Source organism: Spermophilus citellus (assembly GCF_964194105.1).
Source record: "Spermophilus citellus genome assembly, chromosome: 10".
In the NCBI taxonomy this organism is placed as follows: Eukaryota; Metazoa; Chordata; class Mammalia; order Rodentia; family Sciuridae; genus Spermophilus; species Spermophilus citellus.
In genome coordinates this window covers 75031894-75103982 of record NC_138197.1, presented here as the reverse complement: position 1 = coordinate 75103982, position 72089 = coordinate 75031894, and the positions used below count along the sequence as shown (strand labels likewise).

The 72089-nt window shown below is 33.0% G+C and overlaps 2 protein-coding genes and 4 pseudogenes across 6 annotated transcripts; 1 reads left to right on the top strand and 5 right to left on the bottom strand.

Annotated features, from left to right (window-relative positions):
• Positions 1–16479: 16479 nt before the first annotated feature.
• On the bottom strand, positions 16480–17424 carry LOC308658881 (olfactory receptor 9K2-like; the record flags this gene model as incomplete). Its single annotated transcript, XM_081311791.1, has 1 exon — positions 16480–17424. Exon 1 carries the CDS (start codon positions 17419–17421, stop codon positions 16480–16482), a length of 942 nt encoding a protein of 313 aa, XP_081167917.1. The 5' UTR covers positions 17422–17424.
• Positions 17425–27568: 10144 nt separating this feature from the next.
• On the top strand, positions 27569–28163 carry LOC308658874 (ubiquitin carboxyl-terminal hydrolase isozyme L5-like; annotated as a pseudogene). The gene has a single exon. The product of its transcript is annotated as a ubiquitin carboxyl-terminal hydrolase isozyme L5-like (transcript).
• Positions 28164–29927: 1764 nt separating this feature from the next.
• LOC308658812 (olfactory receptor 6C3-like) lies at positions 29928–30880 on the bottom strand (annotated as a pseudogene). Its single transcript has one exon. The product of its transcript is annotated as an olfactory receptor 6C3-like (transcript).
• Positions 30881–34297: 3417 nt separating this feature from the next.
• Positions 34298–43963, bottom strand: LOC308658246 (olfactory receptor 6C3-like; annotated as a pseudogene). The gene is made up of 2 exons: positions 43600–43963; positions 34298–34856 (listed from the first exon to the last, which is right to left on the bottom strand). The product of its transcript is annotated as an olfactory receptor 6C3-like (transcript).
• Positions 43964–57613: 13650 nt separating this feature from the next.
• Positions 57614–58570, bottom strand: LOC308658810 (olfactory receptor 6C6-like; the record flags this gene model as incomplete). Its single annotated transcript, XM_081311731.1, has 1 exon — positions 57614–58570. The coding sequence occupies one exon, from the start codon at positions 58568–58570 to the stop codon at positions 57614–57616; it is 957 nt and encodes a 318-aa protein (XP_081167857.1).
• Positions 58571–70299: 11729 nt separating this feature from the next.
• LOC308658245 (olfactory receptor 6C74-like) lies at positions 70300–71734 on the bottom strand (annotated as a pseudogene). Its single transcript has 2 exons — positions 71498–71734; positions 70300–71024 (listed from the first exon to the last, which is right to left on the bottom strand). The product of its transcript is annotated as an olfactory receptor 6C74-like (transcript).
• Between the last annotated feature and the right edge of the window lie 355 nt (positions 71735–72089).

Below are 72089 nucleotides of genomic sequence, written 5' to 3'. Positions count from 1 at the left end.
AGAATTCCATCCAATGAAGGTTGAGTGGGGACTGCACTCCAAGGTCAGGGTCAGTGATTGGGCCCCCGGGGTTAGTGGTCAGGCATACCCCTACATGGATGGGTTCTCTCATCAGGAAAGGGCCAGGAAAGTTCCGACACAGCCAGAACGCCTCAGACCCTTAACGGGAGCCGCCCAGTCACATGTCAGGATGGCTTCCCACATATTTCCCTTTCCTTTTCTTAACAATGAGGTGGCGGTTCACTCTCTGGAGTTTCCGGATTCTTGTTTTGAAGACTCGCCATCCTATAGTTACAACACAAAAGAGAATTAACAGCAAAGAGAATAATCCAATAATGTACCAAGTGGAGTGTTTAAGAATATTTCCAGGGTTGAATCCATTTAACTCCTTCAATATTTGGTTAGCCAAAGAAGAAGGATCTGAGAAATCAGCTCTATTATTTTGAATGTTTTGGATATGGTGATGAAGTTCCAGAATATCCAAGCTATTATTACTATTTTGCCAAATACCTAATAAATGGTTTTTAACCTTCTCCCAATCCCAGAGAGAAGCATTATACTTGGCAGCTGTAACACATACATACTTATAATTAGCATGGCATTTAAGCCTTTCTTTAAATTTTAAGGCTGAAAGTTCATTACCTATGTCTATAACAGTCGCCTCCAAGGCGTTTAATTTAGTTTCAATCCTTTCATCAATATTTACTTGATTACGCAGAGCCTTGGAAGTATTTTGAGCTAAATTATTAAGAAATTTTGCATGCTGAATATTCTGAGGCAATGTCAGAGATGTAGAGACAGTTGAGGCAATGAAAGAGACCAGAGCTAACACACCAACAATTATAATTCCAATAGCATGTTTAGGTCTTGTTAGCTGGGCATGAATTTGCTGCAAGACTTTTAGACCAGCATTAGCATACCATGGCTCTGAAATATTAGCAGGTAATAAAACAAAAGAGGGCTGATGAAGTATCAGCACTCCTTTTCTTCCATTATACCTAGTAATACAATTGGTTAGGTTGCACTTATTACAAGTAACAATATATCTGTCATCTATCCATTTAACTTTTACATTTCCAATAATTAAAATATAAGGAGATTGGACACAAGCTCATAAGCCATAGCAAGATCCCTCTTTACAGTTCTTGCCGACAAATTTTGGTAAAGGTTTATCTGTAAAATGTAAAAATTCTGAGGCAGCAATTAAATGCCAAATATCTTTTTGAATACTTCCTTCACTATAAGTCAAAATATTACTAACAAATCCTGCAGGTGTCAGAGCAGAATTTCTTCGTAAATGTCTCTTATCAATTTTTGGGGACCAGTCTAAAATATACCCACTATCTTTAGACACCTTATGTTGTATAGGAAAGGCATTTACGCAGTCCATCCCCATCTAGGAAAGGTGCCGATCTCAATTATAGAACTATTTGGATAGTGGGGTATCGGTGGAGGTTTTGTAGAAATGACTGGCTTGTTATGGGAAAGTCCCATCTTAATTACTGATCTAGTATTAGGTTTTAAGTCCCTATAAATAGAATTATTTGTCAGTCTAGGTCTACCAATCGCTGTCTTTTCTCCAAATGATACTTTCACACAGCCAGCATGTTTATCATGTGACCAACACAAAGGCAATTGGGCACTGTAGCCAGAATAATTAAATCTAGTCACATGATTGGGAGTAATATGAGTATCTGTACATCCTCCCATCATGAATGAGTCATTAGTAAAAACTGGGATAGATTCTCCAGTCCACACAGCTGGGTGTACCAGGGGTGGATCTGGGAAATATGTCCAATAAGTGTCTACTTGATTCCCCTTTACCTGACAGCCCAGTAGGGCAATTATTGTTGCTACCATCATCACTGGGATCCTGCTCTTTCCTAGGCGTCGAAGTATTCGGGAAGCCTGGGTTGTTAGCTTCTTCACCTCTTCCTACAAAATCAGCTTTTCGGCTGGTTCAATCTGGTCTTTCTTCCTCCTTTTCCGATATCTCCTCCTTCTGGGTAGTGGCTCCTCCGGGTCAATCCTCAGTCGCTTGAGTCTGGGTTCTATCTCTTCCATGTCTGATAGCACGTTCAGGTACCCAAATAGGACGGAAAGAGCCTTCTGGGAAAATACAAGCATGACCTCTACCCCACATTATCACCAGATCTGGACCCTTCCACTGACCAGTCTGTAAATCTTTCCACAAAACTCTGCCTAAAGGGCCTGTTACTGAGGGAGACATTTGTCTCTCAGCAGCAGTGTGACCTTCTGCGTCACAGTTTAAAAAATTTAGAACAAACAAGGCATGATTAAGGCTATTTTGGGGAGTCACAATCCTATTCCCCCCTTTTAATTTTTGTAATTGAAGCTTAATAGATAAATGAGCTCGTTCCACAATGGCTTGACCTTGGGGGTTATAAGGAATTCCTGTTTTATGATTAATTTTAAACTCTTGGCAAAATTGTTGAAAAGAAGAGCTTATGTAAGCTAGAGCATTATCTGTTTTAATCTGCATAGGGCACCCTAAAACGGAAAAAGCTGCTAAGCAATGAGAAATTACATGTTGAGTATTTTCCTTAGTATGTGCTGTGGCAAAAATAAATCTAAAATAAGTGTCCACTATGACATGCACATAACATTGCTTACCAAATTGAGGAATATGAGTTACATCCATTTGCCATATTTGATTTGGTTTTAATCCATGGGGATTTACCCCTGATGGCAGAGATGGAGTGTGAATAACACACTTAGGGCATTGGCTTACAATCTGACGAGCTTGTTCTCTAGTAATATTAAACTTTTTACATAAGCTAGAAGCATTTTGATGATGCAAGGAATGGGAAGCTAGTGCACAGTCATATGAAGACATCTGTTGACAAAAAGCTACTAACATCAATTTTGTCATTACCTGAAACTAGAGGTCCAGGAAGATTAGTATGGGCACGTATATGTCCTATGAAACATGGGTACTTTCGAAATAGCACTGTCTTTTGTAAATTATGATATAACTCAAATAACTCCTATGATGAAGTATACCCAATAACTGAGGTTTCAATATTTTTGGAACTTCGACTGCATATAAGCTGTCAGAATAAATATTTATAGGCTCATTTGAAAAGTAATGTAAGGCACAAATCAGAGCTTGAAGCTCTGCTCTTTGGGCAGAAGTATAAGAAGTTTGTATTACCTCTGTGTGAACACGGCTATAAAAACCTGCTTTACCTGAGTTAGAACCATCCGTGAACACCGATAAAGCTTCATCTATAGGATGTGTATGCACAATCTTTGGAAAAATAAGTGATGTTAATGATGCAAATTGTATAATCTTATCACGAGGATAATGGCTATCTATCTGGCCAGGAAAATCAGCAAAAGCTATCTGCCATGAGCTAGAAGTTTGAAAAAGCCAATTAGTCTGTTGAACAGAAAATGGAATAATTATGATATTAGGCTCAGATCCAATTAATTGTAAAATCCTAGTTCTACCTCTAATTACTAATTGAGCTATAGAATCATGAAAAGGAATTAATGTTTTTTGAGGGGAGCGGGATAAATAAATCCATTCAATAACTCCTAATCTTTGCCATATGGCTCCTGTTGGGGTATGCTCAGTTGGAAATATTAATAAATACACTATTTCTTTCAGATCAATTCTAGTAAGCTGTGCATTATTAATTGCATTTTTCACTCTCCTTAAAGCTGTTTTAGCTTCTAAGGTTAGCTGATGTGGAGAGGTTGGAGAAGGATTTCCTTGTAATATCTGAAATAAAGGACTTAACTCAGAAGTAGTTAGTTTTAAGGATGGCCTCAGCCAATTAATATCTCCTAATAGTTTTTGAAAATCATTAAGGGTATGTAACTCCTTAACTCTTATCTGAAGATTTTGAGGACAGATTGTATGTCCTTGAATTATTTGACCTAGATATTGAAAAGGAGACACCTTTTGGATTTTTTGAGGAGCTATACATAAACCCATTGCTGTAAGCGAAGTCTCTGAGTAAAAATTTCTGAAAGTACCTCTGGATTAGCATGAGCCAATAATATATCATCCATAAAATGAATAATATATGCATCGGGAAAGCTATTTCTTATGGGATCTATTGCCTGGTCAATGTATTTTTGGCACAGTGTAGGACTATTATGCATTCCCTGGGGAAGTACCTTCCAGCAATATCTTTTAACAGGTTCCTTAAAATTAATTGCTGGGACAGTGAAAGCAAATCTTTCACAATCTTCACCTTATAGAGAAAAAAACAGTCTTTTAAATCTATTACCATCAAGCTATAATCTAAAGGGATGGCTGTGGGGGAGGGAAGTCCTGGCTGTAATGATCCTATAGGCCGAATTGCATGATTTATTGCCCTTAAATCCTGTAGTAATCTCCAATTTTTTGACTTTTTCTTAATAACAAAAATAAGTGTGTTCCAAGGACTAAGTGTTGGTTCAATATGACCAGCCTGAAGTTGTTCCTCAACTAATCTATGAATTATTTTAAGTTTTTCCCCTGAGATGGGCCACGGAGAAATCCATATAGGCTCCTCTGTGATCTAGGTGATTTTTTCAGCTGTCTTAGGGATCGGGGAAGTATTTAGGGCCCCTAGTAAAAATTTTGGCTTGGAGCATTTACTAATCTTTGTCGTGGAGACTGGCTTGTAAACAGATACTCTTCCTGAAGGGTCTCCTTATCATCTCCAGGAGAATACCTCTGATTAACTTTTTCAACTGACCTTATAGAGTTTGGAGTAACTAATAACAATCCCATTTTGGCTAAAAAATTTCTTCCCCATAGGTTAGCTGGTAAAGACTCTAACACATAAGGCTTAAATACTCCACTGTTCCCACCGGAATCTTCCCAACGGAGATAGTTGGCACTTTGAGCAGGCTGTGAAACTTGTTTTATTCCCTCTAGGTTAGCTGGTGCTACATGCAAAGGCCAGTTCCTAGGCCAGAATCTATTAGACAATACCGAGATATTAGCCCCTGTGTCTATTATCCTTAGGAAATTTTTATTATTAATTCTAAGTTTTAATAAAGGGCATTCTTGCCGTACTAACTGTGACCAGTATACTCTGTTTGGCGGCTTAGAAACTGAATCTACTGGTAGGTGCCTTCCTGAGTCACAAGGCATTAATATTAATTGGGCAAAAGTATCCTTTGGGGTGAGCCTTAGGGCATAATTGGGCCTTACAGTAACATATAACTGTCCTTTAAAATTTGAATCTATCACACCAGGTATCACCTCAATGGCTCCCTTTAAATTATTACGTCCCAAAATTAAACCTATAGTATTATCAGGAAGTGGCCCGAAAATCCCAATAGGGATTTGTTCTGGCCCCGTTTCAGGATTTAATTCAACTGTCTTTGACGGTCCTAAGAAAACTGTTTGCGATCTCTGTTCTGGTAAAAATCGTGGGGGGTCCTGGTCGGCACCAGTGACGTCACACTGTGCTACCTCTCTTTGAATTCCCCGTATTGTTGCTCGGCCCAGGAAGGGGCCGAATGGAAATGATGGCGGTGAGAAGGCGGGCTGATCCCCGCCATCTGAATCCACCGCATGGGGCTGAGTCCTGAAATATCTATTATCGCCAGTAGATGGAGCCCTGAATTTAAAATCGCGCATGTGATACTTGCGCGCAAAATGATTATTTTTCCCACAAACGTAACATCTCCTGTGGACTTTTGTCTTAAATCCTGTGGCCTCAAAGTTTCTTTTAGTGCCGCAGCTAAGGCTACTGTCTGCAATTGAGTAGAGTCTATGTCAGAACACAGGCGGATATACTCAGAAATTGTTCCCTTTTTATGGTGCGGTCTGAGGATATCCTGACAGAATTTATTCGAGTTTTCAATTGCCAATTGTCTAACAATGAATTCACTCGCTCCCGGGTCCCCGATGGACCTGTTTGCAGCCTGATACAATCGGGCTATGAAATCTGAATAAGTTTCATTGGCACCCTGTCTGATTTTGGTAAGAGCTAAATTGGATTGGTCCTTGGAGACGATCTGTCTCCAAGCACGTTTTGCATAATCAGTTATTTGATTGTATACTACAAAATCATAATTTAACTGTCTTTCTAAATCAGCGAAATTTCCGGTCCCTAAAAACATCTCTACTGGCGTTTCTATATCCTGTCTTTTGTTTCTTTCTGCCTGTTCAGTACAAAAATCAGTCCAGTAAGTCCTCCAAAGTAAGAAATCTCCCCCGCTCAGACAAGATCTGGCTAAAGAAATCCAATCGCTAGGAGGAAGGGTTTGTGAGCAAATATTTTCTATCAGGCTCTGTACAAAGGGTGAATTTGGACCATACGTCTCACATGCACTTTTTAGTTCCTTAATGGTTTTAAATGGGATTACAGCATGAACTCTAACTCTCTGATCTTGCTCATTAACTTGCTCAAAAACTGGAAAAAGGTGAAAACCGCTAGTATCTTCCCCCAATTCTTGAGCCTTCTTAATACCTCGCTGGACTGGGGTAAGAAAAGTCATTTTTAATCCAGCATACCTGTTAAATTTTGTCCTTTTAGTAGGTACTGGCCGAATTTGAATAGCCTGGGCAGGCGGTGTTAAATGCAGCCTATTAAAATTTCTCTGTAAGTCCTGAATTTCAACGTTTGATTCTTCTTCCTCATACTGCGAGACGTGGTCAGACTCTGCACTATCGCCATTTTGAATTTGGGTCTCTAAACCATGTGGTTGAGAAGAACTCTTAGCCCCTCTAGGAATCTCTTCCATATTTTCCTCTCCAGGAAGATCGTTTACCTCTTCTGGAGGGCTTTCTAGGATTTCAGATGTTTCTCCTGTATGATGTTGCTCTTTATAATCCCCCTGCGTGCTAGCCTGATCTTTCAAGTTTAAGTTCATATTTTTAACCTTTGGCTTGGCCTTTAGTGCCTTTGTTTTTAAATGGCTTAAGGGAAAGGGAATTAACTTAGCCTCAGGCGTATTTTCCATTTGAATAGACCTGATAGCTCTTTGTATGCCTTTTAAGAGCTCCTCAGGGGGCCACGAACTCTGGCCCATATATTCAAAAAGACAAACTTCTAGAGCCGTCCAAGTTTTCTGAATATTTTCTATGCTTCCAGGTAGTTCATTAGAAAGACAGACTCTTTGTAACTTTCTTCCTAATTTGTCCCAAGTAAGTAGATTTGGAGATTCTTGTTCACAAAACCAAGGACAATATTTACCTACAATGTTTAAGAATTGTAATAACTGAGTTTTCTTTATCTGTTTTCCTTTCTGATTAATTATACTGTCTAAAATAGTCAGATACATTTCCTTATCCATAGAAGTTGAATTTCCCATTTTAATTAATTTAATGCCTCTTTCCTTCAATATCTCTAGGTACTTTTGTGACCCAAATTGTCACCTCTTCCTTTATCTTTATTTTTATCCTTATCTTTATAGCGCGCTCCCACTCAATCTAACTAATCTAGAATGCCCCATGTTGGGCACCAATTCCACCATGCGGCCAGCGCAACGGTTTCATTAATGGGGTTCTTGGCATAAAAGTTAGCTAGAAGAGATCAAAATAAAACACACAGACTCAGTTACCTTATTTCTATTGCCAGGTCCGAGATGGCTCCCCTCTCTGGTTCCCTCCTCTAACCGCCCAGCAGGGCAGCAAGGATTACTCAGGGCTAGCAGGAGAGAGAGAGAGAGAGAGAGAGAGAGAGAACATGCCTGGGAGTAGCTTTTTATTGGGGAACAAGAGATTCAGGGGAGAATTCCATCCAATGAAGGTTGAGTGGGGACTGCACTCCAAGGTCAGGGTCAGTGATTGGGCCCCCGGGGTTAGTGGTCAGGCACACCCCTACACGGATGGATTCTCTCATCAGGAAAGGGCCGGGAAAGTTCCGACACAGCCAGAACGCCTCAGACCCTTAACGGGAGCCGCCCAGTCACGTGTCAGGATGGCTTCCCACACCTCTAGTTTTTAATCCAGTTTCACTAATAACCAGAATGACTAGAATAATAAAAAATTAGACAATGGCTTTGTTGTAATCCAGGGAAACCAGTATTCCTAAAAAACATTCCCTCTTTCTTCTACTGAACTAGTATGCTTATTTTAATTGTTGCAGGTTTGCACCACTTAAAATACAAGTCAATTTTTATATTGCCAAAATTTTTTGCCTTATTTTTTCCATTTTATCCAGAGCAGATATATCTCTTTGACTATAAATCATGAGAAAGAAGCAAAAGCATAAAATAGAAATAGTATCAGAAGTGCTTTAAAATGGTTTGATGTGCTTTCTATAAAAATTTTATATATCATGAGCTACTTAATATTTTTATCCATTTTCTCTGTCACTGACTCAAGGGACCAATTCAGTGAAGACTTCCAGAAGAAGAATGTAAACAAAACTCAAAGGAATAAAAACATAATACACATTACTCTTGAAGTTCGAAAAGGAAGCTTGGGGGATAGTGTGCAATAAGGGGGTCCTGATTTACTGTAATATACAACTATGGAAGCAATACTTTAGAAATATTTGCCTAATTTTAAACACACACACACACACACACACACACACACACACACACACATATATATATATATATATATATATATATATATATACATTTAATGTTTTCACCTGTACTTGACTGTCTCATAAAGCAAAAAATAAACAAACAAACCAAAACAACAACTATTAGCTGAGCTTTAGGAATTATGCTACAGATTTAAAATCATAAGTAATTACAAAAGGTCTAGTTTATTCATTTGGAATATTTTATTAACTTATGTCTATAATAAAATCATAAGGCTTCCTGTCCTAGTATCCCTGGACTTTGAAGGTTTCTCTCCACAGGACAGAATCCTCACTCTGTTTAGAGACAGTGATGCAGGAATAGAACCCTAAATAGAAAAAGGAAACTGTATGCTTGTGACAGAAAAAAGAAATTTTAAGATTTTAAAACACCATTGAAGTATAAAATATTTTCATTATAAGAATAACTAGTGGGGCTGGGGCTGTAGCTCGGTGATAGAGCACTTGACTAGCATGTGTGAGGCACTGAGTTCTATTCTCACCACCATATATAAACAATTAAATAAATAAAGGTCCATCAAAAACTAATAAAAAATACAAAAAAAAGAATAACTTGCAAAGTTATTTAAATTCTACAGTTGCTGGTTTTCTATTCAGAATTATAAATTAATGATTACATAGAACCCACAGATAGATCTTCACACAAAGAAACATGCTAATGGCCTTAAGAAACTTTAAGTGAAATAATAGTGAAAAAAAAAAAGTTCTAAACTGAGAAATGAAATGGTCATCCACACATAGGAGGCATATAGAACCCTAAATAGAAAAGATCAAAAGAGGACCTTTCCAAAACACAGCATAATTCTAATGCAGAATGTGGAATATAAAGAAAGAATTAAAACATCTGGTCACATTTAGAGGCAAACCAATAAGACTCATTTCTGACATTTCAATTCAGACTCTAAAATCAAGGAGGGCCTAAATTGAGATATTCCAAGCTCTAAAAGAAAACAATTGCCATCAAAGACTTCTAAATCTAGCAAAACTGCTTTTTAGAATTGAATAAGACATGAAAACTTTTCATGATGAAAATAAATTAAACGAATTCATAACCAGTAATCCAGCACTACTAAAGCACATATAGATATACTACACTCAGAAATTAAAAAACACACTCCCAAATGGATGAACTGCTCCAGAAGAGCAACTCACCAGATAAAAATTAAGACCAAATTAATTATGACAAACTGACCAAAATGACAGGGAAAAATATACATCTAGCTGTAATAATATTGAATGTAAATGGTCTAAATTCCCCAGTTAAAAGTAATTGGCAGATAAGACCAGAAAAGAAGACATTAACTAATTGTTTGCAAGAGACTCATCTTATAGGCCAAGACATCCACAAGTTGAAAATAAAATAAAAAAAGAAAAAGAAATCCATACAAATGGAGTCTCAAAATAAATAGTAGTAGTGACACTTATACCTGATAAAGCAAATAAATAAAGAAACAAATAATCAGAAGAGACAAAGAAAGCCATTTCATACTGGTAAAGGAAACAATCCAACCAGAAGATGTCATAATAGTAAATAACTATTTCACAAATGTCAGTGCACCTAATAATATAAAACAAATATTCTTGATATTAATTCCCAGATGGACCATAATATGAAAACAATGGGTAATTTCAATACCCCCTTTCAAAAATAGACACGTCCTCAAGACATAAAATTAATAAAGATAGTCTGACCTAAATAACACTATCAATCAAATGGACTCAACAGATACCTACAGAATATTTCACAGAAAGACAGCTTAATTTATTTTCTTCTTAGCAGCCAGTGTAGCATTATCCAAAATGGACCACATTCTAAGTCACAATGTGAATTTTATCAAATAAAAAATGGTATAACCCCATATCATATCATATCTTTATAGAATGAAATTAGAATCTAACAGCAAAAAAATATATAGAGAGAAACTACATAAAAACGTGGAGATTGAACCATACTCCTTTAAGTGAGAAAAACATATAAAAGCAATGAGATAAGAAAAATAAATTCTTGGTAACAAATGAGAACAGAGATAGAGTATATCAAAATCTTAGAGATAATATGCAAGAAGTTTTACGAGTAAAGTTATGTCACTGAGTATTTAGATAAGAAACAAAAAGATTCCACTAAATAACTAAGTGGTATACCTCAAATCCCTAGAAAAGCAAGAAGATACTCATTCCAAAATCAGTAGAAAAGAGGAAATAATTGTCAGATCTGAAATTAATAAAATTGAGAAAAAATACAAAATATAGGTGCAAAAAATGTTGGTTATTTGAAAAGATAAATGTAATTGAAAAAGCCTTAGCTAAACTTACCAAAAGAAAGGCAGAAAAGATCCAAATCAATGAAATTAGATAAGAAAAAGGAGGTAACTCCAAAGATACTTCAGAAATCTAGAGGATATTTAGAAACTATTTTAAACTTATATTCCAAGCAACTAGAAAATGTAGTAGATATGGGAATTTCTAGATATATGACATTCCCAAATTAATACATGGAGATATAGAAAACCTAAACAGACCAATATCAAGAAATGACATTGAGCAGCATTTAAAACCCTTCCAACAACAACAACAACAGAAAAGCACAGGACCAGATTGATTCTCAGCTGAGTTCTGCCAGACCTCTGAAGAGAACCTGATGACAATGTTTTTCAAAATTTTCCATGAAATAGAAATGGAGGGAACACTTCCAAATTTATTCTATGATAACAGTATCACTCTGATACCATAACTAGACAAAAACACATCAAGGAATAAAACTCACACACCAAATTCTTGCTGAAAAACAATGTAAAAATTCTTAATAAAATATTAGCATGTGAATTAAAAATGCATTAAGAATATAGTAGTCAATGATCAAAAGGTTTTTATTCCCAGGATGCAAGTTTTGTTCAACCTATGCAAATCAATAAATGTAATTCACCACATAAATAGAACTGAGGACAAGAATCACAGAACAATCTCAATAGAAATAGAAAACATTTCAGACAAAATCCAGTACTGATTTGTGCTAAAAATATTGTAGAAACGAGGGATAGCAAGACTTACCTTAACATTATAAAGGCTATATATGACCAAACCAAAGCCAATAATATACTGAACATAGGAAAACAATGCATTTCATCTAAAATCAGGAACTCTCAATATTTCACTCTCAATACTGCTATTCAATATAGTTGTTGAAATTCTAATCAGGGCAATCATGTGAGAGAAGGAACCTAAGGGGATATAAACCGAGAAAACAAAGTCAAATTATCAGTTTATTAATGACATGATCCTATATGTATAAGACCCTAAAAATTCAGAAGAAGATTTCTATAATTGATACACAAAATCAGCAAAGTACATGGTCAAAATACAAAAATCAATAGTTTTCTTATATTCCAACAATGAATCTGATATGGAAAAAGTAATCAAGAAAACTATTCCACTCACAATAACCACACACACACACACACACACACACACACACACACACACACACAATATCTGGGAATAAATCAAATGAAGGAGGTGAAAGACCAATCTTTACAATTAAAACTATAGAACATTGAAGAAAGAAATTGAAGAAGATCTCATGAAACACTTTCCATGTGTTTTGGATAGGCAGCATTAATATTTTCAAAATGGCCATATTACCAAAATCACTGGAGATATTCAATGCAATCCCTTTTAAAATACCATTGAAATTCTTCATAGACCTAGAACAAACAGTCCTAAAATTTATTTGGAAAAATAAAAGATCCAGAATAGCCAAAATAATGTTGACAAAGAACAGTGGTGATGGATTCATCACAATTCCTGATAAAACAAAAACAAAAACAGTATAGTATTGGAAGTGAAACATAAAGACAAATGGGAAAAAATAGAATAGAACAGAGATAAATCCACACAGATATAGTTATCTGATATTTGGCAAAGTTGCCAAATCATATGTTGGAGAGAAGTTATTCTTTTAAACGACTGGTGCTGGGAAAAGTGAATAAAGATATATCAAATTCAAATTCAAATTCTTTCTTTCTTATCTGTGTTCCTTTTATTTATTTCTCACCTCTAATTTCTCTTGTAAAACTATTAAATAATATAGGGACATAATAATAATACAAATATATGAACCTGAAACTGAAAAAAAAAAAACCAGCAGGCATATAGACCAGTGGAATAGAATACAAGATGCCAAAAAGATACATTAGGGAAAAAAACAGACTATTTAGCAAATGGGGCTGAGAAAAATGGATATCTACATGCAGAAGAATGAAACTAGATCCTCACTACTCACCTGCACATACACAGAAGAAAACTATAAAAGTGGATGAAAACATAGGTGTATGCTGTATTACTCCCAAATTTTCAAATGCTATTAAAAAAATAGGGGAAAGCTCCAAAATATAGGCAAAGGTAGGACGCCTGAATAGGACTCCTATAACTCAGAAAATATCAAAGATTGATAAATGCAGTGACACCAAATTAAAAATCTTCTGCACATCAAATGAAACAACAGAGTGAAGAGACAGCCTATGCAATTGAGAAAAAAAAATTGCTCGCTATTCTCTGGAAAGAGTATTCACAGAATAAACATATAACTCAAAAAAAAAAAAACCAGAAACAACAAAAATTTTGCAAATCACCTATTAAGTGAGCAAATTAACTACAGAGATATTTTTTTAAAAAAAATAGTACATATGGCCAATAATTTTATGAAGAATTCTTAACATTTTTATCCATCAGGGAAATGCAAACCAAAACTACATTAAGATTTGATCTCACTTAAATCAGGATTGGAATCATCAAGAATACAAACACAACCCAGAATAGCCAAAGCAATGCTTAGCAATAAGAGTGAAGCAGGTGGCATCACTATACTAGGACTTGAACTATACTACAGAGCAATACTAACAAAAACAACTTGATATTGTCACCAGAATAGACATGTAGACCAATAATACAGAATAGAAGACACAGAGACAAACCCACATAAATACAGTTATCTCAGATTAGACAAAGGTGCCAAAAACATATATTAGAGAAAAGATAACCTCTTCAACAAATGATGCTAGGAAAACTGGAAATCCATATGCAGCAAAATAAAATTAAGCCCCTATCTCTCAACATGCACAAAACTCAACTCAAAGTGAATCAAGGACCTAGGAATTAGACCAGAGACCCTGAGCCTAGTAGAAGAAAAAGTAGGCCCAAATCTTCATCATGTGGGATTAGGTTCTGACTTTATTAATAAGACTCCTATAGCACAAGAATTAAAACCAAGAATCAATAAATGGGACGGATTCAAACTAAAAATCTTCTTCTCAGCAAAAGAAACAATCAGTGAGGTGAAAGAGAGAGCCTACAGAATGAGAGTAAATCTTTACCACAAGCACATCAGATAGACCACTAATCTCTAGGATATATGAAGAACTCAAAAAACTTAACACCAAAAAAACAAATAACCCAATCAATAAATGGGCCAAAGAAGTGAACACACACTTTTCAGAAGATGATATACAATCGATGAACAAATATATAAAAAAAAATATTCAACATTCTAGCAAATAGAGAAATGCAAATCAAAACTACTCTAAGATTTTATCCCATTCTAGTTAGAATGGCAACTATTAAGAATACAAACAACAATAAGTTTTGGCCAGGATGTGGGGAAAAAGGCACCCTCATACATTGCTGGTGGGACTGCAAATTGGTGCAACAAATCTGGAAAGCAGTATGGAGATTCCTTGGAAAACTCATAATGGAGCCACCATTTGACCCAGCAATCCACTCAGTTTATATCTAGAGGATTTCAAAACACCATACTACAGTGACATAGCCACATCAATCTTTATTGCAGCACAATTTACAATAGCTAAATTGTGGAAGCAACCTAGATGCCCTTCAATAGCTAAATGGGTAAAGAAACTGTGATATATATGCACAATGGAATATTACTCAAAATTAAAAGAGAATGAAATCATGGCATTTGCAGGTAAATGGAGGGAGTTGGAGATTGCAAAGTGAAGTAAGCCAATACCAAAAAACCAAAGGCTAGATGTATTCTCTGATATGTGGATGCCAATCTATAATGGGAATGGGTGGGATAATGGGAATAATAGAGGAACTTTGACTAGAGAAAAGAGGAGACAGGGGAAGGAAGGAAGAATGGGGAGTAGAAAAGATGGTAGAATGATATGGACATCATTACCCTAAGTACATGTATGAAAACATGAATGGTGTGACTCTACTTTGTGTACAACTAGAAATATGAAAAATTGTGTTCTATGTGTATTTTATGAATTGAAATGGATTCTTCTGTCATGTATAAGAAATTAGAATAAATAAATAAAAGTTTTAAAAAGAATACAAACAACAATAATTGCTGGTGAGGATACAGGGAAAAGGAAGCTGTACAAAAGATTGGTTTGAATGTAAATTAGTATAGTCACTATAGAAATAAGTATGGAAGTTCCTCAAAAATGTAAGATTAAAGTACCCATGATCCAGCTGTACCACTGCTCAATATTTATCCAAATAATTAATGTCAGTGTACCTTTATTTTCACAGTATAATTCTCAATAGCTAACTTAAACACTTGAAAAAAGATTTGTTAGAACAGTATAATAAAATATAAAAACATTGTTTAATACTATGATATACACACTGATTTTTTGACATAAAATATTACTGGAGATCAATGAGTTTATAATACACAAAAAATGTATCCGTAGGTGTCCATCTATGCTTGAATATATAAAGAAAATGTGGTATATATGAACAATGGGGTTTTAATCAGCCAGAAAGAATGAAATGAACTCATTTTCAGGAAAATAGATGGAACTGGAAGACAGCATATTAAGCAAAATGGGCCAAACTCAGAAAGACAAGTATCAAATATTTTTCTCACATTCAGAAGATAGAAGAAAATAACAGGACAGAAGGAGACTATTAGGAAAGAGAGAAGAATTTGATCAGGTAAGGTAAGGAAAATACTGTATAATGAAATTGATAAAATGATGTTATAGGTATGTACAGATGTGCCACACTGAAACCTACTCTTCTGTAAAATTAATATGCACTAGTGGAAAAATATTTCCCGCAGGATATTTCTTAGAGCTTTTTTAGTATCTTTATTTCTTACAGAGTAAATAAAAAGATTAATGTGGGAATGATCAGCATATACAATATGGAGGCCACACTCTGTTTTGATGACTCCCTTCATTCCTCTTTCAATTGTTCCTTGGCAATAATTAACACAGACAAAATTATAAATATCTGCATAAGGGAATGAGTGCTCAAAAGTAATTTAAGTTTTTATTTCCCTTTCAGTTTTTGAATTAGGATCCAGTAACTAAGTGCTTCAGAGTATCCAAAATTCCTGGCATGCTAGAAATCAAACTTTCCAAGTTAATGTACATAGTGAAGCTATGTATAGTTGGATCATTACTATTATTATTTCCTTGGTGTGTAACACATATAAAATATTTAATCAAGGTAAAATTTCATTACCACTACATATATTAATGGAACTAGCTATACGGTTGAAAAAATGTAGTATTTTAAAAATAGGCATCTGTTAATTACCCATAATTGCAGATACAAGGAAGGACAAGCCCAAAGACACATACTAGTTAAAGATTTGTTTGAACAGTATAATAAAATATGAAAACATTGTTCAACAGTATGGCATACATATTGATTCTGTGAAATAAAATGTAATTAGAGATCATTGAGAGGGTTTATCCTGAAAATAATTCCCTAACTTCCAGAGCATCTCTCATATCCAGGATTTTCAGGATTAATGATGTCCAAGAGGGGGAAGAAGGACCCTTGGGCAAGGGTACATCACCTGGAAAATGCTACTAACAGTACTTTTGTCATCTTAAGGAGAATAACATTAGTGGTCACAAGAGGTATGAAACGAATAGCTACAATACAACTGTTTGAGCAGAAATAAGAATCACAGAATACCATTTTTCTTTCCTAGAAGTTTTTTAAGAGCCTCTTTGACATCTTTGTTTCTCAGGGAGTAAATCAAAGGGTTCAACATAGGTGTGACTAGGGAGTAACATAAGGAGGCCACTTTGCTCAGTTCAGGAAACCTGTCAGGCGTGAGGTACATGAAGATGACAGCCCCGTACAGCACACTCACGACTCCCAGGTGGGAGCTGCAAGTGGAGAAGGCTTTCTTGCGGCCCTCGGCGGAGCGAATCTTTAGAACTGTGGACACAATATACATGTAAGAAACAACAATGACTATGATGGTTGGCAAGATAATGATGATAGATAAGGTAAAAGTTACCATTTTCTGGACAAAAGGGTCAGAACAAGATAATCTCTGAAGTGGGCGACTGTCACAATAAAAGTGGTCAATGGTCCGAGAAGCACAAAAGGACAAATTAAATGTTGTGCTAGTTAGAAGAACTGAGCTTACACAGCCAAAAAAATAGGACCCAGCCACCAACTGAGTGCAAAGACGTGCTGACATCTGAACAGAATAGAGGAGTGGGTTGCAGATGGCAATGAAGCGATCATAAGCCATGGCTGCCAGGAGAAATCCCTCTGTCACAATGAAGAGTGAAAATAGAAAGAGCTGGGCCACACAGCCTGCAAAGGAGATGGACTTGCTTTCAGACCAGAAGTTGGTCATAGCCTTGGGTGCAATAACAGATGAATAGAAGAGATCAACAAAAGACAGGTTGCCTAGGAAGAAATACATTGGTGTGTTCAGCCGGGGGTCAGTCATGATAATGGTCATCATCCCAATGTTCCCTAGAAGGATCATAACATAGACAAGCAGAAATATCAGGAAGAGGAGAAGATGGAGTTCTGGGCCGATCTCAAATCCTATGAGAATGAAGTCAATAACTTCTGTGTGATTGTTTCTTCCCTGGTCAACCATGGCAGAAACCTAAGGAGAGGCATAAGGCAAAACAATTCTCTTTTTGATTATAGTATTTTAAGTGTAGAAATAGAATATTTACAGGTGAAATACTACACATGAAACTATTTTCATATCAACAAACAAGAGTTTGCATTCAATATCCCTAGGCTGCTGAAATTATAATTCTATCAAGCACATTGTCTTTGTATTTAAATCAAAATGTATAAGGCATTTTAGGAAGAAGCAAATTTTAATCATTTCATTTTTGCACTTCCTTAATTTTGTCATAATTTACAGCTAAAGAATTATCTCTATCTAACATAGCAGTATTACATATATTCTAAATTACGAATATTATATATAATCATACCATGTTGTCTTTAGCCACTATTTTATAACAATGTCAGTATTTGAATCATCACATTACAGTAACAAACAATTTAAAAAATATTTTTACCTTGTTTTGCTTTGATCCATTTAGTTTCCTTGTTCATGCAGCAATCTTTAGAAGTATAAAAAATGATTTATTAACATATTCAATTTTGTTGCATCAAACAAAATTTAAAGCTAGTAAAGCTAAATAATGTAGAGATATTTTAAAAATAAATGAATGAATTTCCTAAATAAATACATCTTATTTTCTCCTTAAGAAGTATTCATTTTCATTAGTATTTGATTAATTTAAAAATTTCATAATCTCTTGGCTCTCTTTTTAAAGTGGGTCAATAAACTGGCAAACAATTCAGTTCTTCCACTGCAAGAGATGTATTTCTAACAAGGCTGAGTCTATTAAGTTAAAGGGATCTCACTCTGTAGTCAAGGCAGGCAAAGTCAAAAATCTAAAAAAACAATTTTTTTGAATTCTGGTATACTTATCCATCTTAAAATGAGAAAAAGTGGAATAACCATGGATATTTAAGGACCTTTCCAATCTTGTGTCGTCCAGGTTCCATGATTATCTGCGAGAATAGAGGTTGTCTTTGAAGGCTTTAGTTATTTTTATTCTATAAAACCTTTTTACAAAGTATTTCATCATAAAAGTTTTGCTCATCTCTGATGGAGTCCACTGAGAGAGGAATAATCATAAAGTCACTCACATGCAGGCTCTTGGGCTATTGTCCATGAGGACTTCAGAAGCCTCAGATATAAACAAAGAGTCTAAGATATAAACAAAATAGCCTAATAATAATTAAAATACAAAGTTTTTTTCCATGTCTGGTTGCATGTATCCTTTGAGAATTCTCTCTGGACTTTATTGAACAGAAAATCTTTCTGGTTATTTTCACAGCAAATATTTGATAAACAAAGAGAAATAGTTTAAAGAGTTTGTATTATTTAAAAATTATTTAAATTTTGTGGCAAACTACTTTTGAATATAATTTAAAAGCCCATTATTCTCCCTGAATTTTTGAAATATTTTTTAATTGAATGTTTCACAAATTTGCATGTCATCATTGCACATGGATCATGACAACATTCTCTGTATCATTCCAATTTTAGTATATGTGCTGCCAAAGTAGAAACTCTAATATTTCTTGTTGACCCATCTATTTCTTGATATGGCAAATGCCTTTTAAATCACAAACTCAAAATCAGATGTTTTGCTTATTCATGCTTTTCTTTACTTTAATACTAAATAATTAAAAAATATAATGAAAGATATGATAGCAATCAATACAGTCATAAAAAAATCTCCAGTAAAAATATGACTAAGAGATCAGAATCTATGTGTAAAAATTCCTTAGAAAATACTGTGTAACTGAGACCTGGATTAAAATCACAAGTCATATTAGTTTTAATGAGTCCAATAGTCTAAGTATATCTTTTCCCCATAAATGTTCCCATAAGTTAATTGCAAGGCTATTTTAGAAAATTATTTTTAATTAAAAATATTTCTTAAATTCTCTGAAAAAATTTCAGTGTGAAGAGAAGGCACAGGACAGCCCCTTCTGACCAGCAGACTACCCCAGGAGCCCAGACCCAGCCCAGATCTGCCCACACCACCCTGGTGGGTCCCAGGCTCACAGTACAACCGGGTCCATCCCCTCCGCTGGGGGCAGACACCCACCTGAGCCCAGACTCCAGCACAGGACCACCTCTTCCAACCAGTAGACTACTGCGGGAGGCCAGACCTGGCCCACATCCACCCCCACCGACTTGTGTAGGACCCAAGTCCAGAGTAGGTCTGAGTTCCTCCCCTGGGAGCCTAAGCCTAACTCACTTCCATCTTGAGACACTGCATTAATCGCCATTAACTTCCCCACACAGTTAATCCTAACTTTGACAGCAAAAAGGGCCTAGAAGCAGCTGCTTCTCAGAGCAGGCATCCAAAAGAGAGTGTGAGGCCCAGCCTTTCAGCCCTATCTCTGTAAGACATTGCTTCCATCTTGGGACACCTTAACTATTATCTCGAGTTACCTCTGCTATTGCCATCACCAACTTCAGATGCAGTAATATAGATTGAGGGACACCAGCAGGGTCTGGAAGCCCAACATAGAGTTGAGGTACAGACAATTTGCATGGGTACTACAAGAATATAGGGAAGAAATTGTAATATCTCAGATCCAAAGTGCAAGAAAGGAAGACACATAGACAACATGAGAAAACAAGGGAGTAAAGTGTCCCAAACAAACCAGGATACTGTAATAACAGAACCTATGGACAGCAAAGTTGATGAAATGTCAGAAAAGGAGTTCAGAAGGTTCATAATTAAAATAATCATAATCTGTGAAATAAAGAACTATCTAAATGAGCAAATACAGACAAAAATTGATCACTCCAATAGAGATAAGAAAGCAAATACAGGTAGCAAAAGATTACTTCAAAAGAGAGATAGAGACTCTGAAAAAAAAACTCAGAAATTCTTGAAATGAAGTATACAAGAAACCAAATAAAAAACTCAATAGAAAGCATAACCAACAGTCTAGATCATGTTAAAGAAAGAATGTCTGATAATAAAGACAAAGTATATAATCTGGAAAATAAAGTGGATTACACAGTGAATATAGTAAGAAACCATGAACAGAACATCCAAGAATTATGGGACAGCATCCAAAGGCCAAATCGAAGAGTTATTGGGATAGAGAAGGCACAGAATTTGAAACCAAAGGAATGAACAATCTCTTCAATTAGATAATATCAGAAAATTTCCCAAGCATGAAGAACAAATTGCAAAAACAAAATGCAAGAGGCTTGTAGAACACCAAATATACAAAATTACAACATATTTACACCAAGGCACATTATAATGAAAATGCCTAGCATATAGAATAAGGAAAGAATCTTAAAAGCCACGAGAGGAACCCGATCACAACATTGAGAGATCAATTTGTATCTCAGCAGATTTTTCCACCCAGACCCTCAAAGCCAGGAGATCATGGAACAACATATACCAAGCTCTGAAATAAAATGGATGCCAACCAAGAATCTGAAATGCAGCAAAGCTAAGCTTTAGATTCGATGATGATGAAATAAAAACCTTCCTTGATAAACAAAAGTTAAAATTTTACAACTAGAAAGCCTGAACTGCGGAACAACCTCAGCAAAATATTTCATAAAGAGGAAATAAAGAACAACGATGAAAATCAGCAGAGGTAGGTATTACACTAAAGGAAAGTCTAATCACAGGAGATACCAAATCATATTAAATACCAAAAATAAAAAAAATGGCTGGGAATACAAATCATGTCTCAATAATAAACCTGAATATTAATGACCTAAAATCACCAATGAAAAGATACAGACTAGCAGATTGGACCAAAAAAAAAAAAAAGACTCAACAATATGCTGTCTCCAAGAGACTCATCTCATAAGAAAAAACATCCACAGACTGAAGGTGAAGGGTTGGTAAAAAATCATACCACTCACATGGATGGTGAAAGCAAGTAGAGGTTTCCATCCTCATATCAAATAAAGTAGACTTCAAGGTAAAGTCAATCAAAAAGGATAAAGAAGGATGTTACATATTGCTCAAGGGAACCATATTCCAACAAGAATTAACCATTACAAATATAATTGTAAATATATATGCTCCAAACAATGGAGTATCTACATTCATTAAACAATCTCTTCTCAAGTTTAAGAGTCAAATAGACCACAATTCAATAATTTTGGGTGTCTTTAACACACCTCTTTCATCAGTAGATTAGGGTCTTCCAAACCAAAGCTGAACAAAGAAACTATAGAACTCGATAATACAATCAATAACTTAGTCTTCACTGATATATATATAGAATATTTCATCCTTCAACTAGAGAATACATTTTCTTCTCAGCATCACATGGAATGTATTCTAAAATAGACCATATATTATACCACAAAGCAACTCTTAGCAAATATAAAAAGGTAGAGATACTACCCTGCATTCTATCAGATCATTATGGAATGAAATTAGAAATCAATGATAAAATAAGAAACAAAAGATACTCCAACACCTGGAGGCTAAATAATATACTACTGAATGATCAATAGGTTGCAAAAGACATCAAGGAGGAGATTTAAATAATTTTAGAGGTGAATGAGAATACAGATACAACATATCAAAATATCCAGGACACTCAGAAAGCACTCATTGCATGGAGTTCATTCCTTAAAAGAAGAAAAAGTCAACAAATATATGAGTTAACAACACATCTCAAAGCCATAGAAAAGGATGAAAAAGTCAATACCAATAGCAGTAGAACACAGGAAATAATTAAAATCAGAGCTGAGAACAATGAAATTAAAACAAAAAAAATTTTTTAAATTGACAGAACAAAAAGTTGGTTCTTTGCAAAGATAAATAAAATTGGCAGATTCTTAGCAATGCTAACCAAGAGAAGGAGAGAGAAAACTCAAATTACTAACATACATGATGAAAAAGTAAATATTACTACAGAAACACAGAACATAATTAGAAATTATTTTGAAAACTTGTACTCCAATAAAATAGAAAATATAAAAGGCATCAAAAAATTTCTAAAGTCATATAATTTTCCCAAATTGAATCCCAATGATATACACAATTTAAACAGATAAATTTCAAGCAACGAAATAGAAGATGCCATCAGAAGTCTACCAATCAAGAAAAACCCCAGACCGATGGATACAAAGTAAGTTCTGCAAGACCTTTAAAGAAGAACTAATATCAATACTCTTCAATTTATTTAAGGAAATAGAAAAAGAGGCAGCACTTCCAAACTCATTCTATGAGGCCAATATCACTCTGATTCCCAAACCAGGCAAAGACATATCAAAGAAAGAAAACTTCATACCAATGTCTCTAATGAACATAGATACAAAAAAATTCTGAATAAAATTCTGGCAAATTGAATACAAAAACATATCAAAAAGATTGTGCACCATGATCAAGTGGGATTTATCCCAGGGATGTAAGATAGCTTCAACATAGGGAAATCAATAAATGTAATTGATCACATCAATAGACTTAAAGATAAGAATCATATGATCATCTCAACAGATGCAGAAAAAGCATTGGACAAAATACAGCACCCCTTCATGTTCAAACCCTAAAAAATTCAGGGATAACAGGAACATTTCTCAACATCATAAAGGCTATCTATGCTAAGCCCCAGGACAACATCATTCTAAATGTAGAAAAATTGAAAGCATTCCCTCTAAAAAATTAGAACAAGACATAGATGCCCTCTTTTACAACTTCTATGTAACATAGTTTTTTTAACACTGGCCAGGGCTATTAGACAGACAAAAGAAATCAAAGGGATGCACATAGAAAAAATAAAGGAACTCAAAATGGCACTATTTGCTGATGACATGATTCTATATCTAGAAGAATGTAAAAGTTCCACTTTTTACATGTGGAACTAGTAAATGAATTTAGCAAAGTGGCAGGATATAAAATCAACATCCCTAAATCAAAGGCATTCCTGTATGTCAGTGACAAATCCTCTGAAAGGGAAATGAGGAAAACTACCCCATGCTCAATAGCCTCAAAAACAAAAAACAACAACTTGGGAATTAACTTAAAGTAAGAGGTGAAAGATCTACATAATGAAAATTACAGAACCCTAAAGAAAAAAGTCAAAGAAGACCTTAGAAGATGACAATATCTACCTTGCTCTTGGAAAGGCAGAATTAATATTATCAAAATGACCATACCACCAAAAACACTTTACAGATTTAATGCAATTTCAATCAAAATCCCAATGACATTTCTCATAAAAATAGAAAAAAAAGTCATGAAATTCATCTGGAAAAATAAGAGACCCAGAATAGCTAAAGCAATCTTTAGCAGGAAGAGTGAAGTTGGTGGCATCACTATACAAGACCTTAAACTGTACTACAGATCAGTAGTAACAAAAACAGCATGGTATTGGGACCAAAGCAGACTGGTAGACTAATGTTACAGAGGAGGACACAGAGACTAACCCACAAAATTACAATTATATTAGACAAAGGTGCCAAAAACATACACTGGAGAAAAGATAGCCTCTTCAATAAATGGTGCTGGGAAAACTGGAAATCCATATGCAACAAAATGAAATTAAAGTTCTATCACTCACCATGCCAAAAACTTATCTCAAAATGGATCAAGGACCTAGGGAATAAAGCCTGAGACCCTGAGTCTTATAGAAGAAAAATTAGGCCCTAATCTCCATCATGTGGTATTAGGCCCCTATTTCCTTAATAAACTCCTTTGGCACAATAATTAAAATCAAGAATCAATAAGTGTGGTGGATTCAAACTAAAAAAGCTTCTTCTCAGCAAAAGAAACTATCTGTGAGGTGAATAGAGAGCTTACATCTTGGGAGCAAATCTTTACCCCTCACATATAACATAGAGCACTAATCTGTAGAGTATATAAAGAAATCAAAAAGCTAAGCAGCAAAAAACAAAAACAAAAACAAAAACAAAAAAAACAAATAACCCAATCAATAAACAGGCCAAGGACCTGAAGAGACACTTCTCAAAGATGATATACAATCAATTAACAAATACATGAAAGTGTTCATCATCACTAGCAAGTAGAGAAATGCAAATCAAAACTACTTTAAGATTTCATCTCACTCCAGTCGGAATGGCAGCTATTATGAAGACAAACAACAATAATGGTTGGTGAGGATGTGGGAAAAAAAGGTACACTCATATACTGCTGGTGGAACTACAAATTGGTGCAGCCAATATGGAAAGCAGATGGAGATTTCTTGGAAAATTGGCAATGGAACAACCATTTGACCCAGCTATCCCTCTCCTCAGTCTTTACCTCAGTCTCCACAGCCAAATCAATGTTTATCGCAGCACAATTCACAATAGCTAAACTGTGGAATCAACCTAGATGCCCTTCAATAGATGAGTGGATAAAAAATGTGGCACATATACACAATGGAATATTACTTGGCAATAAAAGAGAATAAAATAATGGCATTTCCAGGTAAATGGATGGAGTTAGAGAACATAATGCTAAGTGAAGTTAGCCAATCCCAAAAAACCAAATGACAAGAGGAATAGACAAACTCTAGATAGGGCAGAGGGGTTGGAGAGGAAGGAAGGGGCTTGGGGTAATTAATAATGGTTGAATGTGATGATCATTATTATCCAAAGTACATGTATGAAGACACGAATTTGTGTGAGTATACTATGTATACAACCAGAGATATGAAAAATTGAGCTCTATATATGTAATAAGAATTGTAATGCATTCTGCTGTTATATATAAATAAAAATAAATAAATAAAAAGAAATGTAGTTCACATAATTAAATTGAATAAAATTTATCATAATACATATGAAATATAAATTTATATTTAATGTAAATATAATTTAATATAAAAGTATTATATAAATATAATAAATGCATTTTTATAATCTCTAATTTATAAATGACTAAGCTAAAATGTTGCAATTGTGATTAAGGACAACCACATTTGGTACCACGTAAGGACAGTTGTCCTGTTAACACTACTGGGCTTCATACAAGTGAATTATTTTTGAGCAAATTGTATGTAAATGGTTGTATGCTATGTTGTTTAAGATAATGTTAATAGTAACACTTTATTAAGCACTTGGAAAGTAGTGGCATGTTTATAAGAACTTTTTAAGCCTCATCTTAATAAATATTCACAAATACCCTCTGAGAAAATTACTGTTCCTGATTTTCATGTGTGAGAATGGATGATTGAGAGTAAGATCACATAGAATGATCCAGGAGTGAGGCAGGACTTCCCCAAGGTAATCATATTGTTGAGTGTCATTATAATAGTTCACCATTTTGTGTAAGGAAACATTTCAAGTTAATAAAACAACTAAAGTGTGGTACCTGGGAGAATCCAGAATCCCAAAGGTGTTATTCTAGTATTGGAAACAGAGTTTGAAATAAAACCAGAATGTCTGTTTCTTCTGAGGTATAGAGCCTGCATAAGTTGCAGGCCCATTTTATTATTAGTAGCTAATCACAGCAAGGAAATACCTGCCCATATCAGCTCAGAGGGTCACAGTTGTCACAACTGGAGTCTTCACTACTACCCATTGGATTCCTATGATCAGATTCTCATTTTATATGCAGGAAACACTGTGGTTTACTTTCTGATGTAAGTCCATGCACAAAGCAATCAGGAAAACAATTTATGCATGTTAAATAATCTGAGATAATGTCTGGTAAATCTTTTTAATAAATAAATTATGTGATTCTTTAAAACACAAAATATAATATGGTAAGAATTAACTAACCAAATAAGAGAAGATTTATCATAGGCTTATGAAAATAATGTGCTCACATTTAGCAAATATTATAGAATTGATCATAACTCTGGTAGGGTAAAAAGCTGAAAATCCAACCTTCTATCATCGTCAATGATAACATTGCCTGGACTATTTCTCCCCATGAAAATTTTAGAACATTTAAGAGAGAATCACTCTTTTTCCTCACAATATCCACCAATCCTGTCATAAGATAATTAATGATTACCTGAATTAATAATAATAGAAGTAATGGAAATTTCTCTAACAATTCTGGTATTTATCAGAAATTTTTTAATACAATATTTCAAATGAAAATCAGTGTATTGGAAATTTATAAATCTGGTTTGTGATATTAGAGAAGTAGACTTATCCCATAATTACAAGGTGTAATCTCTGAAATATTGAATTCTCAACATCTACTTCACTTTGTTCATTTGCTATAAATTACAAATATCACTACTTATTTTCTAAGGGAATTTATAAAATTTATAAAATAAATCCTGCATTTGATTTGCTTAATACAAAAATAGAGTAAATAGAATATTATCACAAGAGATGTCATTTCTTATCCCTACTATTAAAAACTCTAAAGTCATTTCTAGACTCTCAATTTCAGTTCTTCAGTAAGTTAAGTTAAACGTTCACCAATTTATCATAATTCCAGTCATTTTTTCATGTGCAGGTTTCCTTTATTACTGCATATTAATTATACAGAATGATGGGATTCATTATGGTATTTTGTACTTGCTTATAACATGATTTAATCTGATTGATTTTATTTTTCTTGTTAAGTTTTACATTTTATGTTCTCTCATATGTATATAATTTTGTAGTTATTTAATATATCTAAAGAAAAATACCTTGGAGTAATGAAAAATATCAATTATATATACCTCATAAAATTGTTGAAAGAATTAAATGAGCCCCTAGGTTTTATTGAAAAAATTATATCAAAAACTACACTCTAGATTTGTAGGTAATGTCATCTGTTTCAAGAATTAGTGCTCCACTGCGGGTTTGCTGAGATCTGTGACCCATGGCAGCTGGTGCTGGAGGCAGCAGAGAAGGCCACGGAGTCCTGCAAGGCTGGGGAGTGGTGCCTCATGGAAAGTCTCTCCTGGGTCTTTACCGAGCTCATTCAAGGATTCGGTTACCAAGGGGCCCAAGTAGAAGAAATATGGAGTTTAGAACCTGAGAATTTTGAAAATTTAAAGTTAAATTTTGAACAAAAAGTTAAATTTTGAAAAGTTAAAGTTAATTTTTCTTCTCAAGTGGCAGCCAGAAGGACCAGGATGCACTGTGTTAAGGAGTTCAGACTTGACACGATATATTTCGCGAAGCCAGTAATTAAAAATGCATGTGCAACTCAAGCCATTGTAAGTGTGTATTGAACTGTACCCATCAAGATGTCCATTTAGGAGAGACATTGTCAGAGTTTAAAGAATTTTCACAAAGTTTTGATGCAGTTATGAAGGGTTTGGCCTTCAGCAATTCGGATATGATTCAACGGATACACCATAGTTTTTTCAGACAGCAAACATTTGAATTTGATGCAAAGACATCAGCCGAAGAAGGAGATGCTTTTCACTTGTTTAGTTATGTTCCTGTTGATGGAAGACTGTATGAACTGGATGGATTAAGAGAAGAACCAATTGATGTAGTTGCATACAATCAAGATGACCAGATGAGTTTAGTACCACCAATCATAGAAAAAAGAATACAAAAGTACAGTGAAGGTGAAATTCGATTTAACTTAATGGCCATGTTTCTAACCGAAAAAAATGATGCATCAGCAGAAGGTAGCAGAGTTACAAAGACAACTTGCAGAGGAACCTATGGACACAGATCAGGGTAGTAATATGTTAAGTGCCATTCAATCAGAAGTTGCCAAAAATCAGATGCTTATTGAAGAAGAAGTATTAAATTTAAAAAGATAGAAGATAGAAAATATCAAAAGAATAATTATCTGCCTTTCATTATGGAATTGTTCAAGACTTTAGCAGAATACCATCAGTTAATACCTCTTGTAGAAAAGGCAAAAGAAAAGTAGAATGCAGAGAAAGCTCAGGAAAGCAAAAGAAGAAAATACTTTGGGATGTGTACATATTTCTGCTTTTACACTTATTATTTTATGGCAACATTAAGTATGAGGAACTTTGAGCAACATCCTATTTGACTCAGTGCATGTTTGGCAATAGTACCAGTCTGCCTTGTCTTTAATGCATGATTAATAAACTTTATCCTTATCTGAATCATACATATACAGTGCATATTAAATATAAGTGATACTGAGAGTGCTTGTCCAGATTCCATTCTTTGGCTCTGGATCTGAGAACTCTTGTTGGTATTCTGGATATAGAACTACACTAATGAAACTAGAAAATGCACAAATGATATTTTTTACCTGTAATTGTTCTAATTCATCTTTTGATTTTTTTAGCATAAATACTTTTGATTTTTAAATGTCAGATCTTAATTAAACATGGTATTCTGTTTCTTCTTATTATTAATGGAAAAAATCAATATTTCCATATATGATATATGTTTTGAGGATCTTAAAACTGAATTTTTCCTCTTAAACCACTTATTTGATTTTAATGAAGTTCATTTGAAAAGAGCATGACTGCAGTTTCTAGTAATTTCCATTGCTGCCAGTAGAAAAGATATGGTTATATATCGTAATTTTATTTTAGCAAAGTTTCTTCAAGTGTTTTGTAGGGAATCTGACCATGAGAATATACAGGGAAGTGTTCCTCTTGTGAGCTAACTCCTGCTGGGCAACTGGCTCTGTTTCCCATCTTTAGAACACCCTGCCATTTCTCCTAGGAACTAATACATGTGCTATGTCTAGCTGCTGTGGCAATGCCACTAGAGTCTTATCAGCCTTGCCCTTGATCTCAGGCACACAGCTCCTGGGAATAAAAAAACTCTCTTGTTAGACAACCACAATGTTTCACTGAGACTAAACCTGTCCTCATAACAGTAACTTTATACAATGGACTTTCTTAAGAGCTACACAAAACTCCTAACATTGTACATTCCACCTTTGTATGTAACTCAGGAATGAGTTGCATAGTGTTGCTAAGTCTATAACCTGCCTAATGGCACAATGAACAATATGTACTAGTGATGCCAATGACCTAAAGTAACCTATTGATATAAATAAAGCCTGACAGCTTGGCCTCTCTGTCATTCTCCCACTTCTTTTCCTGTCTCTGCATCTTGTTTCTGCGTCTCCTTTTATTTTCCATAGTTTACCATGGTATATCTGCTTCCTCATTCATGATTGCAAATGCATTGTTACATCAATTATTTTTTCCTCCTTGTGAATAAAGAAGTATGACTTGTTTTTTAAAAAAAGAATTAGTCGACCGTATAATAATACTGAAAAATTTATTTCATCTTCTCCTCTCATCCTCTTAATACTTCTCCTCATCATTGTCATAATTACTTTTAGCATTAAAATTTATTTTTATTACCAGGTAAGAATGAAAATTTCTGAAGTCCACATTTATCTTGACCCACTTTCCATCAAACTAAATGTCTTTTGTCTGATCCAAAGCAAACTACTTCTATTTAAAATTACATTCATTAATCCAGTTTTTCTCCTTTGCCCAAATACATTTGAATAAAATATTTGAAATATTAGAAAATTCTGAAGCAATATTTAGCTTTATAGAATTTATTAAGAACAATATGGGGGAAATTCTAAGAAGGACATGGGGAAGAAAAATCCTAACAACCATAAATGAAGGAAAGTTTGGGGAGGTTGTACATAACAGAAAACATTTACAAGAAATTTATTTTTCCTAACATTACTAATACTTTCATTTACCAGAGAGAAGCATCACTTTCTGGATGGTGGCCTTAGAGGCTTGCTTCACTTGCTGATTCCTCAATGTGTATATAAATGGATTCATCATAGGAGCAACAGAGGTATTTAGAATAGCAACCCCTGTGGTCAATGATGTTCTTTCTTTTGCAGAGGGATTAAGATAAATAAATATGCAACTTCCATAAGAGATGGAAATGACAATCATGTGAGAGGAACATGTAGAAAATGCCTTTTTACTCTGACTGGCAAAAGGGATTATCAGTATTGTCCTCATGATGAACATGTAGGATAGATTTATTAATGCCAAAGTGAAAAGCAGAATCACTACTGCAGAGGAAAATTCAATCACTTCTAGAGCCATTTGTCTGAGCAGGATAATTGCAATAGAAAGAAATGGTCACAAGCAAAGTGATCTCATTGGAACCACAGTAATCTAATTGGATAAAAATAATAATTGGTGGGAAGATGTTTAGGAATTCTGCCAACCAAGCACAAAAGACAAGCAGTATGCAGACTCTCTTGTTCATGATGGTGGTATAATGCAGGGGTTTGCAGATGGCTACATAGCAAGCATAGGGCATGGCCGTTAGAAGGTAAAATTCAGTTATACTCAAGAAGATGGAGATAAACAACTGAGCAGTGCAATTTGTTTTTGAGCTCTGCAATTATTATATGAAATTGATTTGTCCTTAGTAATAATTGTGCCCAGGAATCCAGGGATACAGACAGTTGTAAAGATGATTTCTAATACAGAGAAATTCCTGAAAAGAAATACATAGGAGTCTGTAGATGGGAGTCCACCAAGGTGAGAGTGATGATTGTCATATTTCCAGTGACACTCAATATATATGTGATAATTAAACAGATAAAAATCACAACCTGGAACTCAGGGTCACCTGTTAGCCCTAGTAGAATGAATTCTGTGGGTACAGTGTGGTTTTTCATTGTCAATCCTTTTTTTCTCCTCTTTAGAACATAAAAATATAAGTTCCCCTATAATGTAAAAATATTAGCATGAGATTGAAGATAGAGCATAACACTTTAAAAAGATTCATAAAGATGAGTTTTATGTGAAGTAAAATAAAACCTTTTGTTCACAGTAACTCCCTCCCATTTCCATTGTATCTCACATCCAAATAACTTGTATTAGCAGAAGTTAAATATTGAACTCTCTTCATTGAAAATATATTGTTACAGACCATAGGTAAAAGCTTATGGTGATATTTAAATAGAAGCTATATCTTCCAGTATGTCTTTAAAATTTAGTTTATAATTATTTGCAAAAAATGTTTAATTTATAAAACTGTTGAAAATATTGTAATTGATGTTTTTCTTTCCTCAATCTTATAAAGCTAGTCTAGAATACAGTACAATTGAAAGAAGAGTTTGAAAAGTCTTCAAAGTTTATTTCAGCTTACATTCAGATATTATATTTTGAGAAACTCAAGCCCATGTACTTTAGGCAACTTTCACAGGTTTAACAACCTGTCACTGTAATAATCATCTACTTTAAAAACTACACGTTTATTTGGAAAATGTGTTAATATTATTTCCTAAATTTCCTATTTTAAGGTTTGGCTAATGTAATTACCCTCTATTCCTCATTTACTTTTCTAGTAAAAAGACTAAAAGGACAAGAAAGGGAAACTTCTTTTCCCAAAACAAATCATTGCCTAAAAATTTTTTCATTTATAAAATACATGGTTTAGTTATTTTTCCAATATTGCTGTAGCAAATGAACAAGTGGATGATCAAATTAAAATCTGCTGGGAAGAAGATATTCTTTCAGATAGAGAATGCCCACTTTCAGATAGAGGATCCCATTTCTATCACAGCATACCATTGAAACATAAGGAAAAATAAATTAAAAAAAAAAAAAACCCAGGCCTGTTGCTGTGTTCTTGTCTTGGGATGCTGTTGATGATATTTCCAGTAATAAATAACAAGTAAGTTTGTTATTCTTTAATTTAATACATACTCCATTTCATTTGTAACTTTCAAAATACAGTTTGCATATACAATTGCAGATTTAGAACCCCCGTAATATTAAAAATTAAATAATTGAATAATAACAAGCTAACTTTCTGGTCTTTCTTGATGATTTTACATTTTCTGGCAAATGTTGATTCGAACAATATAAAATAAGAACTATTTCTATCTATGTATGCTATAAAAATAGAGCTGGCCTATTTTTATCTGTCTCTTATAACTTTGGAAATCCATTAAGTAAACAAAGATTGCCAAGGAAACTCATCACTAAAAGATATAAATGAACCATTGACATATATCTTTTTTAAATTTTATTTTTAGTTGTCAATGCAACTTTATTTTATTTATTTATATGTGGTGCTGAGAATTGAACTCACAACCCCAGCCTCAGCTGTCTTATCAATATTAATAAAAAAGACCAGGGCTAGGATTGTGGCTCAGTGGTAGAGTGCTTTCCTAACATGTGTGAGGCACTCGGTTCAATTCTCAGCACCTCGTGTAAATAAATAAAAGAAAGTTCATTGACAACTAAAAAAATATTTTAAAAATATTGATGTCAGTACCTGTATTGATGTTAATAAAGTAAGTATATAAATAACATGTGGTATTGGATGTATAAAAGTTTGATTTAGAATTTGATTCTCCTATGGTTATTTGAACTTATGCTTTTTTCTTTGAGAAATTCTGGATCTTTAAGAACGTTAGCATATTTGCATTCCTTAAATTTTGGCAACCTCGTCAGATCTTCCTCACAATAACGTAGGGGTATGTTAGAAAATGCTGCCTGAGTTTCTAGTCTGACTTAAGTGTCTTCCGAAATGACCAGTGTTAAGGATCTCTGATGAGAGTTATCCTTCTATCATCATTTACATTTAGGAAGAGAATTCTTATGCCCATAGCTAATGTTATAGCAATATTTGCTAAAAGTTACATTTACTTCCTTTCACTGTATCATATACTTTCATTGAATTGTTGCTTATAGTTATGATATGACAACCTCTCACTGCTGGAATAGTTGTGAGCCAAGAAAATAAATAGTTAGAAATCTGGTATTAAATACTTAAACTTATGTATTTAAAATTGTTCTACACTGAGAGATATAAGTTTTATGACTAGAAAAGTATAACATTCATATATCATACATAAGTATATATGTAACACACATTTTCCATTTAGCAATTTCTTCTTATTTTTCATATATAACACGAATATCACACGTATGCAAAGCATGTGATATAAAATTTCAAAAGTGCAATCACTGATAGATTAAAATTTGACAGTATTTGAAAGTGGGATAGAAGAGAGAGAATAGGAAAAGTTGAGTAAGCAACTAGTTAACTCATAGAAAAATAAAATAGCACTGAGCTGTGTTGAATTTATGACTGATGGCATGCATTCATCTTTAAATCACAAAAATTCCTAAAGATTTAATTTCTCAGAGAGACATTACCATTTTAATTTCTTGTATTGGAATCCTTTGATTTCCAGATTTTAGCAGACTGTTGAGATATAAAGACTAAGAATCCTTTGGAATGTATTAGATTCATGTAATGATTTTTTTATAAATAATTAAAACAATTTTTATATTTACTTTGTAAATTACAGTAGTCCACAAATTTAGAAATAAAGTGTATTAGTCTTAAAGTTTTCTAATCAATATTACTTGAAAAAAAAATTTTTAAAGAGGAACAATTGAAGTTGAAATTATCCTATGGTCTAACTATTAACTGATAACTCATGACAAAAATTTAATTATTGAGTTGATGTTCATATGACTAACATAATTATAGTGAATCCTAAATTTATTTTGTGTATTTAATGAGGAACTCAATTTAAAGAGAAAATGAAAGTGGTGCCCTTCAATTTCACAAAGTTTACAACTCGATATTTAAGATATAATGTAATAGAACATTACATTATATTTAATAAACCAAGATATAGCCCATGTAGAATCTCAAAACATTATGACATTATCAATATTCACCTTGAAAACACGGGAGAAATTACACAGAATTTAAAGTTATACATCTGAAGTACAACATAGTGACACATGTACCTTTTATGGAGTGATATACACAGAATTAAAACTCTTTACCATATCATAGATTATGTTTTATATAAATACATACCATTTCAAGAAAATTCTGTAGGGGAAAATTTCAGCATATTTTTAAATACTCAGTAAACAATATGTTGGATATACTTGGGTGTGGGTGTGGAAAAATGGACTGGGGAAATCTCCAGTCAAATATAATGTGGCATATAAAGAAACCATTAGAAAACAAGGATAGTTAATAAAGATATTTATGAATTTTGAGATTTTACTAAGTTGTTTCTTACAGTGTCCCTTACTTTTAACAAATTTTCTTTCATTTATTTGTAGAATACCCTGCCCTGTGGAGCACATCCTTGCTTTACTTGCTGGTTCCTCAGGATGTAGATGAAAGGGTTCAGCATGGGGGCAACAGAGGTGTTGAGAATAGCTACTCCTTTAGTCAATGATGCCTTTTGGCAGACGGATTAGCATACATGAATATACAACTTCCATAAGAAATAGAAATGACAATCATGTGAGAGGAACAGGTGGAGAAAGCCTTTTTTCTCTGACTGGCAGAGGGAATTCTCAAAATTGTCCTGGAAATGTACATGTAAGATAAAACCACTAAAGCCAAAGTGAATACCAAAGTAACCAGAGCAAAGTAGAAACCAGTGTTTCTAGGAGCCATGTATCTGAGCAAGACAGTTGTAAGAGGGGAAAATAATCACATGCAAAGTGATCAATGACATTGGAAGCACAGTAATCCAGCTGGAGCAGAAGCATCAGGGGTGGGAAAATGGTCAGAAACCCACCCAGCCAGGCACACAGCACAAGCAGGGTGCAGAGTTTCCTGCTCATAATGGTTGTGTAATGAAGGGGCTTGCAGATGGCAACCTAGTGGTCATAGGACATGGCAGTGAGAATGTAAAATTCTGTCACTCCCATGAAAGTAAAGAAAAAGAGTTGTGCTGCACAATTGTTATAGGGAATGGTCTTATCCTGGGTGAGACTAGCACTTAGAAAACTAGGAATAGATAGAGTTGTAAATGAGATCTCTAAGAAAGAGAAGTTCTGGAGGAAGAAATGCATGGTAGTCTATAGAGGGGATTCCACCAAGATTAGAGTGATGATAGTCAGATTCCCAGTGACATTTCATATGTAAGTGATAAATAAAAAGATAAAAATTCCAATATGAAGCTCAGGATAATTAGAAAGGCCTAGAAGCACCTTCTGTGATCTCTGTGTGGTTCATCTCTCTCTCTTTCACTTTGTTCCTGTTTCTTAGTCTCTCCTTTTTCCTCTTTTAAAGCTATTGGGGGTACAACAGAATTAAATAGAGAAGAAAGATATAATTTATTATGATCAGTACAGTCCTTATTGATATAATTCTAAAATATGTTCCACAATCTGTAACAATTTTGATTATATTCTTTTCATTATATTTTAATACATATTTGTAATAATATTATTTGTAATAATATGACTATTTAATGTAGTAACCTGGAAACATGTTCACTTACTGATTTATATTATAATTCTCTCAAAATCTGTAAAGTTTGATGTCTTTGATTATTTGTTAGAAGTGTGTGTGTGTGTGTGTGTGTGTGTGTGTGTGTGTGTGTGTGTATACATGCAGGCACACAGTATACAAACTTTTTTTTCATTTTGAGCTTAAAAGAATATGTTATTTATTTTTCACTTGGCTTTGAATCATAATTTCAAAAGTACTTGCCTTAGATTTTAGCAGCTCTGTCACTTGGGTTATAGCACATTATAGTTTCCATTTGAACATCATACTTCCTTATCTCATAAGTTTTATGAAAAAGTGTTTTCTTGATTTGTCATTTTGTCTGACATGAGCCATTCATTCCACTGATTCACTCATCCACAAGGATGTCTAGAAGTGTACAGGAAAACATCTTCAATTCACCTTAACCCATTCAGTTAGCCCCCAGCTCTTCAAACACAGGAGAGGTATGCTATTCTGTGGATTTAGTCTGCTAAGTCCTGATAGCTGTCTTTTCCATATTGTAGATGTTCAAATTTCTGCTGTGAAGGACAGAATGTAAAATCATTGCTTTTTTTGTCAGACACTAGCAATGTTCACACTAATCAAATTTGATTTTATATTTTCTCTATTTTATGAGAATGGAAGGGAAGTATTTTAGGAAATAAAGATGCAATGTCAAAACTTTCAGAAAATGTGACAATACACTATGTTCCCCTCCACTAATTTGATCTAGAAGTTTAAAAAAGTAATATTTAAAGAAAGAACAGAAAAACATATGATAAAATTGGGTATTATGATTTTAGATTATTAAATCACTATCCTGCTTCCAACTGATTGTACATTTTATCTCAAATACTTTAACTCTACTTGGTTTGTTTTCCAAAGGTTTAATCTCCTGGGAACAAGACAAAGGTCAGGCCACATCTCTGCTATCTTATCAACCTCAAGGGATTTTTGTTAGCCATCCTTCAGTTTCTCAGAAGCCTCCTAACTCTTCTCTATTGTGGCTCTCCCTTGAGAATGGTATTTTTGTATTCCACAGAGAATCTACAATGCTGTCTTAGACAAACTATGTATTTCCATTAATTGTGATTACTTAATATTTTATTAGTATGTAATATTTCATAAGCAATAAAAATAACTATGAAGCATACTTTGTTACAAAACCTGAATTCTAAATCTAAATATTTAATCATATTTTTAAATATAAAAAATGTCTACATAATCCTTTTTGATTGTTAATACTTTGTTAGATGTTGGTCCCCTGTAAACTAAAGGTTATTCTATAATGGTCAGTTTAAAAATAACTATTATGAAGTACATATTTTTTCATAATTAACAAAATGTTATTACATACTTTAACTAATTTCATCTTCATTGCAGACTGCAATATTTAATTGCTTTGTCAAATTTCCTCATCTTACTACTCATCTTGGCTTTACCTTTATTTATCATCACTTCAATATTTTAATAGGAAATAACCACAAAATGATTAACCTTCATTAATATGACATTCTGGCTAGTGGATTACACATATTATTCTCTTTCATGTTCTTCATGCTTCTCAAATATTTCTATAACGAAAATATAATATCAGACGTGTTTGTTTTTCATTGCTGTGGTTCATATACCTGACAACACTAACTTAAGGAGGAATGTGATTTGGGCTTCATGGTTTTAGAAGTTCAGTTCATGGTCAGCAAATTTCATTACTCTGGGCCCCAGTGAGGCAGAATGTCATGGTGAAAGAGCCATGGTGGAGTAGAACTTCTCACTTCATGGAATCCAAGACAGAGGAGGAGGAGAAGAAAGAGCGAGAGAAAGGAGACAGAGAAGGGGCAGGAGAGGATCTGAGGAAACAAGATAAATTCCTCAAGGGCATGACCCCTGTGATATACTTCCTCCACTCCAATCCTACCAGCCTGTAGTTACCATTCAGTATTATATTAAAATTATTCATCCATCAAATGTATTAATCCACTGATGACTTTCCAGCTATCATCATCTAATCATTTAACCTCTGAACATTCCTTTATTTTATTTTATATGAATTTAATGGATCCCTTCATATCCAAATCATAACATTAGATAATAGCACATACATTTAATATATAATTACACAAACTAATAACATATTATGTAATACAAATCATTAAATATATATAAATCTCCCATAGTAAATAGATTTAGATATTTAATTCAGGTTAATAGCATTTTCCCCTTTGTTCTTTTAAAACTGTTTCAGAAAGGAAATACATGCTTAACAAAGTTTTCAAAATTTTCTGAGCAGCCCATTTGTGATGAACAGTTGACTCCATTAGTTCATTATATGCTACAAAATTGTAATATTTCCAATGTATCATTTACCATTTGCTTATTATTATTACAACTACTAGAGAAAAGTTCAGATAAATGCTTTCTCTGTTGTCTATTCAGTATTCTGAGTTGGTTCTCAAGTATACTATGTTGAATCATATGGAAATATGAATTTATAACTTTGAAATTCTATTAGATCACATTAGTATTTGACATAAACATATCACAGAAAATTAAAATTAACAATCTGAGCTCTTTGGAGTGCTTCAGTTATGAGCAAAGTGTTGTTTGTTTGTTTTGCTTTTGTTTTGTTTTGTTGATGTTTTTTGAACACACATTTTAAATTTTGATGGCTTTCTTCTAATCTACTACATTTTCCAGATTCATAATACAGCACTTTCCTGCTGTCTTCTTACACAATTTGGAATGGTTATCTGAGATAATACTCTGTCCTTAATTTTGTCATATACATCCTTTAAAATGTTAAGGTAAATTTCTTCTGTCCCTAGTTGCTTCGCATTTTCAACATGAATGGGTGCTGGATTTTGTCCAAGGTTTTTCTACATCTGTTTAAATGTTATTATAATTCTATTTATGTGGCAAATCACATTTGTTGTTTTATATATGTTGAGCCAACCAGAACAGTCAGGCAAGAGAAGGAAATTAATATATATATATATATATATATATATATATATATATATGAAGAAGTCTAATTATTTCCATTTGATGATAATGTGATCCTAAATCTATAAGACTTGCCCTGGAAAAGAAAGAAAGAAAGAAAGAAAAAAAGAAAGAAAGATCCACCAGAAAACTCAGAGAGCTGATAAATAATTCAGCAAAATATCAGAATTGAAGACCAACATTAATAAATCAATAGCTTTTCTATACTCCAATGGTGATGTTGTTGAGAAAGAAGGAGCTCTATGATGAAAATTACAGACCTCTGTGAAAAAAATGAAGAAGATCTTAGAAGATAGAAAGGCCTCCTATGTTCTTGGATAGGCTAATTAATATTGTCAAAGTGGCCATACTATCAAAAGCAATATACAGACTTAATGCAACCTCCATCAGAGTACCAATAAAATTATTCACAGAACTAGAAAAAAGTATTCCAGAAAATCATTTGGAAGTCTAAGAGACCCAGAATTGCAAAAGCAATCCTGAGCAAAGAAGAGCATGGGTGAACAAATCATAATACCTGATCTCAAATTATACTATGGACTTATAGTAACAGAAACAACTTGTTGTTAGCATTAAAATTGACATAAAGACCAATGGAATAGAATAAAATCACAGAGACAAACCCAAAAAGACAGAATCATCTGATACTTCACAAAGGTGTCAAAAATATATGTTGGAGAAAAGATAGCCTCTTTAAAAAATGGTGGTAGGAAAACTGCTCAGCCATATGTAGAGTAATGAAATGAGATCCTAATCTCTCCTCTTGCACAAAACATCATCTCAAAGTGAACCAAAGACCTAGGAATTAGACCATAAACTTTGCAACTGTTAGAAGAAAACATATGGTCAATAACTCAATATATTGGTTCAGGCACCAACTTCCTTAAGAAGGCCTATAAAACTCACAAAATAAAACCCAGATAAATGAGTAAGAAGGAATCAAAACTAAATATCTTCCAAACAACAAAGGGAACAGTTAAGAGCATGAAGAGAAGAGCCCACAGAATGGGAGAAAATTGTTGCCTGCAACTCCTCTGACGGGGGATTAATACCAAGAATATACAAAGAACTCAAACACTTAGCACCAGTAAAACAAATACCTTAATTAATAAAGGGGCAAAAGAAGTAAACATACACTTTTCAAAAGATGAAATACAAATGGTCAACAAATACACACACAAAAATGAACATCTCTAGAGATGACAGAAACACAATCAAATTATATTGAGATTTCATCTCAGTTCTACTAGAATGGAAATCATCAAGACTACAAATAATAATAATTCTGGTGAGGATGTGCAGAAAAAGGTACACTCTTTGGTTTTAGGTGGGACTGCAAATTTATACAAGGACTCTGCAAAGTAGTATGCAGATTCCTAAAATGATTAAGAATGGGACCTATAAGACCCAGCTCTTCCACTCTGCAGAATTTATCTTAAAGCACTAAAATCAACCCAAGAGAGTGATGTATGCATACCAATATTAATAGTAGTGCAAATCACATTACCCAAGTTATAACACAAGCCTAGGTTCCTGTCAACAGATGAATGGATTAAGAAAATGTGATATATAGGCCCATTTAAGTTGTTACCAGTCAGAAAGAAGAATGGATTTGCTGCTAAATGAGTAGAACTGGAGAACATCATGCTTAGTGAAATAATCCATATTCAGAAAGTCAATGGTCAAATGATTGCTGTCTTATACAGCAGAAAAAGCAAAATAAATGTGTGGTGGGGATCCCAACATAACTGGCATAAGACTTTTAATATATATGTTATATATTATATATATATATATACACATACATACAAACACACACACACACACATACACACACATACACACACACATACACACACACACACTATTTTTTGAAAACTTAATCTTACCATAATGTTTAATGAGAATGGACCTGAAGGACAATATACTTAGTTACATAAGCCAATCATTGTAGTACAAACACTGAATGATTTTACCTATATGAAGTATCTAAAGCAGACTCATAGAAGCATAAAATAGAATGCTACAGGACTGGCAGAAAAGGAAATAGGAGTTTCTATTCAAGGGGTGTATAAAATTTCCAAGATGAATAAATTCTAGAGATCTGCTGTACAATATTGTGCCTCTATTTAATCATGCTGTATTGTGATTTTAAAATTTGCCAATGTGATTAGATCTTACATTGAGTTTTCTTATTCCAATAACAAATATTATCTGAAAGTGTTCAAAACTATCTCACTGTGTCTAGAGAAAATTATAATAATTGCTGGTAGTCATTAATATAGGTAATTATTCTATGTAATCTACATATAGATTTGTTTTCATCCTCATAATGTTATTTATGCTTCATTTATTTGATAGTATTCCTTATTTATTTTGGGGAAATATGTACTTTGAGGTTACAGAAAGATAAGTTTTTCAAATATTTACTTCCTAACATAAAAATCGCAATTCATTTGGAAGAAATTTAATTTACAAGTCATGTACAATTTTCCTCCAAAATTTGGAATCCCTTTTTATCTCTTTCAGCAAATTTCATACTCAATCTCTCAATTGATTATAACATTAAAAATGTACCTCCATTGATGAGAATTACAGTAGGTTTTCTCACATGTTAAAATACTTCTCAGTATCCATATTTTCAAGTTTGTCATACACACAGACACACCCACATCTTTATTAAATACTTTGTAAGTATTTTAAGCATAATGTGTGGAATAGAAATTTTAACAAATGAAATCATGACTTTATATATAATGGAATATTTTTCATTGCAATGAAGCTTTTATTTTTTACAAGACAGAAATTTTCAAAATTTTACTTAAATATCTATTAATTTGATTATATGCCCTGTATCTAAGTCCAAAACATGAGGATACCTATACCCATATCTATATATTTTTCATGCATATAATATGTTCAAAAGATCTATATGTTAAGAGATTTTATATATATATATATATATGCATATGTATACTTATATATCATTTTTTTATTATTTTCAAGGAGCATATGTGTGTGTGTGTATATATATATATATATATATATACACACACACGTATATATACACATATATACATGCAAACACAGGCATGCTCATATTCAGAAAAGAGCTTAATCACAATGGAATTTCAGAAAATAAATTTATCCCATGTATCCAATGCTTATTTCTTCATTATTTTCTATAACATCTGTTCATTATGTCCTTGTATGTGTATATATACATATGTATGCATATATTTTTATGTGTGTCTACCTATGCATCTACTGAGAAATTGTAGGGTTTGGAAATATGAAAGTCTATTTAGCATCTAAATCTAGAGATGCATTATCAATGATCCATGCTACTTTGTGAATAGACAAGAAGCATTTTTCTTGGTTTATTTTAATTTTTAACTTATGAACTATTGTTATTATTATCATTATTTTTGTGGTGCTTGGTAATAAAGTTGGACCTTGCACATTCCAGGCAAGTCCTTTACCATCGAGCTCCAACCCTAGACAATTTATTGTTTTTTTTTTTTTAAGGTATTTATTTATTTATTTTTTCCTTTTTTTTTAATTTATTGGATGTTCACAACATTACAAAGCTCTTGACAAATCATATTTCATACATTAGAATCAAGTGGGTTATGAACTCCCATTTTTGCCCCAAATACAGATTGCAGAATCACATCGGTTACACATCACATTTTTACATACTGCCATATTAGTGACTGTTGTATTCTGCTACCTTTCCTATCCTCTACTATCCCCCCTCCCCTCCCCTCCCATCTTCTCTCTCTACCCCATCTACTGTAATTCATTTCCCTCCATGTTTGTTATCCCATTCCCCTCATAACCTCTTATATATAATTTTGTATAACAATGAGGGTCTCCCTCCATTTCCATGTGATTTCCTTTTTTTTCTCCCTTTCCCTCCTGCCTCATGTCTCTGTTTAATGTTAAACTTTTCTTCCTGCTCTTCCTCCCTGTTCTGTTCTTAGTTGCTCTCATTATATCAAAGAAGACATTTGGTATTTGTTTTTTAGGGATTGGCTAGCTTCACTAAGCATAATCTGCTCTAGTGCCATTGTTTTTTAAATGAGTAAAATTTACAGTTTTCATTCACTTATGTAGCATTTAAGATGTTTCCTAGAAAAAAGTGCAAGAAAATTTCTATAGAATATAAATAGAATTACAATTTATATTTTGGTGTGTATTAAATAAAATATATAAATATTTTGTAATTTGTGTCACTTGTGTATGAGGTATCTTCTTGTCCTGACCACAACTCAAATTGCAATTTTCTTTGTAAAATAATTATTGCTTGAGAAGTTGTAATAAGCAACCCCAGAAAAACATGGTATCAGAAAGGTATACAAAAATAATTTAAATTTGGTGAGACATATATTAAACAAATGTGACAGTAAACTTGTTAGGAAAAAAGAGGGAATGAACAAGAAGGACACAAAGGGAAATGCTGATTTGAATTGGCTACTGAAATTTCATTCTCTTGTACTTTTAATTTCACATTAATGTGCCTTTACCTGAAGACACCACGTCTTTCCGTGTACTTGTAAAAACCACAATCTTCCTTGCCATGTTCATGAAGGCTTGCTTGACCTGCTGATTCCTCAGGCTGTAAATAAAGGGGTTGAGCATAGGAGCCACTGAAGTGTTTAGCACAGCCACTCCCTTGCTCAGAGACACTCTCTCTCTTGCTGAGGGTTTAGTGTACATAAAAATGCAGCTGCCATAAGAGACGGAGATGAAAATCATGTGAGAAGAACACGTGGAAAAGGCCTTTGTCCTCTGACTAGTAGAAGGAATCTTCAAAATCGTTCTGATGATATATATGTAGGACAGAATTATTAAGGTCAAAGTGACCATCAGAGTAAACACAGCACAGGAAAACCCCATTATCTCTAGGAATTTAGTGTCGGAACAAGAAAGTTGGAGTAGGGGGAAGTAATCACAGGTAAAATGGTCAATGATATTGGACCTACAATAATCAAGCTCTAGCAGCATCATGAGCAAAGGGAAGATGATTAAAAATGAGGCCAGCCAGGAAGCAAAGACAAGCATTGTGCAGACTTTGCAATTCATGATGGTCATGTAGTGCAGAGGTTTGCAGATGGCAATGTAGCGATCATAGGACATGGCAGCCAGAAGGTAAAATTCAGTGACTCCCAAGAGAATGAAAAATAAACAACTGAGCTATACAGTTGTTAAAAGAAATGGTTTTATCTCCTGAAATAATGGTGCTTAGGAACTTGGGTATACTGACGGTTGTTAATGAAACTTCCAATAGAGAGAAATTCCTGAGGAAGAAATACCTGGGAGTCTGAAGATGGGGATCCAGCAGAGTAAGGGTGATGATGGTCAGGTTCCCAGTGATGCTGAGCATGTAGGTGAGGAAGAGAAAGATGAATATTACCACCTGGAGCCTGGGATCATCTGACAGGCCCAGGAGGATAAATGCTCTTACTTCTGTGTGGTTTCTCATCTGGCTTTCAGTTGTTTATGTTTGCTCTTGTCAAACCAATAGAAGAAAATGCACACAAAAAACTTCGTTTGATGATTAATAAATATCCCAGTGTGAAGCTGGAATTTTGCTGAAATATTCTGCCATTTCCACCTTCAAGGTAAATGGAAAGCCACCTGATAATGACAACGACCCTTTAATTTCCACTCTTACAGTGAAAAACTCTTTAGTTAAGGTAGATTAAAAACTGCTTTAGTATCAATATTCCAGTGAGGTGTCCTTTCACCACGTTAGAATGGTTGTTGTCAAACACACACACACACACACACACACACACACACACACAAACACACACACACGAGGAAATACTGAGGATAATATGTGGAGAAAAATTCTTATAAACTGTTGGTAAGAATGTAAATTAGTACAGCCACTCTGAAGGATAGCACATAGGTGCAATAACTGAAAATAGAACTACCAAATGATCCAGCCATGCTACTACAGGGGATATATAAAAAAGAAATTAAGTCATTATACTAAACACATACCTGCATGCCCATGTTTATTGTGGCACAACTCACAATTATAAAATATTAAGGGCCTAGGTGCTCTTCAACAGAGGAATGGATGTATTAAATGTAGTATGTCTACTCAAAGTAGTAGTATTCAACCACAAAGAGGAATGAAATCATTTGCAGCAAAATGGATGGAATGAAATGCATTATTTTTAGTGAAATATGCTAGACCCAGGAAGACAAGTATCACTGTACTCTCTCATATTTGGAATCTAAAAAACAAAACAAAATAAAATAAACAACCAAGTAGAATAGTAATTAGTAGCAATTAGGAAGGATGCAGGGATGGGTTGATGGGACAGTGGAAGAAGGGTCATTGCATATGATCAATGAATGTTGTATATATCTACATAAATATCACATTGATTTTCATTAAAATGTATAATTAATATGTGTGCATAAAATAAGTTTAAAGATAATAAGAAAATAATTTGGTATTATACAGCTTAAAATGGTAGGGCTAACTAAGGTTTTAGTCAGACTTTTCTGATTCCAAATGTTACGTCTTATCTTTCATACCTGGGTCTGCAAAATATCTTCCTTTTAGGACAATGCTCCAATCTCTACAGACATTTTCCCTTATGTAATAGTTTAGTTTCACTAAAAATTACCAAAAATGGAAAAGATATATAATTATTTAAAGTGATTTTTTTTATCCTTAGCCATCTACTAACATGTACTAATGCTAATAAACTTTCCAATTCTTCCTCCTATCTCATTGGAAGTTAGAAATCCTGATGCCATTGCCATAAGCAGCCTAGAAATGAAGGATAGAGGGGAGAAAGGAGCAGGAAACAATGAACACTGGAAGGTCTGAATCTGAGGTTTATTGGATGTAAAGCTCTTGCAAGATTTTATGACATTTTAGTCTATTTGTGTCACTTTTATGTTGTTTATTACTAGTCAACTTATTTTGTTTTCTAACTGAAGCAATATATCCTTATCATTGTTATTAATATTTGAGGATGGACTCAGATAAATAGATAAGCATACTCCAAGAAAACTTGCTTTAACATTTTTATTTTTATTTTTAAAATAATAAGTTCTAATGCTTTTTTTAGAGGTAAAGTTTAATGTTATTACCAAAGATATTTCGATATGAAAGAATGGGAATGTCTGGTTGTAAATCCAATTTACTCTTTAGGTCTTAAAATCACTCCTCTGTGCTCAGTTTCCTTATCTACAGTACAAATCAATCTCATTTGATAATTGTAAGATTTAAATAAGTTAATCTATGTGAAGCACTTGGAAATATGCTTAACATTTAATGGAAGTTGTATAGACATTTTCTATGCATAAAATATTCTCTAACCACTGAGAAAAATACCTTGGGATTAGGATGATGTTATGAGTCAAAGGCTATCTTAGATAAATAGGAACAAATACATTTTGTCCCAGGAGGATTACACAAGAGTAACAACAACAATAGACTAGGAATTATCTGATTGTACACACACTCTACACCCATCCCTAGCAGGATTTGATCATTGTACCTGAGAAAATTATGTATTCACAGCATATTAACGTTATCCATGGCTAGTTTGTTTTTCTGATACTCATTTGTAATAATCTTTCTGGAAGTGATTGTAAAGTTTTCAGTAAACTATAACTAGCACTGTGAGTGGCTCATTGTAATGACATCCCAAATCACCTCTTTCCATCACAGGAGGAATATCCATTGTATAATGTTATAAGAACCCCTAGTCCTTCCTCTCAACGCACCACACCTTTACTATGCTGAAGTCTCCTGTGAACTCTGTCCTTACCCTACTCATTCTTGAAAGGACAGGATCTTATCTTCAAAGCTAAAAGAAAGATTCATCCAGTTAATGCTGAGTTTGTTGTTGAAACAAATGCTGCCATCAGGCTCAGTTCCCTATTTTATGCTCTATTCTAGCCTGGGCAGTACTTATGTCTTATTTTTCTCTTATAAGATGTATTCTCACACATTACCTTACAAGATATGTTTAAACACTTAGCCCAATGTCCCTATATGGAATGAATTTAAAACAAAAATAAAGTAAGTGAAATCACATTTTATTGATACATAAATTTTTAAAAACTTCATTAAACATTATTTCTAAATTACTTTTGTAACATTTCTTTCAATTCTCTTTATGCCTCCTCCAGTAATACTACTTTTCCTTTGTGTTTTTTTTACTGAAATCAAGAGTTTTTCATAATACTTTGAAGTAATAAACTACTTTCCCATCAAATAGACAAGACTTGGTGACAGTCTCAATTTTAAAGTTCTTATAATAACTTAATGATATGGGAAACTCATACTTTTAAAAATATATTTACATTATTACTATTCCATAGTAAAATGTATGAATGCACTCTATTTATCCTTGTTTCCATCTTTATTGAGTATCTATATATATTTCTAATCTTTGTTAATTTTAACATTTTTGTGAATATTAATAATATCATGAGTCACTATTTTTTTGCTACTAATTAAAGTACTGAAGAAATGTAGGAGGAGCTGTGAAGGATGATATAAATAAACAGAAGAAGGCTTTATGAGAACATCACACAAAAATGAACATTTGTATAGAAAGTTTCCAAAGACCAAAGAAACAGACTTAAAGAAACTCAGAAACTCTAGCAGTAGGAGATTGAACATCAATAATTAAGTGTGGTATACTTTTCTATAAAAATTTGTAAATATTCAATGGATTGTTTTGATTTGTTAATATAAAATGAGCATGAAAAATTATGAGTATTTCTATTCCTTTGAAAGAAAATTAATTAAATACTGAATAAGATATATATGAGTCCTGATCCTTAAACTAAGGATGTGTTTATATGGAGGATGATGGGTATCTGCAGAGATCTAACTCATCATTTTAGTTTATTATTTATGAATGTAAACTCTATATTTTCTCCTGAAAGAACATGTCTTTGGTTATTTAGTTCTCATTTCATTTTACACATTACATCAAAATTATTTCTTATTTTCTTTCCAAAGAATCTGAGATAGATTCTTTGAATCATTCAAAATGAAATTTAATAGTGATAGTTATAACTTGTTAAATAAAATTTGCACTTTCCAAATCTCTATTATCAAATGAATATTAATAATGACCATATAAATAAAGCCAATATGATATGGGCAATATATTTAATTAGAAACACTATACTAAAATATATATTAGGTGTGAAGGATCAAAGGATGTTCTTTAGAGAATGAGTTAAAAGACTTTGGTTCCATTTGATTTCTGATCTCCACCCCACCACTTTCTCTCTCTCTCTCTCTCTCTCTCTCACACACACACACACACACACATATAGCACTGGGTTGAAATCTTCTTTAGTAATGCAATAACTTTGAGACTCTAGTTTTCCAATATTTTGTTTGCTCAATTCTCTTTTCTTCACTTAAGCCCCAGTGGAAATCATTAGTAAAGTTTCATAGAACATCTGATCCTGTTACACTCTTTCTTTCTACTTTATAAATTTCAGGATCTGTTCAGTGTCTAGGTTAGTACATTACAGAACAAGCTAATTATTGAATTTGACATGTGGGCAATCTCTAGCTCAGCTCTGTAACCACACTAAAATGCACTTTTAGGCTTCTCAGGCATTTCAGGCTCTGAACCAGGACATGGGAGATGATGGTTCCTGAAAAAGTCTGTCAGCATGAATAAAGCAAAGACTCCTTAGGAACACCAACTGAGTGGTTGAAACACTTGTTTAAGAGAATTTATTTTTACTGTTTCTTTCAATTAATTTATATAACTTTTTGCCTAAAAAGTAATAGAAGTAAGAACAATTTATATTTATTAATTTCAGTAATGATGGGCAGATTCAATTCTCTGTAATCATATCAGCTTACAGAGAAAGAAATCAGGGAATAGAGAGATCATCGAATTACAATTGATGATCATTTCATAAATACTAACACTCATGTCAGTGTTTATATTTTAATTTCATTACCTAGTTATCTATAATTTAAACAAGAAAGGAAGAGGAAATAATCATCTCAAAACATGATTAGATTATTCTTTATTACATTAGGTATGAGCTTAGGTTTTAGATGTAGATCAAAAATACAGATGTGTCATGCAATGGATTGGTGACTTTGGATGCATTACTTAAATTCATTAAGCTTCAGTCTCTGCTTAAAATGCAAAAGGAATTTCAAGACTGTTTTTGAGAATTAAATATAATCATGTAAACAAATGTACTCCATAAATCATGTGGCTCTTAGGTTCTAAAAATAGCTGTGTTGATGATTTTTCTTTTGGTTGGAATTCATTCTCAACTCTTGGAAGAGTACTAATAGTAATTGTGGTTTACTAAACAGAAGTTTATTCCAGTGACTGAAAAATTTTAATTTTATCTCAGTTATCATAACACAAGTGTGAAATTGTTCCACTTATTCCTAAAGAAGCATTGAGACTCAAAATTGTAAAATTTCCATTAATCCACACAGCTAACAAATGTGGAATACACTCTCAGACTGTGTACAACTCAAGTTTATTCCTTTAACACAGTACTACAAGTCGGTATTCAATTTAAAATACAGAGATACGAATAGTAATTTTCTGCTTTTAATCAATAGAAAATGAATAGATTAAGTAAAACAAAACATGCTAACCATTTTATGACTTTTAATATGTCAAGTTCTATTTAACCTTGATTAAAAGTTGAGCTGTTAAGAATTGAATCAATGCTGAAATTTGAGAGACTTCCTCCACTTTCTGTATATCCAACTTACCTCTGGCTGTTATCCAGTTTCACTAATAACCAGAATGACTGGAATAAAAAAAAAATAGACAATGGCTTTGTTGTAATCCAGGGAAACCAGTATTCCTAAAAACATTCCCTCTTTCTTCTACTGAACTAGTATGCTTATTTTAATTGTTTCAGGTTATGTACCACTTAAAATACAAGTCAATTTTTATATTGTCAAAATTTTTGTCTTCTTTTTTCCATTTTATTCAGAGCATATATATCTCTTTGACTATAAATCGTGAGAAAGAAGCAAAAATATAAAATAGAAACAACATCAGAAGTGCTTTAAAACTGTTTGATGTGGTTTCTATAAAAATTTTATATATCATGAGCTACTTAATATGTTTATCCATTTTCTCTGTCACTGACTCAAGGGACCAATTCAGTGAAGACTTCCAGAAGAAGAATGTAAACAAAACTCAAAGGAATATAAACACAATACACATTACTACTGAAGTTTGAAATGAAAGGTTGTGGGACAGTGGGCAATAAGGGGGTCATGAATTACTGTAATATACAACTATGGAAGCAATACTTTAGAAATATTTGCCTAATTTTAAAGACATGTATATATTTAAGTTATATATTTAAACATGTATATATTTAAACACATGTATAAATTTATATGAGACAGTCACAGTACATGAGTGTCTCATAAAGCAAAAAATAAACAAACAAAAAAACAACTTTTAGCTGAGCTTTAGGAATTATGCTACAGATTTAAAATCATAACTAATTACAAAAAGTCTAGTTTATTAATTTGGAATATTTTATTAACTTATGTCTACAATAAAATCACAAAGCTTTCTGTCCTAGTATCCCTAGACTTTGAAAGATTCTCTCCACAGGACAGAATCCTCACTCTGTTTAGAGAGAGTGATGCAGGAATGAATGTGCCACTGTGCCCATATATCAGGCCCTGGGTGGGGCATAACTCACTCACATTCCCTGTAACTGCATCAGGAATAGCCCCAGAAAATTTGAGAATTATATTCCTGTGTCCTTGGTAAATTTACTTCTTATTATAGATTTTCAATTGGGTCTCCCAGGAGTGCCTTCCAAATGTGAAAGTAGAACTGTATGTGAACTCAGATCAATAATTACTTGTGCCTCAGTCCCTTTATTCCATAGTACACACCAATTCTGTCAAGGACTATTTCATTTTTCAATTATGACAATTTTTTTTCATGTCATCTAGAAAAGTATTTGTATTCAAATTCTAATTTTATATAAATCTTCTCTCCACTTTCTAAAAGCCCAATATACATCTGTTTTAAATTGGGTCTTCTTAGTTAAAAATGAGAGTAGGCTCTATTTTGATAAAATTATATAAGGATGGAATATATCTTATTCTAATTAAGACCCCATTCTTGTGTAGGGGGTCAATGGTGGGGTTCACTTAGGTATTTTAATATGTGTACTTAGAATAATTATGTTAGATTGATTCTACCTTCTTCCTTATTCCTTTCCCAACTCCCTTCCTTTCATCCTCCTTTGTATAATCTACTGAACTTCTCTGATTCCTTTCCCACACATTTATTGTGATTTAGCTTCTACATATCAACAAAAACATTCAACTTTTGTTTTTTGGGGGGATTGGATTATTTCACTTAGCATGATAGTCTCCAGATCCATACATTTACCAGCAAAAGACATAAAGTCATTCTTTACACCTGAGTAATACTCCATCATTTCCTTTATCCATTCATCTGTTGATGGGCATCTAGGTTGTTTATATAACTTAGCTATTGTGAATTGTGCTGCTATAAACATTGATGTGGCTGTGTTATTGTAGTACACTTATTTAAAATACTTTGGATATATTCCATGGAGTGGGTCAATGGTGGTTCCATTTCTAGTTTTTGGAGGAATCTCCCTACTGCTGTCCAGAAGGGCTGCACAAATCTTCAGTTCCAACAACAATGCATGATTGTTCCCTTTTTCCCACATCTCACAATCATTTGTTGTTACTTATGTTCTTGATAATTTCCATTCTTTCTGGAGTGTGATGGAATCTCTGTAGTTTTCATTGGCATTTTTCTAATTGATAGAGATGTTAAACATGTTTTTATATATTTGTTGATCATTCACATTTCTTCTTTTGAGAAGTGTCTGCTTAGTTCTTTTGCCCATTTGTTAATTGGGTTATTTGTTTTTATTTTTTTCTTTTCTAGTTTTGTTTTGCTTTGTTTGTTTATTTGGTGTTAAGCTTTTTGTGTTTTTTTTTTTTACATATCCTAGGAATTAATACTCTATGTGAGGTGCAGGTAGCAAAGATGTTCTCTCACTCTATAGACTCTCTCTTCATGCTCTTGATTGTTTCCTTTGCTATAAAGAAGTTTTTTAGTTTGATGCCAACCCATGTATTGATTATTTATTTATTGTGCTTTAGGACTCTTGTCAAAGAAGTCAGTTCCTGTGCCAAAATGTTGAACTGGTGGGCCTACACTTTCCTCTAGTATGTGCAGTCTTTCTGTTCTGAATCCCAGGTCCTTGATCCACTTAGAGATGATTTTTGTGCAGAGTGAGAGATGGGAGTTAATTTTCATTCTATTTCATATGGATTTCCAGTTTCCCCAGACATTTGTTGAAGAGGCTATCTTTTCTCATTGTGTGGTTTTGGTGATTTTGTCTGGTATAACTGTATTACACATTCCTAATTTAAATTATAACATCCTTTGATTTTCAGTGTAAAAACACTCTTTCATGTTTTTGTCTTTGCTCATGTCCCATGATCTCTTAACTTTCTTCACCCTTTGTAAGTGTGCTTGTATTATTAGGACCATCTACATATCTTCATTTTATCACCATGTTTATCTTCTTCATTGTCATGATCACATTTCAAAGATAAATGAATGCATGAACAAAACTGATCTGAGTTTTTGACACACAAAGGTTATCATCACCTCTCTCTGTTCATTCTCTAATTTTATGAATTATGGACAATAGCAGAAAAATCCTCTACTTGTTTACCATAGTACTTCATTAAATTTTAATTTATGTTCAATTTCATAAAGCTCAATTTAAGCTAAAATTTTAGCACATTATGAAACACTATTTATGATAATGAGGCATGTATAAGATGGCATTTGATAAATCATGTCTTGTAATTTTCTCTCAATCATGTGTGTTTGTATAGATTAGCATTTTTAATCTTGGAACTATTAACATTTCCAACATGATAAATATTTTTTTCTCTGAATATCTTTAAACAAATAATATTTGAAAAAATGGCTATCCACATGATCAGTAACTCATACCATATATAAAACTCAAATAAATTATAACTATAAAAATAAAGGTATAAAATTTCCACATAAACACAAAACTGACAGTAGATGTTATCTTGAGCTAAATTGAAACATGAGGCATAAAGAAAAATAATTGATAAATATAAATAATCAATGTTATGCTTTTCAAAACACATTATTTGTGAATGGAAATACAAGCTACAACATAGAAAATATATATGAAAATTGCATATCTGGAAAAGAACTTGCATCTGCAATACACAAAGAATCCCAAATGATAATAAGAGTGATAAAAAATAAAATGGGCATATATTTAAGCACTCATTTTATCAAAGGAATTATTCAATGGCAGAAAAGCATAAAAAGAATGATCAGCATCATTAATCTCTATAGAATTGAAATTATAATTATAGTGAGATACAACTATATACACTTTGGAATGATTAAAGATATATATACATATTTGTCAAAACAACTGTTGGTAAGAATGTGGAATCACTGAAAACCTCACACACTGCTGATGGAATATAAAATTAGATCACCATTTCAGAAAATAGTTTGTCACTTTCTTAAATAACCAAACATTTACCTACCATATAACCAAGCCATTATAGTCCTGAATATTTACTCTGGAAAAATAAAAGTATAACTTGATAAAGCTTTTAAAAATGTATTGACAAAGGGCTGGGGATGTGGCTTAAGTGGTAATGCGCTCGCCTGACATGCACGGGGCTCTGGGTTCTGTCCTCAGCACCACATAAAAAAATAAAATAAAATACAGATGTTGTGTCCACCAAAAACTGAAAAATAAATATTCAAAAATTTTCTCTCTATATATATACTCTCTCTCTCTAAAAAAATGTATTGACAAAAACTGAACCATCATGTTGAAAGAATACTGCATATAAATATATGACTTTTGCCCATACAATCTATCTACTTTTCTAAAATCGTACTATTAACAAAAAAAAATATATAATATTGTTTCATATCAGGACAGTGTCAATTAGCAGATACAATGATTTTTTTCTCAAAAAACAAAGTCATCTTCTCAGTCATGGTCCCTTTTGTACCAAAAAAAAAAAAAAAAAAAAAAAGTGGGGCTGGGGCTGTGGCTCAGTGGTAGAATGCTCCCCTGGCACATATGAAGCACTGGGTTTGAGACTCAGCAACACATAAAAAATAAAATAAGGGTACTGTGTCTACCTACAACTAAAAAAATACATTTAAAAAAACTCTATTCAATAAATCTACCATGGGGATATAAGACACAGACTCTTCTCTGGTAGCAGACTATAGGTCTGAACATTCAATATTTCAGCCAGATTTCAGCCAGAAAACATACATTTTTTTTGTACAGATACTTTATTCATTGACTTGGCTTTTAACTTGCCTTTAGGAAGGTAATAAAACCACATAATTTTTTCAACCCACATTCTTTATTTGTTTATAAGGTCAATACATCTACCTCTTTGATGACAACCTTTAGAATCTGAAAAGTTATGCTCTGTATTTTGGATTCTTAAACAACTCTGGAGGAACAGGAAGTTCCTATTTAGTATTCATATTTATAAAGTTTTATTTATTAGTAAAATCTGATTAACATTATTATTATTGAATAATTCTGAGAATCTTCTCAGACTGTTAAATTTTGAGTACCATCCACCGACTCCTGGGGTTTTATTTTCAATTTCTTCTGGAAGGTTCATCTTTGGTTACTTTGATTTCATAGAAAACAAGATTATTATGAAGAGCATTTCAAAATAACACTGAGTTGGCCCATTTCATTCATTTATAAGTATAAATTATTGAAATTAGTGTAACTGCAGAGAATATTACAGATGTCTATCTAGAGTTTATGAACCATAGAGCACAGACGAGAAGCATTTGCCTGAGTGCAAAGACAACATGGTCCTAATGTCATAGGAAGACCAGGAATATCACAGAAGGAAGTGGGTCCCTTGTTTCCTGTGTCCTGACCAGGCAAAATTAGTGATGGCCTGAACTTTCTCTCTCACATGGCTGCATATGTCCAAGGTTTATTGAAAGCAAATGTATATGCAGTGTAGACACTGAATGGCCCATCTGTAGACAGAGAATAGCCCCATGTTCCCTGGAAGTCCTGTCCACATACACATTTAATTACTGGTTTTGTCAGACTCAACAAAGAATAACCATAGTGGTATGTTGCTAGGTCTCTTTTTAAGTGCTCAGATTGCATGGGCATATTTACTAATTGGTTTATGTTTCAAGGCCTGAATTCCATCTGGAAAGGGAGACAGTCCTTGTTCTGCCCTTGTGGTTGGTAATCCTATCTTGTTATCAGGGCTAAGATATTTTGTTCTTTAGAAAGAGCTGACTGAACATACTGTCTGTCTGAGAAAGGTGATTTTATCTCCCTCTGTGACTATGTCCTTCTGACCTCCCATTATTCCTGCTTATCCCTATTTATCCTATCCATCACTGACTATGCCTTACTGGACTAGGGAGCATCTTTAACTGAAATGTAAATTCCTTATGGTTAGAGGAGTGTAACTTCTGTAGTTAAGGAATAAGCAGAAGAAAATTTGTTTAAAAAACAAAAAACACTCCTAACCCTCTAACTACTTAGAATTCTCTATCATGTGTTTTAGCATCCAAATATATATCTTGTACTATGACATTTTATTTTATAGATCTCAATCTACTGTCAATGAAATTATCAACATTCAATTTCCAGGAGAATGCCTATTTGTCTAGAATGATATAAGTTCTTAGATAGCTATTTGGTGAGGTTATGAATAAAAGAATGAACATAGTTTTGTTCCCAGCATTTGTGATTTGATGACTGAGAAGACTTTGTCCCAGAAGAGCTTGGAGTTGAGATATTATTCTACAAGGAACACATATAGATCTTAAAATCTAGACCTATTTTAGCTTGGAAAAATTAAATTGCTTTAATAGTAACATATATCCTTATGATTGTTGCTCTTTTTTCTGATTCTTCCCTGCATCAGAAATCATCTACTAAGCCCTCTAAAATTACACTCACCAACATCAAAGGCATCTGATATAGCATGAGTAGATTTCATGGATGTAAGCATTCATTATGGACAGAAACTTCAAACAGTCCTTATAATTGGGTTAAATTGAACAAGAAGAAGAAAAAGAAAAATGCATCTCATTCCTTCCAGCCTGTCCACAACACTGACATCATTTTTGAGTAGAGTCAGCAATAAAAGCAATAATTTGCACTCTCTAATACCATGGCTTTGGTTTCATAGAATCTCCATTGAACTATATATTGCTGAGTCAACATCACACATGACCTTTCTATTTGTTCTCTAAGAGCAGAGGACCAACTGGGAGGCCATTTCCCAGTGTTTCCTTCTCACTATGGTAAGTTAAAACCAGGAGAGGACTTTGTGAAAAACGTGCAAGTGGGAAAAAAGCAAAGTTTATTCTTCCCCAGAGGTAGTCAGGCAGCTGAGCCAATGTAACATCCAGAGTATCTTCTCACTAAGTGTTTGGTAATTACCTACTTTACTGCTAAGGCTTTTGGTAAACACTGTCTCAGAAATTACTGAAATGCATTGCCATTTCCCATTCACACCTGCCTCGCCTTCTTTGCAGGCCTCCATCCTGAAATCTTAAGTATTAGTTTGCTCAACATCCTGTCATCAATACTCATACTTTGGCTTTTGGCTCCCTCAGGTCTTCAAAACCAAGTTGAGTCTTGGACTCTGATGAATTATAAAAACAAGTTAGCAAGTTTATTTTCAGGTGAAGTGGGCCCTTACAGAGAGCAAAAAAAACATGGAATGTGTTCCTTTACAGTTACTTCTTCTTTTCCTTGAGAGACAATTTCTTAAGCTTCTCTGCCTGGATGATGGGAATTGGAGAGTGGAATTATCAAAAAATAAGAAGTCCATTCTTATTAATTCCACTTTGACAGATTTTATTTCAAAAGAACATATGTAAGGATAGAAACTTTCAGGGATTGGCATTTCAATTTACTCTCTTTTCACACAAGTCAAGGAAATGATTTACTTTTGTGGAGAGATTCCTCAGACAATAAAACACCAAACTATTGGATAAAGTGAGGAAAAACTGGCAATTTCAAAAGAACAGGAGACATGTTGCTAAATCACATCAGCATAAAGAAGAAGATATGAATGCATGAAAAAGCATGGGTGAACTTTGTTATATTGAGCAAAAGAAGTCAGACATGAAATTCAAACCACAGTTTCATTTATATGAAATTTCAGAACAGGTCCTAATTATAGTGACTAAAAATCGTCAGTGTATCTTTCCATTCAGTGGCTGATGGAGATGATTTTATACACATGCTTTAAATATGTAAATATTTTTCCAAACCAAGATATAAATGAATTGTAGGTTGAATTTCTTTCATGAAATAGTATCACGTGTAGTGTTTAGAAACTGTAAAGTTAGAACCAAAGCCTGGAGTTTAATTTTTTTTTTACCTCAAATGACAACTATTCATGTTTATGTTTAACTTATTCTTAATTATTAAAATTCCACAGGAGAAAAGTTTTCATAGAATACCCATTCCTTGTATATGTTATAGCTCTCATCACAACACCTTTACATTTTTATTTTCCTTATCTTTCTTTCAATGTTCCACATAAATACTGATTATTCTTGGAAGTTTACCTTGAACTTTAAAATTGCTTAGATTTTCTATTACTTTTCTATCACAACAGCAATTACATTACATAATAAATGATCATGTTTTGTGTCTCTGACAATTTTATCAATACAAAATACTTAAGAACAGATGCAATGCCTAGCAATTAGCATATATATAAAAATATTGAACTAAGTATGTCTAGAAGGTTTGCTTGCAAAAAATTTCAATGTATAATTCTACCCTTTAGGGGAATAGACATTTCTAAGTCAAGATAGAATTTAATTTTCTGGATTGAAGAAGACAATCTATTCATAGAAATTAGGAAAATCCACTCAGAAAGAAGAACAGAGAAGTGCAGATAGACATATGAAACCTAATAAGATATAAATATTCAAGGGGTGAAATGTTATACATACAAACTAATGTAATAAATAATCATATTAAATTTTCTCATTCAAGTTCCAATAGCATATCACTTATGTCTAACCACTGACTTGTCCTTTTTAAAAGAACAAAACCTTAGGAGCATATGCTTGAGAGCTTCTTTCACCTGCTGGTTCCTCAGGGTGTAAATGAAAGGGTTGAGTAAAGGGGCAACAGAGGTATTGAGCACAGCTACATCTTTAATTAAAGTCACCCTTTCTTTTGCTGATGGCTTCATATACATAAAGATACAACTTCCATAAGTGATAGAGACAACTACCATGTGTGAGGAGCAGGTGGAAAAAGCCTTCCTTCGTTGTTGACCAGAAGGGAATTTGAGAATGGTTATGATGATGAATGTGTAGGAGAGGATCACTAATAACAGTGTGATGTCAAGTGTCATCACAGCTAAGACAAAAGCCATCAATTCTATGAAATGTGTATCTGTGCAAGAGATCTGCAGGACAGAAGATTCACACAGGAAATGATCAATCACTTTGGAAGCACAGAAATCCAGCTTGAGTAGCAAAAGCAAAGGGGGAAAGATGATTAAGAATCCAGCTGCCCAGGAGCTGAGCACCAATAGGTAGCACACTCTGCTGTTCATAATGACTGGGTAATGCAGAGGTTTGCAGATGGCAACATAGCGGTCATAGGACATGGCAGCCAGGAGGTAAAACTCTGTAGCCCCTACTAGGAAAAAAAAGAATAACTGAGTTGTACAACCATTGTAGGAAATTGTTTTGTCTCCATTGAGAATGCTTATCAGGAACCGTGGAATGCAGACTGTTGTGAACAAAATTTCCATGAAGGAAAAATTTCGGAGGAAGAAATACATTGGAGTCTTGAGGCGGGGATCCAGCAGGGTGAGGAGGATGATGATTAAGTTCCCCATCAGGCTCAAGATATAATTGAAAAATAGAAACAGGAAAATCACAATTTGTAGCACAGGGTCATCTGTCAGTCCAAGTAAAATGAACTCTATCTCCACAGATTGATTCTTCATTTCTCTTTTGTTCTATCTAATTGACATAAAATAAAAATTAATATTACAAGAAGTTATTCCTTCCTTTTCATCTAAATAAAGTTTCATTTTCAGAAACTTACAATTCACAAATATTTTTCAAATCAGCTGAGAGTTCATCACAATGAACATATCCTTCACTTCAGTCATCATCTTTATAAGAACACTGAGAGATCCTTCTATGACCAATCTTTCAAAAGCTTTACTACAATAGGCTACTATGATAAGCTATTCAAATATTTGATTATTTTTTTTGAACCAAATATTGAATTCAGGGGCACTGAGCCATGTTCCCAGCCCCTTTCTGTATTTTATTTAGAAACAGGGTCTCATCAAGTTGCTTAGGGTCTCACTAAGTTACTGAGGCTCGTTTTGAACTCCAGATCCTCTTGCCTCAGCCTCGAAGCCCCTAGAAATACAAGCATGCACCACCATGCTTGGATTGATATTTTTAAATTTTTTAAATTTCTGAATTTAGCTAATATTTCAAACAAATTTTCATTCAAGTGATACAATGGTAATAGGAAATAGTGTGTTTTATTTTCCTGTAGCCATAATAACTAAAATTTGAAGATACATATACCAGTATAGGATATCTAAGGAAGAAAATATATATGAGGATCTAGTGAGTATCCAGCAGGGTGAGTGTGGAAATGATCAAATCGAAATAGTGCTTAGCATATAATTGTGAAGCAGGAAAACAAATAACACAACTTTCAAATGTGGGTCATCATTTGAACCCATTATGATAAACACAGCCACTACTGTATAGTTTCCCATTACCATTTTCTGACTTTAATCAAGTCTGAATGGTGGGGGTTAGGGAACAAACTCTATCAAATAACAGCAATAGCTCGTGCTTAAGTTACAATTAGCAAAATTATGTTTCAGGTAGAGTAATGCAATGCTCATTCATAATGCACAGGTAATTTGCTGGTAAGAAAAATAATTTGAATTTCCAGAACACTTTGACAGAAAATTAAAATTTTATATATTTTAGCAATATTATAATTCTATAAATGTAATGAGTGTTGGTTATTTATATGAATAGTTAGAAGACCCATAAATCTTGGAGAATACACATTTTTGATTAATACACAACAGTTGAGATGGCATATCAGTTCTTGATTAGTTTGTAAAGTAGAACCATATACACAGCAATCTATATTTGTCATTTAACATACACAGAGAAACAAATCTAGTCTAGACAAGTAACCAGAGTGTGGCCATCTCTGCTGTATGAAAGTTTAATATGCCTGATTATTAAATGACTTTTATGGCTAATTATATCACTGGTCCTCAACTATTTCCAAACAACCAAGGTACAATTTATTTGCTTTTCTTGTGACAATTTCTATCTCCTCATCTCTGATGACATCTATTCCAGATGCCACACACTTCCCAAAACATTTTCATTATGAACAATTTGGTAATGCTGTTATATATAACAAAAAATGATTTTCTTCCAGGTATAGTTTGAAACTTGATAAGATCTAATAATGTGAAATGTACAGTAATGATTTTCAGAAGCACAGAAATATAAAAATGTGTTTGGGATGTGCTATGAGAAGGGAAGTATAATGTGAGGAGAAAGAAAGGGTCATAGTAACCTAAAGAAAAAATTATATTTTTAAAAAGTTAGGGGTATTAGCTTAAGAAAAAATTGAATGATTAAAATACACAAAGATATATATGTAATAAGGGAAGAAAATTTAAAACAGAATATTCTTCTTTATAATAACATACCACTTTGTTGATTCCACAAAGTAGACTACAATCATGAGTATACTTTAAGTCAGCAAAATTTAGAAGGAGAAGAAAAGTTAGTGATAAATTTTAAACTTACACTGGGTGGTTGGACGGTAGTTCAGACAAATTTTGGATAGCATGTAGAGCCTTCCCAACATAATAATATTCATATGTCAGGCAAACAAGCTACTAGGTCTATGCCTATAATCTGGTGCCCACTGAGAACTATAGATAAAACAATTACTTTCTTAATGCTCTGCATGTGTTATGTGGGACAAATGAGATTAAATATTAAAGAAATGTGCTCAGGTTTACATTTAGAGCAAAGGGTCAGATTAATAGAGATTATTTTCAGAAGTCCTGGCTTTAAAATTGCACAGGTTTCTAAAAGCTTTTATGCAAGCTTTTTGTTTTAAAGTTTTAAATAGAAGCTGAATTATAGTACAATATTTCTGAAAAGAATGAGTGATACCCCTATGTAAAAATTCTTTCTTAGGTGTTTTATGATCATCACAAAATATTTAAACCTATTTTAAATGGTTGCTATGTAAAACCTTGTGTTTTGCATTGAGGATATTAACAGAATTACTTTCAACCTAAAATGCATAATTTATCTTTAAGACAGCAGAATACATATAAAAATAAACATAAAAGAACCAAAGGTGAACCAAAAAATAGAGCTTTTACCAGTGTTCTGTACAGGAATTTAAAGAAGTAGATATTTGAGTATTTGGATCTTTAGATGGGCCTTCGAAGGAGATAAAAAGATGAGACAAGATATGCTAGACAGATGAAGCAGGATAAGCCAAAGAACATCAATGGCTCCAACATAGTTTGGTTGAAAATAGTATTTAGAGTTCCCCTGTTTAATCATCTTTAATAAAAGTATAAACCAGTGGAAAGAGCAGTGGTCCATGTCCAGAGTTTTTTACCACATTAAAATGAATGTAAATTGTATATTGTAAATTTATCTCATAAACACAAACCATCCCAAAGGCAACACTAATATAAATGTTTAATTATATAGTAAACTACAATTTTCTCATATTAAATGGTTGATTTTTCCTTATTCAACAATCACACATACCATGTATCTGCACAATGCATATTTTGAGGGAAAATAATATAACATCATATGAACATGGGCCAATAAGTACAATTATATGCAGTTTTGTTGAAATAGTAAATATAATATAAAAATTGAAACTTAAAATGCTAGTCATTTTTAAATCATTATGTTATCTCATCTATTACCTTTCACCCATATCTACAAGCTGAAGTACAGATAATAGTTAAAACACTAACCTTTAATAGTTGAACACAGATTTGTATCTGCTTCTTTGGGCCAACCTTATGCACTTCCATACTTAACTCATCATCCTGGTGAGCAGAAAGCACTGAGGATACATTTTTCTCCCTAAGCACTTAATTCTACATAAACATGACTGATTTAAATGTTATTTTAGAAATATTAATTTTGACTAATTTATTATATGTTCTTAGAAAATTTATCAAACTAACTTCTTTCTAAAATTTACTATAACCCACTTATCTGAAGTATTATACCACTTGCTAAATGTGATGGGCTATAAAATATGAAAATTAATTATCACTTGATACTGTGAAGGATTTATGTCTTCTGTTTTACAGGAAAATATCTAATAAGAACAAAGAATTCTCAGGATAACTGACATCCCAGAATATCATTTCCTAAGGGATGGCCAAATTATTTTCTACAAACACACACACACACACACACACACACACACACACACACTTTTATATGTTCTAACTATGCTTTCAATGAATTCTGTATATGTTGCTATACTAGTTGATTGCCTACCACACATCCAGTCCCAGATACATAGTTAGGAGTTTAGAAGTACACAAAAAGAATAATATTTTTAGGTTGATATGAGAAGTGAGAATATAAGATATAAAATATAGCCTCTTATAGACTAATTAAGCTCAGGCTACATAAGTTATATGACACATACCCTGTTTCCGTTTGGTTTATTCACTAAACAAGAATATCCTTTCAAACACACACATCAACACATGGAGATATTTCAAATTTGTTAATGGATGCATAGTCCTTCTTTGTAAGGATGTGTCACAGTTGATTTAATTCCTCTCATATTTGGCTAATAGATTGTTTACAATTTTGACAAGTAGAGACCACAAATGAATAAAATTGTGCATATATATTTTCATAAGTTTTTTAAATAAAACTTAAATTACATAATCTAATATAAATTATTAAAATTAGGATTTATGGATCAAAAGCAAACCCCATTCACTTTCAATTAGCAATGTTAAATCATTTTCTACACACAGCATTTTAATTGCCATTAACATTGTATTATTAGGGTTCTTGTTTTTCATTAACCTTAACAACGGAGTAAATTTATATAGTTACAAAATGTTAGCTATCCTATGTCTTAGACATGGTAGTTGAGAATCATTTTACTTTGCATTTCTCTAATTATATGTTGGATTGAATGTCATTTCACAAGTCAAACTGCCATTTCCTATATAATTATGAGTTGTCTATATATGTCTTTAGCTAATTTTCTCTATCAAGTTTTTATTTTCTTACACCTTTTAAGAATTGTTTATAAATCATTAATATCATCTTTCCATCTTTGCTGTGTGATAGATATTTCCTCCTATTTGATCATGACTTGATTTTTTTTATGAGTTTGTGTCTAAGTAGATGTAGGGGGAAAAAAGATCTTTATTTTTTGTGTCTTCAAAAGTGTCAATCATTTTTATTGTACTTGTATTTGATTATAACAGCTAGAAATCTTTTTCTAACATCAAATATGTAAAATAATCCATCATATTGACTGTTTTCTTTCTTGTATAGCTTTTTGTTTAATATAATTCCATTCATTTTTATTGTTGTTATTGTTGTTTTGTTTTGTTTTGCTTTTATGTCTGTGGTTTTGGGGTCTTATCCAAAAATTTTTGCCCATTCCAAGGACTTAAAAATGCCCTCTCTGTTTTATTCTGGTAGTTTCATAATTTCAGGTTTCACATTTAAATATTTCCTTCTCGTTGAGTCAGTTTTTGGAACTGGTGAGAGATGGGATCTAGTTTCATTCCTTAGCATTTGTATGTTGAAATTCACCAGCACTGTTTATTGAAAAGACTATCTTTTCTCCAATGCTCGTTGTTAACATATTTGTCTTGAGTCAGGGGCTATAGGTGTGTGGGTTGCTTCTAGGCTTTCTATTCTGCTCCACTAGTCTGTGTATCTGTTTTTATCTCAATACCATGCTCTTTTGATTACTATAATTTTTCACTATATTTTGAAGGCAGGAAGTGTAATGCCTCCTGCTATATTCTTTTTGCTCTAGAGTGTTTTGGTTATTTAGGTGTTGTAAAGAAAATAAAAAAGAGACACATATGCAAGATTCAGAAGCAGAAAAAAAAAAGGCAGAATGGCAGAATGGACAAGCAACCAGCTTTATTTATATCAATAAGTTACATTAGGTCTCTGGCATAGGTAGTACACTACTATTCATTGTTTCATTAGGCAGGTTATAGAGTTAGCAACATTATGCAGTTTATTCCTCAGTTACCTACTATAGTTGCAATGTGCAATGTTAGGAGCTTTGATTAGCTCTAAAGAAAGTCTATAGTTTAAAGTTACTGTTATGTGGGCAGGTTCAGGTACAGTGGAGCTTGGTGAAATATTGTTGTTGTCTAACAAGAGAGTTTCAGAGCTATGCACCTGAGATCAAGGTCAAAGCTGATAAGACTAGTACAGAGCATGCAGGTATTGTTGCAGCAGCTAGGCATTCTGTTATTTGCACAGAAGTTTTCATAGCAGCTAGGCATTCTGTTCTTTGCACAGAAGCTTCCTAGCCACCAAGCATGCCACAGTCATGAAGGTATCAGAGACCTCAACACAGAACCCTTACATTTAGGGTCTTCTATGGTTTTATATGAGTTTTAGGATTTTTTTCCTGGTTCTGTGAAGCATGCCACTGGTATTTTGATAGAGCTTGCATTGAGTGTGTAGACCACGTTGCGTAATTTAGACGCCTTAACTTTTGATACTTCTAATTGAAAAACATGGAATGTCTTCTTATGTTTTGTGAATTTCATCTTTGATTTCCTTCTTTAATACTTTTTTTGCATTGTGAGATTATTCTTACACACTTTATATTTTTCTAACTATTATAAAAGGATGTTTTTCTTGATTTTTAGATAATTCACCAGTGACTTATAGAAATGTAACTGATTCTATATATTGATTTTGCATCCCGTAATTTTGCTGAATTCATTTATTACTTCTAATTGTTGCCTGGTGAAATCTTTAGGAAGATCATGTCATCTGTAAACATGGACAATTTGACTTCCTCATTTTTAATTTGGATGCCTTTTATTTCTTTTCTTGCTAGGATGTTCTGACTAGGACTTCTAGTAGTAGTTTGAATAAAATTAGTCAAATAGGCATCATCATTTTGTTCCAGATCTTAGAAATCTTTCATCCTTTCCCCATTTAGTATGATGTAGTCTTTATTATATTGGGATACTTTCCTTCAAAATCTAATTTGTTCAGAGTTTCCATCACAAAGGGATAATAAATTGTATCAAATGCCTCTTATGTATGTATTAAAATTATCATTTTTGTCCTTCATTCTGATGACATAGTGTATCTCATTTATCAATTTACATGTTGAATAATCCTTTCATTTTTATGATGAATAACATTTGATTATGCAGAATAAATTTTTAGCGTACCATTATATTCAGATTTTAGTATTTTGTCAAGAATTTTGAATCTATATTTACTGAGGACATTAGAATATAGCTTTCTATTTGTGGTGTGTGTGTGTGTGTGTGTGTGTGTGTGTGTGTGTGTCCTTGCCTAGATTTGATATTAGAATAAATTGGTGAGAATTTCTTTTTCTTTAATGGGAGATTTTGTAAAGTTTACATGTGACAAGGGATTAATACCCAGATTATATAAGGAACTCAAAGAATCTGATAGCAAAAAAGAGAGAGAAAGAAGAAAATAAATATAAAAACAGGCAAACAAAAAACAATAATCTTATTTAAACATGGGCAATAAACCTAAACAAATATTTATAAAAAAAAGACCAACACAAACATGAGAAAATCCTCAGGATGACTAGTTATCAGAGGATTGAAAATCAAAACCACAATATTATGTCATTCAAATAAGAGTGACTATAATCAAAAAGGTAAAAGATACCAAGTGCTAGTGAAGACGTGGAAAAAATAGAACCCTTGCATATATTGGTGGGAATGTGAACTAGGACAATCATGGAAAACTGCATAAAACTTCCTCAAAAATTAGAAATAGAACTACCATATGTTCCAACAATCCCAGTGCTAGGCACATATTCAGAGGAAATGAAATCAGTATGTCAAAGAAACAGCTGTACTCCTATGTTTATCGTAGACTATTCAGATTATACAAGAAATGAAACAACCTAAATGTTCATCAACTAATAAATGATAACATGGTACAGTCATGCACTAGAACCAACACCTGGAGGAAAAATGAAATCTTGCCATTTGAAAAAGCATGAGTGGAATTGGAGATCATTATGTTAAATGGAAAAAGCTAGGCACAGAAAGACAAGTACTACAATGATCTGAAAATGTTTACTTCATAAAATACAAGAATATAATGATAGTTAACAGAACTGGGCAGAACAAGGAAGAAGGAGGGATGAGAACTGGTATATTACTGGGAATTAAGACACATTTAGATAGGAGTACGAAGTTCTTTGCTATTGCACAGTAGGGTGAATATAAAGACACTATATATTTCAAAAGCTAAGAGAAAGGAAAGTATATGTTGTCACCTTGAAGAAATAAAAAATATTTGGGGAGATATATGTGTTTACCCTTATTTAAATAATTTATAAGGTACACATAAAAACTTCAGATCATATTCCATGAATATAATTTTATGTTCTATGTATCAGTTAAAAATTCAAAAAGAAATTTACCCACATTTTCTTTTAATTATGTTTAGTTTCATTTTTTACATTTAGAACTCTAAGCTATTTGAACTCAGTTTTTATTTATATTTTAAGAAATGAGTGACCTTTATACCCAAATTACTTATCAATTTGCCCTATAATATGTATTTAAAAGTTCATACATTTCCTGTAATCTTCTCTTTATTATATGAAAAATTTCCCATATAATTTAGTATATATCAATCTCTTCATTCTATTCCAATTTACCTATTTATTAATACACCTACAACTTGATATTTTATTAAATATTCAATCCCTGATAATTGTTGTTCCTTGTAGATTTTCTTTTCTTAACAATTTTTTTAGGCAATAGTTGCTTTACTATTTTTTTCATATATAATTGATTTTACCTACAATCATAAGAAAAACCTTGTTGGTATTTTTATTGAGTTTTTATCGAACTTTTAGTAAAATAATTGAGAATTTTTTTTCATTTTGTAATTAATTATTCTATTGAGTCACAAAAAAGGATTTGTTTGTTTCTTTCTACCTTCAGGAATTGTGCATAATGTTTTACTTTTTCTAAACAAGAGTTATTTTCTTCAAAGTACAAACTCAACAAATCCTAGGATAGTCTAATTAAAAATAAAATGAGAGAAAAATAAAATTAGTAAAATCAAAAATGAAAAAGAGAAACATTACTATAGATGCCTCAAAAATAAAAGAATCATAATGGACTATTATGAAAAATTTTATGTCCCCAAAATTGCATAAACCAGAGATAATGAACAGATTCCTAGAAATATATACCCACCAAGACTCAATCATGAATAGCCTGAAAACACTAAGTAAAAATAAAGAAATTGAAGTCATAACCAAACTTCCCTCCAAAAAGTAAAGCCCAAGATAAAATAGTTCTAATGATGAATTCTACAAAAATTCAAGGAAGAATTAATACCAATTTTTCAACTCTTTGAAAAAAATAGAAGTACAGGGAATATTTACAAATTCGTGAGATATCACTGTGATACAAAAGCCAGAATATCTCAAGTATTTTGATCACAATAAAAATCCCAACTCAGCTTTAAATTTAAAATATTGTCAATGGAATGTAAAATTAGCTCAATAAGTAAGTTAGCAAACAGAGAATCTGTTACTAAAAATTTCAAGTTATGACCAGCTTTAGAAAATTAATATAATTTGTAAGAACATCTAAATATGGTGATTATGACATGTTTGGAGATAGACAGCAATAAAGATAAGAAATTAAAAATTAGAAAATTATATTTTGTATTATTCAAAAGAAAACTTCAAAATTCTGAGAATTTATTTCATGTGTAAATGACATAGAGCTTTAAGAAGTCAAATCATAGATTAATAATATTAAATTACTTATTTTTTTAAAGAGAGAGAGAGAGACAGAGAGAGAATTTTTAATATTTATTTTTTAGTTTTCGGCGGACACAACATCTTTGTTTGTATGTGGTGCTGAGGATCAAACCCTGGCCGCATGCATGCCAGGCGAGTGTGCTACAGCTTGAGCCATATCCCCAGCCCCTTAAATTACTTATTCACTTACTAAAATTATTGAAGAAATATTTACATTAAAATGTAAAAATAAAATTATTTATTTAAAAGATAAGGGATTTTATATTACTATTTAACTGATCACATTTTTTAGATATTTGTTTTGATATAATAATAAACATTCTAACAGTTTTCTTTTTTTCAGTTGTTACATCATATATATTTATATAAACTTTGCTACAAAATTTTACCTATTTTTCCATTTTTCACTCATTTATACATATTTTTTATTTGTTCTCATTAGTTACATGACATTAGAATACATTTGACATATCATACATAAATGGAGTATAACTTCTCATTTTTCTGGTTGTACATGATGTAGAACTACATCAGCTATGTAGTCATACATGCATACAGGGTAAGGATATCCAATCCATTCTATTATCCTTCCTATGCCCCTTCCACCTATCCTTCTTCACCCCACTCTGCCTAATCCAAACTACCTCTATTTGACAGTTTTGTTTTGAATAATAAATAAAGGTCTTTCACTTTAAATACTTTATTTCAATTCAGGAAGATTAATTTGATAAGTAAAAAAAAAAAACATGGCTGCATGCATAGTCAGAATGGAACTGTATAACTATTAGAATCTCTGTTGAAATAAGTTAATTTAAATAGTTAATTTTATTGGTAAATTAAATGGCAAATTAGAATGACTTGTGGGGTAGGTCACTGAGTTATTAAAAAAAGTTATGAAATAAGTAACACAGAGAACTGATTGATAACTATGCATTGAAATGAAAACAGAGATACTTAAGAAAACTGATATTTGAACTAGATAGTTAGAAGGCTCAGAAAAACTAATATATAAAATATTTCAGAATAAATGACAGGTAGTTTAACTTGAATGGTATTGTTTTAAGCAAACATTCCTCATTGATACATAACAGAATCAAAATTAATGAATCTATTGAGAGTTCTTTAGGCTTGACTTTTATTACATTGTCACAAGATATTTATACATATGTGTGTGTATATATGTACATACGTGTGTGCACACATATAATTTTGTGTTCTCTTCATATTTCTAAAACTTATATAATGCTCTACGATCATCAGGTGTAAATGGACAATTTAGAAAAAAATGTATACATAAATGAAAAGAAAAACAATAAATAACTTATAATCAATTGTTTAAATATGTTTTTTCCTGAAATCATGTTTATAACCTAAGTATCTTCTAATATCCAATTTGTTCTACAAATTGTACAGAAACTTGTATAATTGTATGCTATGTTTATTTTTCTCCCTGGTTATATTTAATCCCATCCCTTTGGGTGATATTTTCAAATATATTTCTTTCCAACTAAGATTCTCACTTTTAAAAAATGAAACGAAAAAAGGAAATCCGATCTAATAAAGATGTTTATGGGAAAATGTTCTTGAAATTAGATGTGTATCTTTAAAACTACTATTTTATTTAATTCTTTTGAAGTTCTGTTTATTCCACAGAATTTAAATTTCAGAGTCTCCTAATAGATTCAGTCCTAAGCTAGCAATTCAGTAAGCTACAAATTGAATCTTCTACTATCTTGGTATCACTGGTAGGAAGTATACTATAAGTATATCAATCTGCATGTCTGTACTAATATATACCTAGGTCAGACATAGAGGTCAGACAAATAAAATTTGAAAACAAAATAGAATTAGCATTGCTCTTATTTCACAAAGATTCACAAATCATTTAGAATTTACTTTAGGATTATCTCAAGTTAATCAGAGGAATTTGGGGGAGTTTAAGACCATCAAATAAGTATTATATTTATTATTGGTTTTCAAAATGAACCAGTAATATTGTTACAGTTTTTTAACCATGATAAAAATAATTTATAAATTTAACTTCTTTCATCTAAAAATTAAGTGATTTGTTATTTTAGAGCATATGCACATATACATAGATATGTGTGAATATACACTCAGAAACAGGCACATATAAAACATTTAAATATACATGTCAAAGATAAATGGTGCTCAAAGGCAAACATGAAAAGCTCTGCTATAATTGTCTTTTAATCTACTTAAATACAATATTGGAAGCATAAAAATAAATATTAATTCTAAATTAGTTTGATGGGTCATACGTCAAATGCAATTTTAAATGAGATAAACTTTTTAGTCTTACCTTATTGAAATTCTTAAGGAACAAAAAGAGACTTATTGAAAGTGGAAGCTCAACATTTTCATATGTCCATAGAAAGAAAACTAAGAGAAGTGAGGAAATAAAGTCAAAAGAAAAAGGGAAGCTTTAATGGGGATTAAAAGAAAAATTAGCATTTCAGACCAAAGTTTTATGAAAAAAATATTTTTCAAAGGATATAAAGTTAAATGTCAGAGTAATGAAATAAAAAGTAAAGGAGGAAACTATCTCCTGGAAGCTGCTGATACTACCTGGGCCTTCTTTATTCATATTTTTTGTATAACAAAGTGAAACATTAATTTCTTTGAGAAAGAGACAATCCTGTGTAGCAGATTAACAAAGGCTTTTTCACTTGTTGATTCTGTAAGGCATAGATGAAAGGGTTCAAAAGTGGAGCAACTGAGATATTGAAGACAGCAATTCCCTTGGAAAAAGATGTTCTTTGTTTGATTGAAGGTTTAAGATGCATGAAGATGCAGCTGCCATAGGAAAGGAATATCATGATCATGTGAGAAGAACATGTGGAAAAGCCTTTTTCCTCTGACTAGTTGAAGGGATTCTTAGAATGGTCAGGGCGATATAGGTGTAGGATATTATCACCATGACTAATGTGACCAAGAGCGTCACCAAAGCTGAGATGAATCCCATCATCTCCAGGAGCCGTGTGTCTGTGCAGAAGATCTGCATGAGGGGTGTAGTGTCACAGTAGAAATGATCAACAACGTTGGAGGCACAGAAGTCAATATTTAGACCTAAGATGAGTGGTGGGAAGATGACAAGCCAGCAAGCCAACAACTGAGGACCAGCTGAATGCAGATTTTGCTGTTCATGATGGTCATGTAATGAAGGGGCTTACAGATGGCCACATAGTGGTCATAGGACATAGCTGCCAACAAGTAAAATTCTGATGCTCCAAGTAGGAAGGCAAAAAACACTTGAGTAGCACAACGGCATAGGAAATGGTCGTGTCCCCAGTTGCCATAGTAGCCAGCTGCTGAGAGCCATTGCCAAGTAGGAATGATGCATCAAAATTTTCTTGTCAGCCTACCCCACGTTGCTTAAAGGAAGGATTCTCCATTGTGGAAATGGGCTTGCCTTTGGACCCAGGTCATTTGCAGTGACATTGCATGTATGCTTGAGTAAGGTGACCTTGCTCAAGGACCAGGGCAGATCCGGGTTTAGGGTGGATCAGGTTTTAGGGAGTATCCTGCTCCTTGGGTTTAGGGCGGCTCCAGGTTTAAGGTGTACCCTGCTGGGAATAGGGCATATCCTGCTGCCTCAGGCATGCCCACTCCTTGAGTTCCCATTGAGTTCTCGTGGGATTCAGAGAGTATTTGGGATTTGGCGAGAATGTGGATTTGCCCAGAACATGTGTTGTGTGTGTGTGTGTGTGTGTGTGTGTGTGTGTGTGTGTGTAGAGTGCCGGTGACAGTTCGAGAATAAAGAGTTGCTGTTTGAATCTACAAGGTGTGTGGTGGCTCGTGATTTGTATAGGAAATTTCTAAGAGAGAAATTCTGAAGGAAAAAGTACATGGGGATCTTCAGGTCCATATCCACTAGGGTGAGTGTGATGATGGTCAGATTGCCAGTGACACTCAGCCAGTAGGTAAGAAGCAGGAAGACAAATAACACAACTTTCAATTCTTGGTTATCAATCAAACCTGCCAGGATGAACACTGTCAGTCTTGTGTGGTTTTGCATTATGGTGGGTGCTCTTACTTTCACCAAGTCTGAATGCAAAAACAATCCTCCTCCTTCTCTCCTCCTTATCTCTTCCCCAAATAACAGTGGTAACTAGGTTTGAGCTAACATTAACAAAGCAATATACCAAAAAAAAAAAAAATACACAATGCTCATTTATGCCTTAAAAATGATTATGCCAGCAAAAAACATTCTTTTTTTTTTCAGGATATCTAGTCAGAGAACTAATAAATTAGTTTGCAATTCTACTGGAGAATAATCTATATTAGTGTAGCAATTGTTTTTTCTGTTTTATGAATAAATTAGAGGAAAATTATAGGAAGTTAAAGACTAAAAAGTACTTTTTCTTTATTCA